The sequence below is a fragment of the Trachurus japonicus genome, chromosome 12, assembly GCF_045865225.1.
Source record: "Trachurus japonicus isolate A0001 chromosome 12, Traja_1.0".
In the NCBI taxonomy this organism is placed as follows: Eukaryota; Metazoa; Chordata; class Actinopteri; order Carangiformes; family Carangidae; genus Trachurus; species Trachurus japonicus.
The window spans coordinates 20,865,636-20,937,724 of NC_140918.1; the positions used below are offsets into that span (position 1 = coordinate 20,865,636).

The 72,089-nt window shown below is 40.8% G+C and overlaps 4 protein-coding genes across 7 annotated transcripts; 2 read left to right on the top strand and 2 right to left on the bottom strand.

Annotated features, from left to right (window-relative positions):
* The first annotated feature begins 14,221 nt into the window (after window positions 1-14,221).
* On the top strand, window positions 14,222-14,923 carry LOC146977515 (heat shock protein 30-like). The gene has a single exon (XM_085792434.1). The coding sequence runs from the start codon at window positions 14,237-14,239 to the stop codon at window positions 14,822-14,824; it is 588 nt and encodes a 195-aa protein (XP_085648560.1). The 5' UTR covers window positions 14,222-14,236; the 3' UTR covers window positions 14,825-14,923.
* A 1,456-nt stretch (window positions 14,924-16,379) lies between these two features.
* Window positions 16,380-17,324, bottom strand: LOC146977516 (heat shock protein 30-like). Its single transcript, XM_085792435.1, has one exon. The coding sequence runs from the start codon at window positions 17,069-17,071 to the stop codon at window positions 16,484-16,486; it is 588 nt and encodes a 195-aa protein (XP_085648561.1). The 5' UTR covers window positions 17,072-17,324; the 3' UTR covers window positions 16,380-16,483.
* Window positions 17,325-19,172: 1,848 nt separating this feature from the next.
* On the bottom strand, window positions 19,173-21,821 carry LOC146977517 (N-acetyllactosaminide beta-1,3-N-acetylglucosaminyltransferase 2). Its single transcript, XM_085793827.1, has 2 exons — window positions 21,505-21,821; window positions 19,173-20,907 (listed from the first exon to the last, which is right to left on the bottom strand). Exon 2 carries the CDS (start codon window positions 20,876-20,878, stop codon window positions 19,538-19,540), a length of 1,341 nt encoding a protein of 446 aa, XP_085649953.1. The 5' UTR covers window positions 20,879-20,907; window positions 21,505-21,821; the 3' UTR covers window positions 19,173-19,537.
* Window positions 21,822-22,656: 835 nt separating this feature from the next.
* Window positions 22,657-40,986, top strand: smad2 (SMAD family member 2). 4 transcript variants are annotated; one of them, XM_085793823.1, is made up of 11 exons: window positions 22,657-22,839; window positions 25,494-26,020; window positions 30,961-31,050; window positions 31,745-31,938; window positions 32,235-32,369; window positions 32,578-32,640; window positions 32,773-32,826; window positions 32,964-33,176; window positions 33,422-33,559; window positions 34,911-35,055; window positions 36,513-40,986. In XM_085793823.1, the coding sequence occupies exons 2-11, from the start codon at window positions 25,764-25,766 to the stop codon at window positions 36,634-36,636; spliced, it is 1,413 nt and encodes a 470-aa protein (XP_085649949.1). In that variant the 5' UTR covers window positions 22,657-22,839; window positions 25,494-25,763; the 3' UTR covers window positions 36,637-40,986. The 4 variants fall into 4 exon arrangements, with proteins under 4 accessions (XP_085649949.1, XP_085649948.1, XP_085649950.1 ...); XM_085793822.1 differs by having other exon boundaries at window positions 22,677-22,839; window positions 32,578-32,652; XM_085793824.1 differs by lacking the exon at window positions 30,961-31,050 and having other exon boundaries at window positions 22,677-22,839; window positions 32,578-32,652.
* Window positions 40,987-72,089: the final 31,103 nt, after the last annotated feature.

A 72,089-nucleotide genomic window follows, 5' to 3' on the forward strand; every position in this document is an offset into this window, starting at 1 on the left:
GGACTCATTGTGAAAATGGCAGCAGAGGAGGGGGACACCACTGGTGCGGGTAGCATGAAAGAGGTGGCACACACTAGCCTGACTCTCGCCAGACCCTTGTAGTTCCGCAAAGCTACGCTGAGCTCCACACAAGGGTCTGGGACTGCTCCATAGGCGATTCATTTCAGAAGGCGGGGCCTTGTAAAAAAATCTTGTATGTGATTGGATAAACCACTTGTCCGTTATCTTGAATGACGTGCTACTTCAGCCACTCACATCGTTCTCTGTTCATCTTTCAAATAATTAATATTCGATAGATTCGACAAAACAGTTGAAATAGCAGAATCAATGCCAACGCACGACTCCTCACTGCGAGCCGCCATTGTTGTTTGACTCAAACAGTCGCTTCAGCGCTACGTCACACCTCAGAAAGTCCCGCCCGGCGATCCTGATTGGTTCATTATTTTTTGCTCCGGGGAAGAAGTTTGCATTGGCCTCGAGTCCAGACCCTTGTGTGAAGCTGAGCGTAGCGCCTCTGGTGGAGCTTTGCGGAACTACAAGGGTCTGGCGAGAGCCAGGCTAGGCACACACAGGAAAACAAAACATTTATTTTTAAATTACATGCACAGAGAGGATGGCAGATATCTTGCCAAATGACAGTCACAGTAAAATCTTTTGATCATCAAAATAGCATGTAGTGGCCTATGTAATAGCTATACCACATGTGAGTGTAGTAAGTATGTAAATTAAGATTCAGAACATGTTTATGTAGCTGATTAACTGACTGTCTTTGAACATATGAATATATCTGAACAATCTATACTTGTGACCTGCTGGTTTCAGGATGTCATACTGTTATTTGTGTAATTTTCATATCTTTTTCATTTTTAAGATAAAAAACAAACAGACATTTTCCTCATGTTTGCCTAGAATTATGTTTCTTCCTGACCTCCTAGTTTGTAATTTATTTTAAATCACTTCATGCAGATGTGAGCTCCAGGTGTATATGGACAGATAAAGCCGTTTTCTGTCCACATAGAGGCCACCCTCAACACCCATTAGTGCTACGAGAGGTCTGACCCAGACCAAATAAGCTGCTGGTAAATAGCCTTATCCATTCTGCTACTGATCCGAGAAGCCTGCCATGAGAGGGCTGTGTGATGTCAAGTGGCTGGCAAGGACACATGTACACACACACACAGGAAGGGAGAGAGAGAGAGAGAAACCTCGCCAGCGGTAGCAGTCTGGCAGGTCTTTGTGTAACACTTGAGATAACACAACACACACATAGGTTTTTCTCTCTCTCTCTCTCTCTCTCTCTCTCTCTCTCTCTCTCTCTCTCTCTCTCTCCTTCGTAGAGAGGCAGCCAGAGGGACATATTTGTCACTTGCCCAGATGTTTTTCCAAGGTCCTTTATTCGAAGCAGTCAATCATGTGAGCAGAAATGTCCCTAATGTGAAATCCCTCTGGTGCAATGGTTCTATGTGTGTGTTTAAGTTTGTGTAGGTGCATCCATTCTTGTGTGTGTGGAAGGTCGGTCAAGGTGAGATGAAAATGCAGTTAACCTAAGACACAGGGAGGTAATATATTAATAACAACTACAACACACACACACACATACACACCATACAGTAAACCATTCCCCTGGTCAATTGAGGTCTGTCACTCTGACACATACACATATGACTTCACTGAGGTCACACGCCCTTTGTTCCCATTTTCTCCATACAAGAAAAATCAAGCATCTCTATTCGACACCAGTTCATTCATGATTCTCTTGAAACCCATGTTCTATGTTTGGTGATGAAATCAACTGCAACGACCTTATGAAAATACATATCCTATGATGTAAAAAAAAAAAAAGATAATCATCGCTAACATGTAAGGAAAGATTCAAAGTCCAGTCTCTCTCTAAAAAAAAGGATATGTAATGTGTATCATATTTGAATATACTGCTATTACATGATGCAGCCTGTCATTTGTTAACCAATAACATAAATATTAACCTACTATTCTTTAAAACAGAGAAAAAAACATGAGAAAACTAGTCCTTGACTTCAATGTATATAGTATAGCAGATACATCTCCAAAATATATAATATATCTATTTAAAATATAATACTAAACGCCCTGATTGCATATACATATACTGTAAAACATTTATTTACCTCGTCAGGCTTGTGTTTCAGCAGCACTGACTTTACCTTGTTAAAAAAACAGATATTCACTCTTGCAGCGAACGCTCCCTGAGATGTCGAAGACAGCGAGCTCTACTGCTGCGACATAATACTTTGCGTGAAGGGATCATGGATGAGGAGAGAAGAAGAAAAAGAGCAGCAAAAACTCAGGATAAAAGCAAAAAAAAGATTTGAAGAGTTTCACATCAGACCTTGCATGGTGTGCAGAGCCACATTTGGAGGTTGTTAGCCCCCTCAACCTTGCTCCATAATGAAGAGGTGCCGCCTGCCCACTGAGCTGTCTCTTCTGATAATTATTTTGACATTACCCACTGAGAGCTGGAAGGGAATTATCCTCCACAGCGTCTGCTTGCCATACATTCTCCATAATCAGCCCCGCTGCGCATGGATACATTTGCGCGTGCATGTGTGCAAATCGTGTAACAGTGCTAGGATAACATGTTACAAATGAACACTTTACTTTTTGCTGTGATAAAGATGCACTATTATTGAAATAATCATATACCAACCAGTTACTGTTCAAATTCAAAAGCTCAGCTCTTCATGCTTTATTATTCACATTGATAACACAAAGGACTGCTTTCCTTTGACAGCTGCAAAATTAATGGAGCTAATAACCAGAAATTACACTAGCACAATTGTTTTATTGTATAATGCAAACATAATGTGATGAGTAGTGTCACAAATTAATGTAATGTGCTATTTAGTAACTGTTAAATCAGTTCAGCAGCAGAGCAGCCAGAGCAGCAGTGCAGTGTAGTAACATGTCTCAGCATGTGAGGGAGGAAAATCACTAAGACAGTCCAAGTCCTGAGGGAAAGCAGGCCAGATGTTTTCTTACAGTTTGATCAGGTAACTGCCTTTTTTTTTTGTTTTTTTTTGTTCGCTTTTTGCTTTTTTGGGCAGGGGGCCTATTGAAAAATGAACCACCCTTTTAAGTATTTAACTTATTCATTCATTGTCTTGAGATTTAAATCTGCATATTCAATTAATTCAGTTAAATTTGGTGGTTGAGTGTAATAGGTTAATGTCTGTTCATTACAGTCCAGTCAGTTCAGTGTAATTCAGTTAATTTCATACTAAGGTTTGTGAACCCCAGAAAGTGTTAAGAGTGGAGATGATGAGATGAAATGTTGAGCTCGATCAAAATTCGTCATCTCGCAGTCGAGCAGAAAAACGTAACGTTGGCAATTCCCCCACTTTTTTGTAGCAAAGTGAAATGTGTGGTTTTTCTCTGATATGTATAAACTGGAGTTAATGGCTGTGAGAATGTCATGGTGTCTGTGAAAAGCAGCACATTTGTCTTAATATTCACTGCGCTCTGCATTGCAAACTAATGACTGCAATGCATCACCTGGATATTGTATTTCAGTATAAGTGGGTGTGTGTGCACGTGCGTGTGTGTGTGCTTCTGTGTCTGTGTCTGTCTGTTGCATATTTATTAATATCACATACATGTAGTAATGCATCATACATGTATATTTATAATGAAATATCTTTCATTTAAACCCTTCTCCTTGCATTTTTATGCCTATACGATGAATTTGAATTCTGGCATATGTTCACCAGCCGATGCACAAAGTGGTAATGTGAATGCATGAGGAGGGCTGAGCATACTAAGTGTTTCACTTTAACACCTCAGGACTGGTTTATGTTTCATCTTGTACTTGACGTCAATACTGACTTTTTCTATATGATTGCAACAAGTACTTTCCCACCACTTTCACTGTTATGATTTGAGACGTCCTCATCTGGAAGCCTGCCACCACATCAATATAATGGAAATAGTATTATTGCTGCTGCCAAGGAGCTTATGTTTTTGATAGTTTGCTTGCTTGCTTGACAAAAGCACTGTCCTGATTTGTTCCAAACTTGGTGGAGCGTTAGGTACGGGCCAGAGAATAACCATTTTAAGTTTTGGGGCCCATCTGGATTATTCCCTATGAATTCAATTTTGTCTGTGAAGTTTGGTGTAAGTTATTTCACAATGGCCTTGAGGTCTGTGCTCTGAGTACCTTTCTAATATTAATGCTGTTTCAATTGCGTAACAGGCCCGCACGTCTTTTTCAAATATAATTTTTCAAATATAAATGTTCGATGCTTTGAGCAGCGCAAATGCAATTCCATTCACCTCAATTATTTTTGATGCCATCAGAAATCTTGAGGACAGAAGACAATATCCTTTACTACCTTGTTACCTCAATCAGAGATTGTAAAGAAGGAAATGAAGGTTTGAGGAGGAAGACAACTGTCAGCCTTAACTCATCATTAAAGCGTGTCTCGTCACAGGGTTTGAACCGTGGACCTCAGGTGGATTTTGCACGCTCTCCCAGTCCAAAGACACGAAGGCTGGATAAACTGGCAATTCTTCAGTGGCCATAAATGTGAGTGTGTGTGTGTGTGTGTGGTTGTTTGTGTCTTTATGACAGCCCTAGATAGACACCTTGTCGATTGTGTACCTGACCTCATCCAGTGTCAGCAAGGATTGACTACAGCCCTCCCACATAAGGATAAATGGTATAGCTAATTATGTGTGACTTGTGTCTTACCTGATTGAGAATCTAATAGTTTGCAGAGGATATGTGAGAAAAAAAAACCCAAGGTGGCACAATGTATTTAGCTAATGCAAAATAGTTTCAAAAGAACATAAATCTCAAAGGAAAGGTTTCTTGGGCTGACCTTCTCTCCAGCAGTGGTGCTCATTATGTATGTAAGTCATTATTAAGTCATGTTTCTAAAACGACTATTGATTTTCTACCACAGTGAGATCGAGCTGCCACAGGCCACGACAAGATGCACGTGGGGAAATATGAGTGAAGTTTCTATAACGATAATCCCTGCCGATGATCAGTCACCATCTACAGCTACGATGATGAATCACTTGGTTGTAGTTTGATCACTTTGTGCATCTCCTTCAGTGACGTTCCCCCTTGAGGTATTTTCGTCTTATTTTGTAGTCTTCCCTGGTAAAAAAAAAAAAAAAAAAAAATCAATGAATGTTTGAATTACTTTGAATGGATGAATTTGTCTGAATGGATAAGGAATGAATAAATGATGTATAAGGTCGAGACAAGCACGTTTCAGAAGATATTCCAATGTCTGTCTGCTTTTTAACATCTGTCTGACACAGTGAAAGAAATTCTCGACAGCTTGACCTCATTCGGTACAGAGGCTGATTCTCACTCATGTTGTTGCAGTCAAAAAATTTTAATACGGTCATAAAGTACACACATGTGGATGTGTGTGCATGCATATGTGGACCCATTTAGCTCAGTGTCAGACCTTTTGAAAGTGTATGTCGTAATACCTTCAAGTCCATTAATGCCAGGGAATGAAACAGAATCTGGAAAAGTGCAAACACACATATTCACGCACACACAACACACGCGCGCCCACGCACATATACACACACACTCAGAGCGCTGTATGTCTCTGATAGCTTCTATTATCTAGGTCTCCCTCCTGGCTGCACATCAAACATGGATGAGCTCCAACCATAAAAGGCTCCATTTTCCTTTGATTTATACAAGGAATAAAAATCGGAAAGGTGAAAAGTCCAAACCATGCATATTTTATCAGCTCTCTGACACCAAAGGCAAGACGGAACAAATTTTAACACAGAGCAAAACTTAAAATAGAACATGATAGGACCAAAAACAGGAGCTGCAATATTGAACCTCCTGGCCTCCTTGGCCAAAAGTCTTCTATCTCTGTCCATAACACCAAAATAACAAAAAAATAAAAAAATAAAAAAATAAAAAGTCAATGTTTGCCATTTCAGACTACTTCAAATTCTCCCCCAAAGAGCAAGTAAACTTTTGGCTCTTTTGACCATTTAAACTAAGGGAAAACACATAAAACTGAAGGCCAGACAGCACTGTAAATATAATATTCTGCATTCACTTCAAACTTTTCTTGCCGCTGCTGAGATGGAGTGGACAGGTACTGCTTTACGATCAATAAACCGCTCCTCGGGGCCCTGTTTACCTTATTCCTTGTTAAAAGACAGCGGTGATTACAGATCAGTACAGATCAGTAGTCTGGCAATGAGAGCCCTTTATGTATGTGTCCCCATAGTGTTTCCACTAATAGTTTTAATGGGGGGGGGGGAGGGTGACTGGGAGTGGGTATTATGTGTGTGTGTGTGTGTGTGTGTGTGTGTGTGTGTGTGTGTGTGTGTGGTGGTCTTAATACATCTTCCCCTGATGTGTCGGCCCACCGCTGATGAATAGGTAGAATAATGAGTTGCCACAGTGGCCGTAGCTTATCACACTAACACACCGAGTCCCTTTTCTGCGAGAGAATTTGACAATGACACACAATTAGAACTGATGTGTTTTTATAAATATGAAATGCACAGATATTTCTATTGTCTCTGCGTAAAAACAGACCCCACATATAGCCACAAATATGACACCAACATGAAGTGTTGTTTGATTGGTGTAATTACATGGTGTACAGTTTTTTTGTAATATTAATTATATATTATTTGCATAATATTGTAATTATTTTATGGGCAAGGAAGTATACAATTTTTTTCAAACATGTTTACATATCAATCTTTTATGGATGCACTGATTTATCAGCTTCATATGATGAGTCCTCGCTGCTGAATTCAGATATAGGCTCCTTTATACATTATATGCATATGATGCCTTTTCCTCTAATAGCTCTCACATACCACACAGCCCTTGCAGATATACAGTATCCACCTCTTTTGTTTTTCGTAGTATACACCCCAAACCTTTACACCTGTGCTTCCTCCTTTTCACCCCCTACCCATATGCATTTATCTACCCTACCTCTTTCCCCCCTTCCCACCCTCCCCATCTCTACCTCTTTCCATAAATCGCTCCATACGTAGCTCCACTCCCATCCCAACTCATCCCATCCTTCCTTCCTGCCCCCTCTTGTTCCCACTCCCCCATTTTCTCCCCTTCCCCTTCTTCTCCATCCATCCATTCTGTCTGAATAATGCAGTGGCCACGCAGCTGCACTGCCATTGTCCCTGCTCCAATGTTAATGTTGTGTCCTTGTCACAATTATTGGGTCACTATCATCCATCACAGCTAATCATTGTCATACAGATACACGGACAAACAATACACATTACGGAGAACAAAGGCACACGCATGTAGGGAACAAAGGCGCACAAGGAGCAGGGAAACATGATGCTCGTGTAAAAATAAATGATATGCTTTGAAAAGGCGAACATAACAGGCGCTTTATATCGTCACGTGAACAGATGAAACATGCAAAATGTATAGATGTAAAATGTAAATAAACATGTTTGTGTCGTCAGGGTGTCTTGTCAGCTAGACTGTGGGAAGCAAAGTGTTACAGTACATGGACTAAAACATTAACATTCAGCTTGGAGGGAAAGGAAGTCTGCGACTGTGGAACAATTATCAAAAGTCAGTTCATCCAAATGAATGAAAAGTTTATTTTATCAATCAAAGGACAGTAGCATCAAACCATGCAGTGTTGGAAATTACCCAAACAAATAGGGTTTTCTTTTTTTACGCAAATTAAATGAAAGCACCTGTTACCCAGTGTTCATTCCACATTAAATTCAATAACACAACAGGTCATCTCAGCTCCTGGATCTGTGAATAAAGGGAGGGCTCAAAATAGCCACAGTCTCCAAATTAATCACTGGCTGGGATTTTTTTTTTTTTTTTCCTCCATCACCGCAGTGAAGACTGGGTTGTGATCCATTAATGTGTTTCTGTTTATTTATTTACTACAGTGAGAAACCTGAGTCATATTTTTTCTCACCAAGAAACTCTGACATTTGCTCAGACCCATCAACAACAGCTTGTATTTTTTTTTTTGCTAAATTCTGCTTATTATCCAGAGCTGTTGCCATAGTTTAATTTGTAGTGGAAGTCTTGCTCTGTGTTTCTCCCTCTCTGTCTCCATCACCTCTTTGTGGTTTGGCTAAGCCTCAGATTCATGGATTTAGACAATGAAGGAGGCTTGTGGTGGTGGAGGATGGGTCTTTTTGCGGGATTATTGGTTTGATTTTCATCAAACAAACACTTTCTAGTGAAGGACTCATTTTATGGATTTTTACTGCCACTGATGTCAAGAATTGCAGGGGGGTGGGGCTGAGGGATGGAAAGGCGAGTGTGGATTAGGTTAAACAGGCCCATTAAAACATGAAAGGTGGTTGATAGCTGATGTGGGAGTATCAGACATCTCCTCTTAGAGACCAGGGGCTTTAGTGTGTGTGCGTGTGCATGTGTGTGTGTTGCAAATGAATCAATAGTGATGAGAGCAGGCTGGTTTCTATTACCTTTTTGATTATCCTCCATCAAACAAACATGATAGCACCTTGAGATCACTTAGTCCACAGTGCACCACACCAAAAGGCACAGTGTCAGAGGCAAAACACAAAAGTACAGTCACTTTAACTGACACGAAAAATAATCAAGGTCACCAAAGCAGAGAAAAACACACATGTAGCCGGTGAACAAAAGAGCCAAGCCAGCAGGTTCTACCCTAATTAACCCTCTGACCTTTAAGTGAAGAACAGAAAGTTAAAAAAAAAAAAAAAGGAAACAAATGAGCCAATTAGGCAGGAGAGTGTGATTTGATTTCTCTCAGTTCATTCCTTGTTAATAGTCAGTTTTAATTGGCTAAGATTTTTGAAAGCTTGTGCTGCCGTTGACCTCATGCCGCTCGACTATCAGCTCTGTGTTTACATCTGCGACGAAGCAGCTGAGCACAAACAATCAACACTTTCTGTAGTTGGAATCCGTCTATCCATAGAGATGATGACTTGTCAGCACCAGATCGAAACAAGCCATTTGGATGCTGCCGCTGGGAAAGAGCAACATGGCCGATGTCAATGTGTGACAGACAGCTGTGTGTGCGCGTGTTTGTGTGTGTGTGTGTGTGTGTCTGCTGGTGTCTGATAAGCCTAGGGTTCCTGTCCTCCTTCTCTCTCTTTCCCTACCTCTCCCTCTCTCTTTCTGGCATGATTGCGTAACCAGCGATATGCAGTAGAAATCTGTGTGTAGGCTACATGTGTGTGTATATGTGTGTGTGTGTACAGTATTGGGAACATCAAGTTTTGTGTGTTGTGTGACTCAGTGCATATGTGCGACCTAGAAATGTTGAACAGTCTCTCATGGCTTCATTAGGGCATAAACCAAGAGTTCAGACTATGTAACCTTCAAATTATCACTCCTCTCCCTCCCTGTGAGGGAGTGAGGGTGAGTGTGAGTGTGTGTGTGAATGTGTGTGTTTGTGTCTATTTCTATGTTTTGCCCACTCTTTCTTCTCTTTTTCATATATTTTCATACCAAGATTCTTTTTCTATCCGATTTTCTTATTTTTTACTTTTCCCCCTGCACTTCATCTCTGTGCCTCTCTCTCTTATGAAGCTATAAAAGAGGAGGGGCTACTGGTTGTGAAAGTATTTTTCCCAACTCTGAATTTCTATTTCAAAAGTTTTTCTTTAATGATGTCCTCATTGTTCCTCAACACAGCAACACAAGGGCTTGCTAGATAATTAAGAATACAATGTTTATGTCATCATTTACACTTATCTCAACTTTTTTCTGGGGAATACATTTTGGTCTGGCAAATAGTTATTAACGCCATGAGGCCTGTGAGCCCAAAAATGCAATGTTCATCGGCAGCATTACAAAGCATTGCATCATTCAGCACCTGTTGCATATGCTGGATCCATTACTCAAATATCATCCATTCAGATAGAAGAAATAGAAAAGGAACAGAACCCAGAACGCACGGATCCAGAGGCTGAATATAAAAAAGGATTGCTTTTCTGAAGATTTCATGTCTGTTGTTGACTTTGAGGGTTGGTGACATACTGTATCCAAACTTGAGCGGATATGAGTCAGGTGGACATAACCAGATCAATCATACTCATTTGTGTTAATGAATAACTTTTTATTGCCATGTGCAAAACAGGAAAGGGCAAAGTGATAAATGCACCCCATCATGATGTCATCATGTGAGAAAAGGAGAGGAAGCTGTGAAAATATTGGGATGGATATCATACAGGAAACCCCACGGGGTCTGGACACTGGTGGTGGTCTCAAGATAAGAAGAGGAGAGCTGGAGATCTGATTGTGATGAGTAGTGATGATGAGTTCAGCCATATGAAGACTGGAGGTGAAGTGGGTGATGGAGGGTCGCAGCAAATACACTTAAATAACAACTGGCAGCAGGAGAGAGGAGAGCAGATTTTAAGGCGTCATAAAGATGACTTGATTGACTGGTTGTAATCATGGCGAGATCTGATTGGCACTCAGCTGATTACAAGGAGAGGGGGAAGAGGGAGAGAATTATGAATGGATGGAGTCTGATTGAACTTAGGCGAAGCTTCATTATGCAGGTTTACAGACAATGATGGCTGTGATGCAACAATTCATATACACGGTTGCCCTTACAGTTGGAATAAAATATTTTTTTAAACCCTTTTTTCATGAATTTATTGTGATTTATTCTTGATAGATAAAGTGTATATCTTCTCAAAACTTTATTGAACAATTTCTTCCAAAGATATCACTGTGAAAATTAAACCACAATTAACATTATAAGAATAAAAGGAGGAATGTGGCTGAAAACAAAATTATTCAAAGTTCATGGGCATCCGTGTATAAGAGGAATACACTGTTCCCTTTTCTAATCTGATGCCTCTATGAGCACGGTGGCAGCATTTGTCTGTTATTACCAAACCGCTAGAAATTATTTAGTCAGGTAACATGGATCAGGTAACAATGGCGACCAAGGTTAAAGTAGCTGATATCTGCTGCTGGTATAGGGAACAGAGAGCAAACTGTGATCTGTTGTTTTTAAGTCTGACCTTTTGATGAGCTGCCCAACCACCCTGACCTCCTCTCACTCCACTTTATGCAGTGGTTTATGTGATATCTTCCTCCAGAACATTTTTATGTAAAGACACTTTATTTTTAATTTCCAGTAAGCTGTACAAACAGTTTAATTCATCACTCATAGGTCATATTTTTATTCATTAGATTTATTTTTCTTTTCACCCTTTTGGCAGCACCTGCCCCTTGTTTGTTTTTATTGTATTCCCAAGTATTCCATGAATCTCAACAAGACAGAAAATATTTTTTTAAAAACTTGTATCTCTGAAAGTGTTACTCTAGAAGGTATACTATCCCATCACCGTCACTGTTTTCATGAAACACAATTTAATGTTGTGTGTGTGTAAGCAGTTGGGCCTGCAAATATTTTTAGAACAACATATGTTTGGGTGAGTAAACACTGTAGGTTTTCAGTCTCAACAGTCTGACATATTGAGGGTAGCATTCCCACTCTTTAAATAAGAAAACACTCAACAGAGCTCACTCTGAGACACAGGTTTACTGAGCTCACTACCTGCAGTATTTTTACACTCCACTCACCATCGCATCACGATGATGATCAAGAGATGAATCAGAAAGCCAGTCGCTGTCGTACCTCTTCTGCTTTAGCAGCCAATGAACTATAGGCAAACAGATACCATATGGAGGAATTTTGACACTACTGATGCTGTCATTGGTGCTCCTATGCCACCACTCTGTGTAGCCATTGCATTAGGACCATGGCAAATTGAGAACATAGAGAAATTGTCGCTGAATTCACCAAAAATGGAAGTAGAGCAGGGATTTGTGGTTTTCTTGCTTCCATTTTTTGATGTAAACAAACATAGTGTTGACTTATTAATGGTAGATGCTCCTCGTTTGTGAGGTTGATGACAAAATGCAGTCACACTGTCTTGTGCAGAAGATGGACACAACTTGAGCTCCTCCTGCGACTCTGTGGCAGTACAGGAGAGTTATCACAACCACTGCAGCATTTCACTACCTCTCTCTCACTCGCCCTTCACTTTTCCCCCTCTTTCTTGAGTCCCGCCTCATCACCTCTCTTTCTCTCCAGCGTTCTCTCATCCACCCCCCTTCCCCCTCCTCCCCCTCCCACCCTCCTGCTGTATCCTCTCTCTCCCCTCTCTCTACGCCTCTTCTTCCCCTCCTCCCCACATGTCTGTCTGTTCGAAACTAGAGCAACGTCTTAATCGAGGCTCAGAGACGTGACGGGAATGTCTAAGCAACCCTGGTTCTGCAGTACACACACACGCACACACACACACACAGAGAGAGAGGGAGAAAGAGAGAGAGAGAAACAGACACATTCTGCTTGGCAGCCAATTAACAACCTGCGATCCAGCGCCAAAGGAATAACTGCATGTTGATGAGCTGGAGGCTCTACGTGTGTGTGTCTATGTGTGCCTGTGTGTTTGTGATGAGCCGGTGGCCGTCAGAACCACTTACACAGATAGAAGGATATCTCTTTTATGTGTTCTGGGGAAAGAGGGGGATTATGCCACATTAAAAACCATCACCATGAGGGACAAACTAAGACAGGAACAAGGAAGTTTGTGGCTGAGATTCTCTTTGAGTCTTCATGTGTGTTTGTGTGTGTGAGAGAGAAAGAGACTGTTTCGACAGCTTCTGAAAATGTGTGTGTGTGTGTGTGTGTGTGTGTGTGTGTGTGTGTGTGTGTGTGTGTGTGTGTGTGTGTGTGTGTGTGTGCCTACAAGCAGCATTAGGAGAACAATGCAGATGATTTACATGGAGCTGAGCCTTGCTTCTCCTCCTTATCCTCCTCCTCATCCTTCCTCTGGTTTCGGTAGCTTCCGTTCTCCTCCTCCTCCTCCTCCTCACTTCTATCATGCCTTCACTTTGGGGAGTTCATCCAAAGGTGAACGCCTGAAATTATCTCTCTTTTTCTCCCCCCCAAAAAAACTCATACATTCTCTTTATGTGTCAAAAATACTGACACTAGCCTTAACACGACATCCCCGAGCAGCAAAGCGCTGTGTTTGCCCGTCCAGGTTTCATCATCCTGCCTTGATATTTTTTTCTACCTTTTTTTTTTTTTTTTTTTGAGTGCTGGTATATGTTGAAAAGAAGTCTGTGGGTTTAAATCCAGCTTTCTGTGTTGTTCGTCTTGCCCTACTTCTCTGCACAGTCCCCCGAATCAGTCTTCTCTGTGCACCGTCTAGATAAGTGAAAGAGATATCTGGCAGATGAGCGGGTTCAATTATTATTAACAAGTGAATGAGATCATATTTTCAGTGACAGCACGTTATTAGTACACGGTACTGCAATCCCAGCTAAGATTGAGCCGTCAAATTCAACTAAATTCAGCTTTTGTCACAAAAAATGTGATATCATGAAAGAGTAGTTTATTAATAGATTGATTAATTGAAAAATTAGCAGTTACCTCATTCATTAGAAGCTTTGTGTAACTCAGAATGACAATGAATAGTGAGGCTTCTTCATGCATTAGTGTCTAAGTTTTTTGAACTAGGATGACAACTAGTGGCAAAGTGCTGAGATAGCAGGAAAGTTACAAGTGACTGCAGGAGAAGTGAGGCTGCTAAGAGTGAAGCAAATGGAAGGTAATGGTGCCATCTGCTGGACAGATCTGCACATTACAGGACAGGGTCAGATAAAACGAAGGGCTTTGTGTTTGTATAATTCAAACATTTATGAACACTTTCGCCCTGAAATATTAAACAACATTTTGTTTCATGTGTGTTACTAAAATTTTCAACATAAATCCAAATTTGGAATTATTATATTATTATTATTGGGGTGTAACTACAGGAACTTTTAAGTTAAAACAACAAATAAATAAATACAGAAAAATGCATAGAAATGCATCGAAGAGTAGGCTACTGACAGCAGGTATCTTTGGAAGAGTCATAAGCAGATTAACTTTGAAAAATGATTGTTATTATCTGATGGACAATTTCCCAAAGACATTATGGAGAAGAACAGCTTGATACCTTGTGGTCAAGTTTCAGAAGTTTACATGAGAGTCTGTCAAAGAGGAAACTTCCTGAACACACGAGAGCGACTCAGTGACGTCATCAGTGCTGAGTATCAGCTCCACCCAGTGGAGAGCTGTGGTAACAACAGGAAAGTTCCTGAAGACTCTGGAGCTCCTCCAGTTAGAGGATAAAAGCTGGGACAGTCCCACTGCTGAGACTCAACAACAGACACACACTGAAGATGCTGTGCTCTCATGGATTCCAGTCTGCCCTTAGTCCAGTCAGCTTCTACTGGCCTGTACGCAGTCTGTGGCCAGAAGTCAGACCTCTGCTCCAGCAGCAGCATCTACTGCAGAGAAACCTACAGGAGCTGATGGACAAACTTCAACACAACATCCTGGAGGAGAGCAGTGTGTGTGTGCAGCCAGTCTCCTACCAGCTGGACAAAGAGGGAGAGCACTTTAAGCTGAGCCTGGACACTGGAGGCTTTTCCCCAGAGGAGCTGTCTGTCAGGCAGGTGGGCAGGAAGCTGAGAGTCAGCGGGAAGACAGAGAAGAAGCAGGAGGACGGGAAAGGCTCCTACTCTTACAGACTCCAGGAGTTCAGACAGGAGTTTGATCTGCCTGAAGGCCTGAAGCCTGAAGCCGTCACCTGCTGCCTGGCTCCAGACGGGAAGCTCCACATCCAGGCAGCCACAGCTCCATGTGCTGAGGAGGCTGAGAGAGAGCTGACTATCAACAGGAGCCAGGAGGAGGACACACAGCAGACACAAGACCGCAGCTCAGAGACACACAACAGCTCACAGGACAAAGATCAACACGTGGACTGATCACAGTGTTGTTGTGTCAAGGAGAAATATTTTATATGGATGACTGATGGTCATATGTTGTTTTGTATCTTTGTATCTGAACATGATTAAATAAATGTTTTAGAAACTAAAGGTGATTTCTTTGGGTCTTTTACACATTTTTTTTCTTCATTGTTTTTGCTTTAATTTTCTTTTGACACAGACATGTGCAGGTAAATCCTGCAAATAAGAAGAAAGAGCTGATGGGAAGGAAACTTCCCACCTTTAAATATCCAAGTGTTAGCCTGACAAGCCAAACAATATCATTATTTGCTGCCGCTAGGGTGCGTCTAGATTTCTAGGCTATCCAAGTGTAAAATATCTGAAAGAAAAATGGTACTTGGATTTTTGTTGTTGGAATAATCAGTATGAAAGAAATGGGGTTTTTTATGAGTTAAATGATGGGGTGTGCCTTTGTCCATTCCTAAGCAAATATAATAATCGTGTGTATGTCCACTCTGATTGTCATTTTTTAAAAATGTGTTTTGCACATATTCCTCATGAGCAAGTGTGAGATAAATAATATAAGATGACGGTTATTTATCTTTTTTTTCTTAGAAAAATGCAACATTATATCTACTGAACACAGTTGGTTCTTTGCTGAAGTGAAATCAACTGTGAAAGTAACAAGGTAACTGAGCCGTTTTACTATCAGTTCATGTATTGGTGAATTATCAAACTTGTTGTTTTTGACTTTTGAAACACAAACCTCATCTGAGAGGAAATGGTCTGAGCCATGTAAACTGATTTACGCATTACATTCAAGAGCAGTGACTTGACCACTACAAAGTCACACACTGTGGTGTAACTTCAAAACATGACCCGGGAGCTCATAAACTAAAACAGGAACTGAGTGTCATCTGTGACATCAAATGTGACATTATCCCAAGTGTCCAGTCACAAAAACCTTCATGATGATTCACTATCAAATCCACGTCAAACTTAGAATTAAATGTCACACTCACTGCGGTCTAATATTAAAACGTGTCCTCTACACTTTCAAGTTCTATACGTTGCTGTTTGTTTAGCCAGACAAGAGCTGTTTGTGATTAAATATACAACATGTATACAACATATGTAAAACATATTAAAGATATGCATTAATTATTCTTAAAAAAAATTAAAAAATTCATTTATCTTTTAAGATTCTCTCAAAAGGGAACTATTTATTTAAATTGAACAATATGTGCAATAGAGACTGGTATTTGTATAAAAGTTTTCAAATATAAAGAATGGAAATTAAACAATGAATGATGAAGTTTCAATATATTTACTGATTATCCTTCAAAAATCAATTAATTATTTAAATATGTTTTTGAAATGATCTTGTTTTAGATTATGTATGCTTGTCAAATGTTTTATTACAGTAAGTCTTTAAGTTAATATTTTATAAGATTTTTATCAGATCCCTTCCCATCAGCTTTTTCTTCTTATTTGCAGGATTTACCTGCACATGTCTGTGTCAAAAGAAAATTAAAGGAAAAACAATGAAGAAGAAAAAACATGTGTAAAAGACCTGAAGAAATCACTTTTAGTTTCTAAAACATTTATTTAATCATGTTCAGATACAAAGATACAAAACAACATATGACCATCAGTCATCCATATAAAATATTTCTCCTTGACACAACAACACTGTGATCAGTCCACGTGTTGATCTTTGTCCTGTGAGCTGTTGTGTGTCTCTGAGCTGCGGTCTTGTGTCTGCTGTGTGTCCTCCTCCTGGCTCCTGTTGATAGTCAGCTCTCTCTCAGCCTCCTCAGCACATGGAGCTGTGGCTGCCTGGATGTGGAGCTTCCCGTCTGGAGCCAGGCAGCAGGTGACGGCTTCAGGCTTCAGGCCTTCAGGCAGATCAAACTCCTGTCTGAACTCCTGGAGTCTGTAAGAGTAGGAGCCTTTCCCGTCCTCCTGCTTCTTCTCTGTCTTCCCGCTGACTCTCAGCTTCCTGCCCACCTGCCTGACAGACAGCTCCTCTGGGGAAAAGCCTCCAGTGTCCAGGCTCAGCTTAAAGTGCTCTCCCTCTTTGTCCAGCTGGTAGGAGACTGGCTGCACACACACACTGCTCTCCTCCAGGATGTTGTGTTGAAGTTTGTCCATCAGCTCCTGTAGGTTTCTCTGCAGTAGATGCTGCTGCTGGAGCAGAGGTCTGACCTCTGGCCACAGACTGCGTACAGGCCAGTAGAAGCTGACTGGACTAAGGGCAGACTGGAATCCATGAGAGCACAGCATCTTCAGTGTGTGTCTGTTGTTGAGTCCTCTTGTTGTCAGATCAAACACTGTTAAAGTGTCTCTTGTCCTCTGTGTTGCTTGTGTTGGTAGTGTCTCAGTAGTGGGACTGTCCCAGCTTTTATCCTCTAACTGGAGGAGCTCCAGAGTCTTCAGGAACTTTCCTGTTGTTACCACAGCTCTCCACTGGGTGGAGCTGATACTCAGCACTGATGATGTCACTGGATTGCTCTCCTGTCTTCAGGAACCCTCCCTGTTCATGTCACTCAAGCTCTTATTTTTACGTAAAGTGTCAACTCAACCACAATACAATAATCAGTGCCTCATGTATTAATACAGACAGTATAAAGCAATGCTTGATATATTCGTGAGAAAAATTGTAGTAGCCTACAAACAATCCAAGTCTAATTGTAGCATCTACTATTAGTAGTAGTAGTAGTGGCAGAAATGGTTGTATTAAAACTGTTTAGAGCAGCTTTGCCATGTAATTTGTACAGTAGGTAATTTGATTATTACTACATTAAAATTGAGTTTACCTTTCCTCCATCTGTCCACTCCACCTCATTAGGGTTCAGCAGCTCAGTAATCTTCTTCCTGTTGTCCTCGGATAGACTTCACTTCTTTTACAACTGCATTACTTCAAAGCCACTGTCTGCCTATTAGTACCAAAATCAATGGTGGAGACCAGACAAGACAAGACTTTAATACAATAAAGAGAAGAGAAGAGAAGAGAAGAGAAGAGAAGAGAAGAGAAGAGAAGAGAAGAGAAGAGAAGAGAATTATTCCATAATTTACCAATTTTTGAATTGTCCTGTGTTGATTCAGGTGATACTGTTTCTTATCTTGGTGTTTTACTGCGACAACTTTGAGGAGAATCATCTAATTTTCTCTCTCATCTTTTAATGTAAGCTTGTCAGACTAATACAATTACTTAGGCCTATACTGTTTTTGCTTTCTTTATGATTACAGTAGTATGTTAAATAAAAATAAAGTTTATGCTCCTATAACCACAGTTTATATATAATAGTTTATTCTGTTCCTCAGAACAAGTCATTACCCAAAATATATACTGTATTGCCTAGCTCAAAAACCTCATCATCACATTTGTTTAAAAACCCACATGCAAATTGGCTATTCAGTGTCTATTGGGCCTCTAGTACTACAGTATCAAACACTCACACAGACAAGTGTGGACTTCCTCTTTGTATCATACAATGCTCCATCTACTTACACTACTGGCCACATGAACCATCCTAACATCAGACTTAATACATGCACTTAAATATTCACTTACATTTGATCACTCGGCTGTGCCTACATTGCTGGTAATTTACGCATATTTGCATAAGGCTTTACCTCCACGTCTGCCTCTCTAAATTAGAGGTTGACAACGCATTCTGTTTTGTTGTCAAAACCAAAGTCTAATTTGACTATAACTCCATAAGTAAATACTTACATTCAATAAAAGTATGTATTTAGCGACAAACATTTATTCATCTATGTTTATTTACATTTTATTAGCAATCCTTGAGGGCAGGAACAAATAACATTCATGTTCATCCACAACAATACCTCACCCCAATTTGAAGACAAAATCATTCACTGCATAATATGTTTACACAACAGTGAAAACCAATTAGTCACATCTGAAGGGCCTCACTTTTATAATCAGAATGTGCACTGGGAAAAAACTGAATTCACTTCATTTTGGTGTCGACTACAGACCTGTAAATCTTCATATATAACTGCGTTGACGACGTTGAGCTGACAGAATCTGTCAACAGAGAGACAGACATAAACACCTCCAAACCAAGTCAGTGGTACTTCCCTGTACAGTAGGTGTGTCCCTTTTTTGCCATGACAACACATGCACACAGCAGGACTCGTGAGGTGCAAACAACAGCAACCACGCTTTCTAAAAATTACACCTTCCCTGGCTGAGAGATGACCACAGTCAAAGCCAGGCACTGCTATGTATTATTACCATACCATACCACCTTACTCATTGTGAAAATGATCAATCTCACCAGGATCTGTTATATTTTAAATGTTAGACAAGCAGACGTCGGACATTTTGTATTTGACTGTTATCTGGAACTTTTGATTTCAAACATATCTCCAAAATCTTTTAAAGCATTCTCTTCAAACTTTCTGATGAATATGTATATGTTACTATATTTTCTTTATAAGGTTTTTTTTTTTAATTGGTTCAATTAATATCAGTTTTGACTAAAAACAAACTGTGCAAAGCCCTTCAAATAAAATTACCCATTGAGGTAGATCAGTCTTCCCCTCAGAGTTACATAACTCTTTGGAGGAAAGCTACATTACACAAAACTCATTACACTACCTGATTGACAAAAAGATGCATTCACTTTGTGTATGTCTTTCTTCTTCTTTTTTCAATGGTGTTTGGTGGCAGCATTCATTCTGTCGTCAATGAATCCCTATTTGGCAGTCAAATGAGCCTCAGCAACGATGGGGGAAATTCTGGAGCTGATTCCATAGTGCCAGCATCTCCTTAGGACTCCGCCTGTGAACCAGCAGAACAGATTTGTAAGCACAGGGATTGTTCCTGGTTGCCTCCGGGAGATCAAAGGTTAAAAAACCCGGGTGATGTCTTGGAGCAAGCCCTAGTCTGTGCAGGCACATTCCTAGATACACATCGTCTATTGGGAAAAGGCGTACCCTCTGAGACACCTCTCTCAGTCTTAACGCAAGTGAGCCGGAATACACCACCCCTCCTCCACCTGCGTACGGTGGGTAACCACCTTTGTAGAAACGTTCAGGTATGTAGTATTTAGTGGACGGTTCACGGTTTGGCATTGCGTTATTGATTACATCCCCGATAAATAAATTCATGTCAGTTTCATTTGTCCGCTCTCTCAACTCATTGTGCTCCTCCAACTCCCTTTGCAGGTAATCCAATAGGACATTTGTTCGAACAAAGACATCATCATCGCCTTTGAACACGAAGATGGCAGTGGGGCAGTACTCCTCGAGCCAGTGCCAGAACAGCAAGTCCTTTAGAGTCAGGTTAAAGAAACTATCTCTAAAATCCCACTGTAAGATATCCCTGTATTTCTGGTTCTCAAGATCAAGGAGGTTATTGAGGTCTGGATGAGGACCTGTACTCGAGTCCTGCCTTCCAAGTAAAAACACTGTGCGCACTGGTGCTTCCTTAGAATAAAACCCCTTCACCAGACCACTGCGTCCCCACGTCTCACGGATGGCCTGTCTGTTTTCAAAGTTCCCCACTTGAGATTTAACAGCTATGAGAAGCATGGGAGTGCCCAAAACAAAGTTTCTGTTGTTGTCCCTACACATACCAGGCTGATTGATCAGGAGTGGATACTCTCTGCAGTGCATTGACCTGATAAATGATATCAGTTGTTCAGGCAGGCCGTTTGAATCTTGCGTACGAGGGAGTGAACACTTGTTTGACATGCAGTTGGAGAGGCATTCATCCTCGATCTCTAAATCAAGCTCAGTTCCCGACTTCCTCGTCACCCCCGTCGTGTTCCCTCGCAGTATTGGATTGTGCTGACGATCCCAAGCATGCTGCAACCGGTTCCACAGCGCACTGTCCACCAGACGGAGGTTCCAGAAAGGGCCAAGTGGGTGAGAGGCTGAAGCAGAAGAGTTAGGAGAAATCCCAGGGGCAACGTAGTGGACGGTTATTTTAGGAGGAGTGTAGGAGATGGTGACGAATATGGACACCATGATATAAATCAGAAGGTGGCCGGTCATCATGCAAGGCAGCAGGCACATGCACAGCAGTCTCCTGTTGCATTTGCAACACCTGCCCATTGCCTGCAGTGTACAAGTCAGACACACACCTGTACAAAGAGAAAAAATAACAGATGTGAAGATGAGATTTTTTTTTTTTAAATGCATACTGGAGAAAACATATTCCTCCTTGAATTCAGACCACTGCAGTGGCATGAGTCTACCTAATTCTTTATGGCAAACACTGCACTCCACTCCCTGTGGAGTTTCTGTCTCCTTGGTGATGGTCCTGTGGGGGTTATCTGTTCTTGTCTACATGCTCACAGCATCATCCTGCATCTACCTGCCGCTAGGCACACAGCCCCTGTAGACACACTGTGGAACATGTAATATGCATATTAACTCCCTCTTTCCCTCACCCTTAAAAGTTGGGTAAATACTGCTACATTTGTGGTTAGGACTTCACCTATTTTTTTTTCTTTCTTTTTTTGGGGAGAAGTGTTTTCAATAACTTAAAACCACTGTGTAAAAATGGACAGCTGGATAATGCTAATATATCTGTAGTGTCTGTTTTCCCTCATAGGCCATCCAGCATAAAGTTGTAACATTATAGGCTATTGTGGACTCTACTGACAGTGATTCTTACACAAGTCAGCTGTTTAGACCTTTTCAGACAATGAATAAAGGCCAAAGTAAGATTTACTTACAAGTGAGGGAACTCCTCTCGTTGTTTAAGCCGGCTGAGATAAAACACACACTGGCTTGTGGTGTCCACTCTTTGTTTTTGTTCTTTCATCCGGCTTGGTTAGGCTACAGGCTGGTCATACTGTAGCATAGCAGGTCTAAAAGCTACTCAGTTATATCCATTAGACGATGAGTGAGGAAGTGAAGCATCGTTTAGATCCGCAGCGGACGTTCTCGAAGTATCATCCGCAGCTGAGCAACAGGTCTCAGGTGAGGCACACTGTGCGCACAGCACAGGGCATGCGCTCCTGGCTCCTTGACAATATGATGGACGACGAGGAAAACAGTCACAGGATCGACCCACGCAGCTACTTATGCTGCTGCCACAGATTGGCAGTCTGCACTTTGTTTGCATGCAGGTGCTGCAGGTGGACATCTGTGTATTTGCATGATGCGGTCAAATGACTTATGAAAGAATGATGCAAACGCAAACTTATGGCCATCCATTTTAGCAGTTCAGTGCCATTAGAAACCTGAGAACAGCACGCCTATAGTTAGGCTACTTATGCAGCCTACTTCATTTGATTTTTTGATGGGCAATGACAACTCTCCCATTTATTTGGCATTTGGCGTCAGTAGCCTGTCCTTTAAATGTAGCCAATTAATTATTAATTAAAGAATGAAAACATCTTTAAAACACAGATTTAAAAATGTGTTTTAATAGTCAGCCTTTAGTTAGACCGTTTAGTTATCATTGACAACCCTATACCGCTAATATCTTCAATTTTAATATTCAAAATGTGCATAGCTTGTGAAACCGCACAGAGATGGGGGTATTAAACTATAGCCTACAGCACAATACACTATACAAGTAGGAAACGATGTAACAAAATGAGTGATGCTCCCTTTTCATTTTCCGTCTATTATAAGGCTGCATGTGTCTTTATTCTATTCTACTCTGTTCTATCAGTTCTATTGACTACTGTATTATGCAATTTTGAAAGGACAATCAAGGTACCCACTGATAAACATCACCGACATACCTTCGTACGTAACAACGTATGACGGACGTGACCTCGAGCCAATAGGACGCCCGTCTGGCAACAGGTTATCGGCTCAATCCCGGGGCTCGGCCAATAGGAGGGCAGAGAGGAGGCGGGGCGTGGTGGCGTCGCGTTGCCGTTTATGTTTTGCTATACATGTTTGGTTGAGCTTTGAATGAGGGGCCATCATCATCCCGGCGGCTCGGATGTGGAAAATACAGTTTAAAGTCTCTCTGGATGCATTTATAATGAACAGACAGGCTTTTCTGACAGGTACCCGAGTGACCGTTCGGTGTCCCTTCACCTCCTCGTGCGGTAAGTTGTGTTTTTAACAATGAAACAGATTTGATTTGCAAGCGAGAAAACATGCAACAGACCTATTTATTTGTCTGTGACACAAAGTAGCAAGCTTGCTAGCGGATTTTTTGGAGGCGAGGGGAGGAGGAGGAGAGGAGAAGGAGGGGGGACTATCAGTCATTTCGAGACAAAAGAAACCTGAATATCTTTTACTGTACCCGTATATCACAGCAAATGACATTAGGCGGCGAAACCAAGTGGCTTTTTGTGCCTTGTCAAGTCTACAGCCACTGGCTGTTAAGTGTGAATCGCAGTTAGTAGCGTTAGCTTATTCTTCCAACCGTGCGTTTGTTATGTGTATGGTTTCGTAGAAGAAGTAACCCAAACAGCCCAGTTTCTCACAAAAAAAGACAAGACGGTTCAGACTAAATAAGGTTGATATTTTGCCCACAAGGCCCTGATAGCCGTGGTCAGCACATCGACTGGATACATGCGTTGTGGCCATATCAGCACGTTTTGTGCTTTTTGTTCCTTACATTAAGACTTTCTGTTCGCTTTGAAAGGCTCCCACATAGCTAGGACCCTCGTCCCCCCTCCCTACTCTCTGCACCAATCCACCAGCTTTTGCTGTTTTAAGAGTTTGTTACAACATATCAAGCTTTAGTGAAAGTAGCGACCAGAATTGTGAATTTTAGGAATCCTTTATTTTGCCAAAGAGACACCTATCATGGAGTCCATTCAAGATATTAAATAACTTAGCCTACAATATTTGACTCAGACATACTTTTTATTTATTTAACCCAGACTCTGACTCTAGTGCTGACATCAAAAGCCTCTCTCCCCAAAGCTATTATTTGTGTAGTGTATGATGTTCTCTAATGGGAAGCATGTTTGGGTGTTTAGACAATATCAATGAACTGCAGGGTCTATAGTTAATTATTTTCAGGAATGGTCTGACTCACTTTAAAAGCCATTCATACACTTGCACTAATAGTAAGCAGTCCAAGGGTTAAGCCTGTGAAATTAATTCTTAGAAGGAGCTTGGACTTTCAGGGTAACATGCTGAGGATAGTTATCCCTTCCTCCCTGGCAGCTCAGTTGAAAAACCTGCATCACTGAGTGGTTCTCGCTGTATTTATTGATGTCTAAGTGATCGATAAATCCGCAGCACTAATCTGCACTTTACAGAAAAATGTTTGTGTTTTGAGGGGATTGGGTGCAGAAGAAGTTTTCAGATTTAACTTAATGATTTAGTCAGGGCACTTTGTCTGGGCCTCTTTCTCAATTTGCTCTGTCTGAGCATGTGTGTTTCCTCATTAGGCTGGGAAATGGATCCTGGCAATAACATGAGAATCATAATATAGTATAATATTACATGCACTAAAAAACTGACTGTTAAGTGTTTTGTGGCCTTTGAATTCCATATATCATCACCACACACGATGGAATTATTAAAAAAACAGTGAATTGCTCGCTTGCTGAAGTGATTGATAGTTTACAGGACTGATCTGTGAAACTTACATGATCTGCCGTGGGTGTGAATAGGGCAGCACGTTTCATCTGGTAAGGCCTTAAGCTCCTGACCAGGGTTTAACACAGTTCGACACTGCTCAGGGTGAACAGTGGTTTCAATAATAGGCTAAATTTAATACAGGATTAGTTTAGTATTAGTGTAGATATTGACATAGATTTCCTACCATAGATGTAAATTTATCTCCTGTCAGAAGTAAAGGATTTTTGAACATGTGAAGCCTATACATCCTATGTTGTCCTCTGTTAGTTTGTTAAAGATCTACAAAAAAAAAGAAAGAAATCATCTACACCCTCCACTCTTTGAAGTGAATTATTCAAATACACAATGTCTGGGATATCTTGAACATTCAAACATATGTGATTTAAGGAGCCATAGCTGTAAGAACAGAGTTTGTGAGGTAAAGCACCTTAAATGACCTATGACCCGAGACTGGTGTACATGGTAAAATGCTGTTTAATCTCTATCACATTTTGTAAGAATACATGTGCTTCCTTTAACCATTTTCAAAGTGCGCAGGAAACTAGAATCATGTTCATTTAATATTGACTTGTAATTGTGAGATTTAAACACATTGCCATGGCATGATGTTAAATATGTAAACAGTTGTTGCACACTATCAGTAAGATGACTTGTGCAATCTGCATCTGCACCCCCCTTAACATAAGTCTTTGTGTCACCGGATCTGAAGACTTACTGTTTGGAAGTGGTTTTGCAAGATAACACAAACCTACTTGTGCAAACAGAAGAGCTTATTTTTCAATATTAAGGTTTAGAGGCACAGGTGCACAGCTAAGTGCACCAGTAGTAGAGTAGGCTATATTAATCAGAAATGGCCCAGCAAACCTTCAATATAAAACACAATCGGTTAATTCTTAAAACTTTCCACTTTATAATGCTATGGCTGCCAGCCTGGCTGACATACAGCTCGGTACATACAGTAGTAGGAGGCTTAGCCGCGGGGGGCAATGATAGATATCATAGTCACGGCTCTGGAAAGAAAAACAGTTCATGAAACGAGATGTGTGGGCACGAGTGGTCTCACCATTACAGAAATGAATGTTTCTTTGTATCTTGTCATCTGTCTTCTCTCACTCACAAGTGTTAATGCGTGCTGTCTCTTTTTCCCCTCATTTCTTAGGTTTCTTTGGATGTGCTTCTCTCCTATGATTTGTGGTTTCCATCTGATATTTCTGAAGAGTCCTCAAGATCTATACTGTAGCGCTAATTAGACTTTACTCAGAAATACAGGTTTATATTCAACGTATAGCTTATTTTTTTGAATCTCCAGTTGGAATTCAGTCAACATCCCATCACCTGTGTTACCCTTCTTCTCCCGTCCCCCCTTTTTCTCATCACATTAGATTAAGAAAGGGATCACAACATACTTAGGGTTCATACACAGGCCACCATGTCCTCCATCCTTCCCTTCACTCCCCCGGTAGTGAAACGTCTCCTAGGATGGAAAAAGACTCCAGCAGGTAGTGGGGGAGCGGGAGGGGGGATAGGAGGAGTAGGGGAGCAGAACGGGGGCGGACAGGAGGAGAAATGGTGCGAAAAAGCTGTGAAGAGCCTGGTGAAGAAGCTGAAGAAGACGGGGCAGCTGGACGAGCTCGAGAAAGCCATCAGCACGCAGAACAGCAACACAAAGTGTGTCACCATACCCAGGTGAGATGAGGACACATGCACGCAAAAAACCCTCTCTTCTGTGTTTCTCTAGCTTTGCTCTGTACCACACACAGACATAACATGACCACTGTTGCAGGGGTAGTAACAACCATGTGTCTGCATAAGTAACAGAGTTGTGTAAACTCACTAAAAGTAATAAACATCATAATGAGGTCAGATGAATAGATACGCATCATACTTATACTACACATCCACACAGTTTAGATTACTCTGCCGATTACACCAATGGTTTAACAGAACCGATATGGATATTTATCAGTGAAGTTTTTGGAAATATCAGAAACCCCCAAGATAATATCTTTGTGTTTCTAACAACAGCCCAAAACAGAATTTCATATTATGAATTGTAATTATTTAAAACAAAAGAAGCAAAGCTTCACATTTGAGAAACTTGGACCCACAAATGGGAAATGTTTTCGTTAATGAATCGTAAATGATGAAGTGACGATCAGAATGATTCTATTCACCGACTTTCAGCTTAAGCACACCTCAGGCTGTGCTCATATTCACACATCCGCTGTTCTTATGCACTGGTTCACCACAATACAACCAATACAGATTAGCACAGTGAGGTGTGTCAACACACATGAAAGTAAGCTGAGGGGTAACAGGCACCCGCAGGCTTGCAGTGTCTGTTGTGCAACAATGGGTCTGCTTCCCTATTCCGTTGTGCCATAGGTTAAAATGGCGAGAGAAGTGAAACCTCATTGGCGGAAACAGATGTTGAACACATGATGCCAGCCAAACTTGTCTTGTGTTGAATGTATACATTTACACTGCGAAGCGCTGGTTGATCATTCGCACCGCTCCAAGCAGTCACTGCAGGTGTCACTCTGATCGTGTCGACGCCGTCGTCTTTTGCAGCTACAAAAAGTCTCAGCGTCGCCTTTTATCCTGTAACATTGATTAGATAGGTTGACACAACTTGTTAGAAAGTGCCAATTAGATTAAGATCAGAGGAATTTGATCAAAAGGAATTCAATTAGTCGACTCGAGAGCTTATAACACTCCAACAGTGGGCGTATTGAATTAGTTTTAAGTGCAGAGATGCGCCAGTAGTCTGCACCATCAGTATCTGTGCCTGTCTTCAAATAAAGTTTATCAGGATATTATGATATTTCAAAAATAAGTTCCTTGGCAAAATAAAGACCTTGCGCCAAAAGAAAATGTAGAATGGAATACAACAATTATAAGATGTGTCTTTTTGATGGCACAGGTGTGTGTACCTCCTGGCAACAGCATGAGTGACTAATTAAGTGGTTGGGTTGATACTTGGCATTAGCCACTCTGTTTAATGAAGTTCTTTGTGCCTGAATCGGTTATGAAATGCTCATGGTGCGTCTCTATTTGGATGTAAAAATCTAAACATCCTACAAAATCTTAAAGGAGACACAGAAACGAGGCAGTCTGAAGGGGTTTCGGTGGCTGTTGGCCAAGAACGGTTGAACATCGCATTAAATAGCATGTTTGCCCCGAGCTTTGGGGCATACACCAACCCCCACCATCAAACAGACGTTTAAGGTACACAGTGTTTCCAAAAAATTGAAGTAGAGACCTAAGACAAAGCAATAGAAAAAGAAGAGATAATACTTTTAAAATACAAACACTGGAGAATGTCTTACAAGATACCATTAATATAACGAGTGGCTTCTGATTATCTGTAAGTGTTGGCAAATGTTCTGAAAAAGGAGGAAAGAAATCCATCACATCTGTAAAGACTCTCTTAAAACAAAGAGAAGCTTGGCCTCAGGTCGCAGTACATCTTCATTTTTGTACAAGAACAAACTCACTAGATTTGTTTTTGTGGAGTATTTTTCTGAAGAAAGTTTGCTCTGCACCAAAATCCACCAGTGCTGTGCTGTAGAGTGGTTCACGTGTCTGTCAGTATAGATTTCTCCTGTGTCGCATGATAAGTTACATGAGCCAAGTCACCAGACCAGGTGAAACCTTATCGTGACCAAAGTGGCAAAGACAAGGGAAGCCCCATGAAAAGCCTGTGATTAACGTCAGTCAGTGTACCGAGGATCGGCAGAATGGGGGAGATCACTGAGGCCTGCTCTGTGAACATTTGATGAGCTTCCCCTCTCAAATTTTCTGTGTAATCCACCCTTTCTCTGTGTCTGTCTGGGCTTCCTTTAATTATAAAGTATCAATAATAGAATTCATCCCCCCACAGAGAGAAAAGTTGCTCACACTCATGTCAGCCACAAGTCATCTGCATTTGGTGTCCTTTTCAAAGACACTTGAACTGGATAGCTTGGTGTCTTGAACCCTGATCTTTCATTTAAGGATCCTATTCCTGATCATGACACCTGGGTTTGTTGATGAAAGATGGGAACATTCATCTGAGTGGATGTGTTTTGCATCAGCCTTGTGACATGGTGAGAAGTTGTTGGGTTTTGCAGAGGAGGTACTAAATCTCAGGACATGTTTACTTTTCTTTAAACATGGAAGGACTCATCCTCCGTGACTATTGATGTTGGACGTCAAGGTTTCCTGGTGGGTGGTTACTTTCTTAGCAAAATGCACTTTGTGCTGAGGGCAGACATATCTAATCACATTGTCTGAATGCACGCTGTCTACATTTACACTCTGCTGCAACATGCTCCATAATTCGCCTCTATGTTTAAGTTCTAGCCTTGAACCGGTAAGAGCATCAGTGCTGGCTCAAGATACATGTAGGCGCTCTAAACCTTTGTAAATAAAGTATGAAGCAGGCAGGAGTAGAATACACATACACAAAAATGTGTGAACCCATTGTAGATATTCTTTCTGAGATGACACTGCAGCGTAGTGGTGGTAAAATAAAGTTTCACCGTAAGATGAAGGGATTGGTGAGAAAATATTGGGGAAGTTAAGAGTGTAGCTGAGAGAGGGATGGAGAGCTGGAGTAAAAGTGACAAAAAGGCGAAAAAAGAGCAGGAGAAGAATCATCCGAGAGGAGAGAATCTGATGCCGTGTCTGGTTCTTCACTCTGAGGAATGTAGACCAGATAGCTTCTGAAATGGCGCTGATAAGGCGATGGTGGTTTAGTTCTTGTTAGACATTCGCTCACACCGCTGCTGTCCCGAGATGAAGAGGAAGAGTTGTTTTTTTATCAGGGTTTGTAGCTGTAGAGCTTAATGTTTTCTTTCTCTTGAATGTTATCTTTATGCCATCAATCACAATAAAACACTGGTGTTTATTACAAGAGAAATGTAGCTCGTCTTATGTTAATCGCTTGACAAACGGTGGTATTGGAGTTAAATGAAAATATGGCTGTCTGCGATTTTTGTTTTTCAAGAAGTGATGGTTTGGCTAAAACGGCTGGATATTAGAGGAAGTCTTACATCTAGATGTATTATTTGACAGTTTTTTGGTCGAAGGCACTCTAGGCAATTTGATGTATAGCTCACTTCCCTTTGAACACAGAGGCGCAAAGGTTGATAAAAATCCGAGATAAATTGCTCTTGCTCTTGTAGTTCTTGTTTTTGTTGAGGAGGGGTGGAGGATGTCAGAGCAGCGTCTGGAGGGTTGTCAGGAGATAGCAGGTGTAGGGCTTTGTAGATCTCTGCCCGGGTGGAGGTTAGGAGGTGTGATAGAGGAAGAGTGCAACAGCTCATCTAGAGATAGCACACCTAGGTATCTGGATGACAAGAAGTGTACGATACAGTTTGCAGCTCTGAAGTGAAAATATCCTCATGATGTTTTGCGTGTAACCCAGTTTAACAGATAACTAAACAAATCTAATTTACAAATTCAAGCTTTTCATCCAGGGTGATTTACAGGTGAGGAGATAAGTAGACAAGTCTCGCTCTGAGAGAACGCTTTTGACAGACACACTGGAGTAATTGTTCTGGTGACCTTTTTAAGTGAGGAGGGAGGAAGACGAGGCATTAGCTGTGTCTGGAGATAGGATACTTGGAACTTGTATTTGTAGAAACTGTTTCGGTAGAATGATAAGTATCCAGATAAAGGGTCTTGTACAGACAAGTCTGGCAACCACTTTGCACGAATCAGACAACAGAATCTCCCTCTCTCCTCTCCTCTCCTCTCCTCTCCTCTCCTCTCCTCTCCTCTCCTCTCCTCTCCTCTCCTCCAGTTAGCAACAGTCAGGATGTATGTTTCCTTCAGTTGCACACACACACGGCATTTACATACACACATTTGTTTTGTACCTGTTTCTTTCTGTTGTCATGTCCTGACACATCTTGTGTAGTCTATTGAATTTCTTTATTTCTCCATTCACATGTTGTTGTTGTTATTGTTGTGTAGATGCACATATCGCGTGACCCCCGTGTGACACGTTTGCTTCACATCACACTCCTCCTCATGGTTGAGCAATAATACACAGAAATGTGAATCATATGTATGTGTAGATTAAATATCAGGTGCAGTCAGGTTTTGCAGTCAAAAGGTTTGCTCGACTTCAAAGTCCAAAAAAAAAAAAAGTAGTAAAATGATTAGAGGTGTCGTTTTTCATCTCTCCACGATGTGAGTAAGATCAGATGTGGGTGGGAGAGCAGAAATCAAAGATTATGTCACCCTGCTATCACCTTTCATCTAAAAGTTTTAACAGGCTGCTGCAATTGAATCCCGTCTAGCTCCCTGCATCACCTGATTGCACCACATCACTGTCAGATTTGGAGTTGTCATATGATCACCTATCATCCAATTATAGTCTCTTATTGAAGACAGAGAAGGCCAATCTAATAGCCTTTCTTCATATCAATAAGAGACCAGCTGTAAATATCTGTGATTTCATCCTACTAATTTGGAATAAGACATCTCATGTTTACCATCTGTTTGCTTTTTATTTTTGTTCCTTTTTTTTGTTTGCACTTGTCCTGTGCCTGCTTTTGTGTGTACGCATGTCTTTTGTGTGTGTGTGTGTGCGTGCGTGCGTGCGTGCGTGCGTGCGTGTGTTTGTGTGTCTGTAGCAATTGCTCAGATCTATGGGGTCTAGGCTCAGGCCACACGATAGAGCAGTGGGACTCTGCAGGCATGTACGGATACCATGACCACAGCAGGTGAATACACTCACATGTACACAAATACACAATTAGAGGATAATTGTTCTACAGTACATCTCTTCACTGCTGCAAAAGTTACACAGTGAAAACGGTAATGCTTTTGTCCGGCTGTTTGTTTTATTGCCTTTCTCAGTACAACAGTGTGATAATGATATGTAATGACCAGATTCAGCTGTTAGAAGTAGATGTAATCAGCAAAATATCACATTAAACACAAATGATGTTCCTTGCCTGTGTGCTATTGGGCAGTGACCACCATTAAACTGATCTTTACTTAAGTGCTTTGATTTTTTAATAGCGATACTTCCTCTTTTACTACCTTAAACATTTCTGTTCCGCAATTGGCAGCCACTCAGTTATAATTCAGCGAGGACAAGGACGATAAGTGTCTTTTGTTTTTACGAGTTTTAGAGACTGTGCAGTGGCTGTTTCCAAACTGTGCTGAGAAACCTCATAAAACAAGGTTTTAGCTATAAAACATAATCAGCGTCCTTGCAGTCCAATGGGTTTCTTGTTTACTCCCTAGTCCCTTTTGTATTTATTTAGCCTTTGTGTACTTATTACACTGCCAAAACTGCATCCACGAGAAAGCACAGTGGTTCACCAAGTATCCCTCTCAGCTTCTAGTCTGTTGTCAAGACTCGCGCACATCACTGAGCTGTGAGCCGTCCTTCTCTACCAACCCTCTCAGGTCACTGGACGGTCGTCTTCAGGTGTCCCACCGTAAGGGCCTGCCCCACGTCATCTACTGCCGCCTGTGGAGATGGCCCGACCTTCACAGCCACCACGAGCTGAGGGCCATCGACACCTGCCAGTATGCCTTCAACCTTAAGAAGGATGAAGTGTGTGTCAATCCCTACCATTACCAGAGAGTGGAGACGCCCGGTAATGATCCTTGAGAATTGTGTGTATGAGAGAGAGTGTATGTGTGTATTCGTGATTGGGTTTTTACTGAGCGTCAATGTGAGTAATGAGTTTGGTTACTGCTTTCATTCAGTTTGGGCTATAGGAATCAGTCTTGATGTATTCAAGTTTAAGCTTGCATTTCAGTTTTCTTTGTTGTTTTGTGTGTGAGGAAGATGCAGAACCTTTGTGCACATTTGCTTGTTTTTAATTATACAAATTTGAATCGTGCAAGAAATTGAATTTGCCTTTGTCAATGACACTCCTTTTTTCTCTAGTGCTACCTCCAGTGTTGGTGCCACGCCATACAGAGATTCTGACAGAGCTTCCGCCTCTAGATGACTTTACAAACTCCATCCCTGAAAATACCAACTTCCCTGCTGGCATAGACCCTCCTAATAACTATATACCAGGTCTGTATGCTGGGCAGGCACTTGAATTGACTTGTTGCATTATGTTTCATGTAAACCAGTTGGATGTATTGATTATATTAGATTGATTAGATGAATTATAGGTAAGATTGCCAGTCTGGTGGTTGTTTTCCTATGTACATGAGATCCTACATGCATAAGTCTCAGTTCCGTCTCATAATGTACAACATTTTTTCATGTTTGTATGCAGAGACTCCTCCACCTGGCTACATCAGTGAGGATGGAGAGACCAGCGACCAGCAGATGAATCAAAGTATGGAATCAGGTAGTTTTGAGTTGTGATAATGCACAGGTTGCCACTGACCTGACACAGATGTACTTAAGGGCTCAGAAAATGATGCAACACTTCTGTGATATTTCTTGTCTCTTTTTTTTCCCCTCCAAGGCTCACCAGCAGAAATGTCACCAAGCACCCTGTCGCCTGTCAGTCACAGCCTGGGTAAGACTGATTTATGCGTAATCGGTTTTCATCGCAAGTCCCTGGAAAGTTAGGAGAAGTGATAAGTTGGTTGATTCATTGTAGGAGTTCTAATCATAGGAAATGTAAAATACTTCCTCTATTTTTTTTCTCTCCAGACCTCCAGCCAGTCACCTACAGTGAACCAGCCTTCTGGTGCTCTATAGCCTACTATGAGCTGAACCAGCGGGTCGGAGAGACATTCCACGCCTCACAGCCGTCTCTGACAGTGGACGGCTTCACCGACCCCTCCAACTCTGAACGTTTCTGTCTAGGGCTTCTCAGTAATGTCAACAGGAACGCAACCGTTGAAATGACAAGGAGACATATAGGTAAAATGGTGCAAATGGTGAATGTGCAGTTTAGCAGTTTATCAGCACAAAAGGTTCAAAGGATTTGCACAGTGCAACAGTTTCAGTGGTTTCCAGTGTTTTTTTTCTCTGATTCTTTACACTGATTTGTTAGAGCAAACATACTTGTTTAGTCCCTTTTGTAACCCCCCCTTCACAATTTATGTCTTCCTCCCTTTCTGTTCGTCCCCTTATCGTCACATTATTTCCTGTCTCACACTCTGCAGGTCGCGGTGTGAGGTTGTATTACATCGGAGGGGAGGTGTTCGCCGAGTGCCTCAGCGACAGTGCCATTTTTGTCCAGAGTCCCAATTGCAACCAGCGATACGGCTGGCATCCTGCCACAGTCTGCAAGATACCACCAGGTTTATACACACACCTTATGTTTCTTGCAAAGCATCTTCCACAAAGCCTCTTGTTGGGTTTGCTGATAAGTTTTATTCTTAGGGTTGATGGATTGACTTCCTCTGAAACTTTTATCAGCCAGGATTCCTACGAGGAACAATAGACAGAATCGCCAAACAAACGTTCATACCTCTTGCTACATAATGGTTTTCCTTTCTGATGAAAATAGTCCTGAGTGAGGTCTGCTCTGTAGAAAGCACTAATGCCCTCCACAATGTGACAGTTTTTCTAAGACTCTCACCCACACATGCTGACTCATCTGTACCCATGTAACTTTAAGCATTTCAATTCTGGCCAAATGAGCACTGTGAACAGTACAGTATCATTACTGAGGCACAGAACCATACTGAAAGGAAACACAAGAATCTTGGACTTCTCGGGGGCATGTGAAAAATTATCACCAACATACAATACATCCACACCTTAAGATTCACAATGGCTTTTTTTTTTAGTATTTAGTTACTTGTGTTTTTATTGTCCACCCTCCTCCTGTTGATAAAACAGCCAAAAAGTGACCAGACTTGCTTGGTCCCCTCTAGGAGAATTTCTAAAAAAAAAAATGTTTTATTAAAGTTTTATTAGCCACAACTGAAGATGAAATTATGATATTCGTTTATCCAAATGGTCATCAGTCAGCTTCACTGTGACCCCATTATGTTCTGCAAAAACACCTCTGGTCATAATTCAATGCTGTAACTTAGAACGGAAGGGAGATTTTGACAATATTTCCAGCAACAATAGCAACAACAACCTGGCTTGTTGGCAGGGGCATACACACCTGTGAGGTGGTAATTCTAGTTTCACATTTTGATACGTTTCAACCCTATGCTACAATCCAAAAAAAAGAAAGAAAAGAAAAATCTAAATTTCCCTCATCAATCTGCACCAAGCGGCAACCTCTGGTGCTGGAAGATGAAGCCAACACGATGGTGCCAAAATACTGCAGTTCCTCTCTTGATTACTTGAGGCTGGCTCTAAAATGAGGAAATCTCAGTTGAGTCCCATGTTAAAAACCCACATTTAGAGCTGAACTAAACATGTAGCCCAGTACAAGATGATTTTAGTCTGTTGGGACTGTGAAATTTTATGTACACTGTGTGTCATGTAAAAGTGAAATTTAATCTCTCCTTTTATTAATATTTTATTGAACACTTGTTAAATTCAGTTTCTTTCCCCTTTTTCGTTATGGGATATTGAGTGGATTTTTTTTTCCTTTTGCTGTGAGGCTGCAACACAACAAAATTTTAAAAAAATTGAAGGGATCTAAGCACTCTCTAAATGCACTCTATGTTCGATTTTCTTTTTCTCCAGGCTGCAATCTGAAGATTTTTAACAACCAAGAGTTCGCCGCACTGCTGGCCCAGTCAGTCAATCAGGGGTTCGAGGCAGTCTACCAGCTAACCAGGATGTGCACCATCAGGATGAGCTTCGTTAAGGGCTGGGGAGCAGAGTACAGGTGTGTTGCGCTCGAAGCACATCATTTTCTCCTTCACAATTATCCCACCATGAATGGATGGTTGCAGGAGTCTGGTCAGACCAGGACGTGGTGCAGCGAAATTCATTTTTGTGTCCTTGTGAACCAGGGTCATGCCAGAAGCTTGATGACATAATGACTACTTGCTCTCTGTGCAGTGGCTGTTATTGACGGTGTCTGGTCAGGGTTGTACCAAAATAGATTTGAAGAGAACGACTATTGATTCTCCTGTAGTAAATTAGAATTATTTTAAATTAAATGGTGTAAACCGGGTAATACGAGCCTCCTCCTCTATACAATATCCTCAAATTGCTCTGTCTCAAATGAATGAATTATGAATGAATTAGGTGTGTCCTTTCTTTGGTCAGCTGTAAAGTATTTCAACATCCTCGTAACACACCTACAATACGCTGAAAGGTGCGTCGGGTTAGGTTTGCTGGTTTCTCTGAATGTCAGCAACATTCTCATCATAATATTTAAACCTGGACTGGCTAAGCTTAAGCCACTGTGTCCAGATCTGAGCAAAGCCTGGAGACTCTCCAAATGCTGCCTGGTGTAGAGAGCATCTGTGTCATCTGCTCTGAACACTGACTCATGGGCTCCTGTCACATGCCTTCAGCTAAATGGACTGAACTTAAGTAGAACCTGGTGAGAAAATGGTAAAATTGCTTAAACCTCATTCTTACAAGTTCACTCGTGAAACTGCATTTGACAGCAGTTTCAGTTTTGAGAAAGCAATGAAAAGATATCCTTGACAAGAGTAGATGATCCATGATGCTCAAGAGATTAGTTTGTATTTTTTGCTTGCAGGTTTTGGATTCTCACTTCCCCTCCACAGACAAAATTAAACCCTAATCTCTATTATACTCCTGCTTTTGTTGCAAAATGTGCGAGATTACAGGGCATTTGTCTGTATCTCTGTCTCTGTGGCCGTCCAGCCATCCATCCAACCAAACATCTGTTCTGCTTCTGGCTTGGATTTTGTGTTGTACCCTCCCAGGAGCCAGACAGCAGTGTTTGTGGGGGTGTTTTGGCTTGTCCTCAGTGGCCAGGGTTAAGCTGCTGTGTAGCCCGTCTGGTTAACAGTCACTGTCTCTGCTGTTTGTGGAGCTCAGGCCAAGCCTGGCAGGGCCACAGAGGAGTCAGCTGTATTTGATTGTGTGGTCAGACCTGGACAATGCAAACTCCCCTTTACTTTATGAATTATTCGCTGTAAATCTCTTTTAAAAAGTGTTCTACTGCTCGCATTCAACATTCTGCCTCCTCTTCCACAAGGTTGTGATTATTTCCTGTCATCCTGTGATCACATCTGTACACATTACCAGGATTTTGACTAATATTATGATATATAAAGGTCCAGCTCATACCACATGCCGTGCCACTTTTAACCACAGTGGGAAGTTTGCCTTTATCCTTATGATGTCCTCTACTCTTTTCAGGCGTCAGACAGTAACCAGCACCCCCTGTTGGATCGAACTGCATCTCAACGGCCCCCTCCAGTGGTTGGATAAGGTGCTGACCCAGATGGGATCACCCTCAGTGCGCTGCTCCAGTATGTCATAAACAAGGTCCTGCTGATGCGGACGCAAAAGTCAAACAGACATTACACAACGTTCGAACAGTGTGTCCTAAAGGAGACAACCATGCGGTCTTAAACTGATGTACTAACAACTTTTTGAAAACAAAACAAAAAAACACAAAAAGACACACACACACACACAAACACAAACACACACACACACACACACACACACACACACAATGGACCTGGAGGATGAGAGTATGACATGACTAATGGACAGTAGTGGAATGTTAACCGTGATGTCACACTGGACCTGATTACCTTTGGCTCCGTTGGATCAATGTCAGGCTGACATTCCAGTAATCATGGACCTAATAATAATGATGATAATAATAATAATGATAATAATAATAATAATAGAAATCACCCTGCAATATCAACATGACCAGAGAGTGATAGAATGGACCAGACTGCATTCATGACTTTGGTATTTGACTGAAGCAAGACGGTGCTGTAGTGTCCTTCTTAACGACAAAGCAATGGCTGTTTCTGGGATTGAACATGAGACCTTTTTAGTTACAGGACAGTCTCTTCAACCACTAGTCCACCTTGGCTCTTCACTACCTACCTGCCACAGCACAAGCTTTGACTCGGCATCAGTATTTGCTTTTACAGAAGGTTGACTAACGGTAGTACTGCCACTCCAGGCAACGTGCCCAACCAAAGTCAGCTTCACGCCTGGATATGAATTTCTTAGCATTTCTTGGTTTCGGTGACCAAAACCTCCAGTCCAGATTTATCTCCACCTTTCCTGCTTCTCTCCCCATCAGTCCTATGTTGTTGTTGTTGTTGTGACCACAGGCCCGACTACGACGGACAGCACGGTCTTCGGCTCTTTGGGAGAACAAAGCCGATGTTTGTTTTTAATATTACGAACCCCATCTTCACATTGTTCACATGCACACGTATATTATACTGAAAAGGGGACACTCTTTTGCAGTTAATGCATCTTAACTAGCTATTTTAACACAATTGTTTTGACATGGCAAAAAATGATTTCCTTTTTTGTGCTTAATGTCGATTGGTCCTATTCAACGATGAGTGTGCAGTGGGGCAGGTGTTTGAAGTGTGGATCAGAACTAAGATGTTTTTTTTTTTTTTTATCCTTCTGTGAGGAGTTTTTATTTTAAAGTGTGGTGAGTTGCTAGACAGCACAGATAACTGGAATGAGTAAGCTAGGGAAACCTTGGAGTAAGAGTGTGTGACACGTCACCTCTTTGGAACTTCACACAGTGTAAATCTTTTGACGGTAACAGGTGCAAAAGGAGTTTTTCCCACAGTACATTTCATTCTTGAGGCCCAACACGATGCACTGTCTCCTACATTTTCTGCATTTCTGAAAAAATGATATCTTGAATATGAAGGGGAGTCCTATGTCAGCATTATACATGATTAGGACTCAGCGTAAACCTAAGAATCTATGCTTCAGTGTCACCCCCTGCTGTTTAACAGACAAAAGACAAAGTTATCACTTAATGTTCCGCCAGTGTGGAAACTGTGCAAGTCTCTATTGATTACTTGCTTGAACTGATGCACAGTTTCTCCATTAATGATTACTATTAATTTCTTTTTTAATAGGAAAAGTCCTGCAGTCTGGGACTTTAAAAACTGCCCCTATACTGTACTTGCACTGCCCGAAACCATGCACCCATAAGAGAGATGCCTTTGATGTAAAATACAGCAAGATATGTTTTGAGATGTACAGATAGGAATGTTTCAAATCCCACTTGAAATTAAGAGAATTAAAAGAAAATCTTTCATATTTTTAGGATATTCGCTTTTAAGATTTCGTCTTCATATTGTCTGAATTGGCTTATTGTGAGTTCATTCATTTGATTTTAATGAGATTCCTTGCCCTGATCTAAATGCCAGCTGGTACCTACAATAGGTATTTTAGAGTCCAAATCTTTTCAACTCAAAGTATTTAAGCTTTAAGTATTTGACAAGCTAGTTATACTACACAGTTATTATTTTCCTTACACATTCTTTTAGCTACATTTTTGTATTTTCATGTATTTTTTTATATATAAATATATTTAAAATCTTCAAAAGCTTTCTTCCTTTTATTAGAATTCAATATTTTTTTAGAATATGCCCTTTGTTTGAAATGATCACAGCTTGATGATGATTTGTGAAGTATGTAGCATAGGATATAACATTTACCACTGAAAACAGTTCTTCAGTGCCAGGTGTGTGTGCTGAATGACCGGTCAAGTCATCATGGTTAACCATCCTCTTTTCTTCAAAAGGAATCTTATCAGCTGTTAAACTGTTGAAAAAGACATTTCTCTGCCTTACTGTTACTAATTCTTCAGCTCTAGTGGTGTGACCCGAATTATGATAGTGCTGTCCCAAAGACTGAATGCATGTATTTTGCAGTATGGCCTGTACACTGCAGATCCACTCTATCAAAAGAAAAAAAACTGCTGATGAAAACCTAATAGCTACACTTCGTATTGCATTTTATTGGCTTAATGGTAATGTTAAAACTTGCCAATGTCCTTTGGAGATTTGATTCATTGTAAATCTTAATGAAGAACATGCTTATTATAGAAGCTGTTTTAATAACCAGAATTCTGATATTTTGGAGATGTTAGGATTTAATCCATCACCTGGGCAATATAGTATTGACTTTTCAGTATCGCAGCAGTTGGTATTAAGCTCAAAATCTCTGACTCTAGAAAGTGATTTTGTTGATTTCTGTCTTATTTGAGCAACTTATGACATTCCAGTACATAGTGTAAAAGCTGCTGCCAATTCCAGCACCACAACTGGTTAATTTCTCAGTATGGTTGTACACTGTTAATTTACAGTGAGTGTGTTTACATGCACACAGGTATTATGATATTATATCCCAGATGAGGCTTCTGTACTGTAAGTGTGTTTCTCATGTGTACCCTAGCACTGAATACATAAGCAGAATGTTACCAAGGAAAAAAATGGGATTGTAAGTCGTACATGTAAATATGTGTAAATGGGACGAGGTGTATACTTGCACCACCATCTTGACTCATACTGCCACATTCCAGATATCTTGTTTAATTTTCTCCAAACTGTGACAAAACAAAAAACAAAAACCCAACGAGGGTCTTAACTTGGTGCACAGTGATGCTGGTGCATGTAAACACGTTCACATATTCTATTTTCATCGCTCACTACTGCAACATGTGGGGGAAATGTACATTGGGAAATCTGTTGTCGAAGACCAAATGAAGGCATAATGAAGGATTCATTTATCAAACAAGGGCTGAGACGAGGAGTCCAGAATTCCTGATGTTAAATTATACATATTGTAGATCCTTCAGAAAACAAAATGTGCAATGAACGCGCACATGTTGGATAACGTGAAATTATAGATTGACACTTTTGAAAAATCTCAAAAGCTAATGATGGCCCTGCAGAACAAGCTGTCTTTTGGTTGGTTAGACCCAGGCAATCATCAACTATACCTTTTTTCTTTTTAGGAACACAATACCATACTCGTAACCAAACAAAACCAGCCAAATGCAGTGATGTTGTCTCTCTGTATGTGTATCTATCTATCTGTCCACCTGTCTGTCCTGTCTTTTAGCTGGTCTATTGTTTTGTTTTCCCCATTTATTAGGGAAAAAGTTGACTTTGTGTTGCCAAGGTCACACAAAAGCAAAAACAAAAATGTAGTGACTCCTTTACGGTTGTTGTATCAATGCTAACCTACATGTTTGTTCTATGCAGCGGCATCAGATTGTTTGGACTAACTACTCAGACATATTTCCCCATTAAGAAATATACATGGTGTACTTTCTGATGGCTAGACATACTGTTCTCAATACTTTGCCAGGGTCCAGCAAAAGCCTTTGTATCTACTTGTTTTCTTTAAATGAGTGCCACCTAACATTGTACCCCAAAACCAACCACCTTTCTCTCACTTTCTAAAGACTCTGTGTTTTGGAGATGGAACATGAGACCAAATTAGGTTTCATTTAAGCTACATCCACACATTCTGATGGTCCACATTCCTATTTACAGATCACATAATGTATTTTTTTTCTTTTTGTGATGACAATTGTGTAACCCCATAAAAAGCCTATCTCTGAATTTCCAAGAGGGTGGCTTTTTGGAGAAAGTGTAGTTTCTACATGTCACTAGTGGTGTTCTTGTATAGTTTTTCTTTTATTTTACCATACACGCTTTTTCTTGCTATCAGCAGAGCATATTCCATTAGATGACAAGCTGTTAGGATTTCTGTCTTCTTCAAACACTGATGATGATCTTCATAGACTTTCCAACTATTCTACATATACATACAACTTCTTACAGTGTACACTAATAAAGCTGTTTTAATTCAACTGAATATTGTGTCCTGTTTATGATCCCAAACTGATTTTGAGTCAATTGATCACAAGGCCGTGGGAGCTAAAATGCTAATATTTACATATAAAAACTAATAAAAATTATGGACAGATTTTGGACAGTGTTGGATCATGTTACTCCACTGGCTGCATGAGATACAACTCTTGTTTTTACATTTTACATGTGTTCATATTTCTTTATTACGTAAATAGCCTATTAGCTTTTTAGCTCAATAGCTTCTCAATAACTTGCTTTAAACAGCATCTCTGCTTTAAATATCCCACATTTTTATTTTGAAAACAGGAAGTCGGTACAAGCTGTAGCCTAGCCATCTCTGTGTGTGTACTGTAGCCTGCACTTGAAATGTTAGGGTGTGCAGAGCATAGTCTTATTATAGATCCATGGTGCCTAGTGGCACTGTAGGCTACTGGGAGCAAATGTCTGTTGAATATCCAACTTAAAACTAACTTCACTGAGGTATATAAATCTTTGTAGCCTAAATAAATAATATAAATTAGTCTATTGGAACCGATTGGAACTGCATTACAGAAAACTCACCATAGTCATTACTGTCCTTTTTTTTAATGAATTTAAAATGTAATTATTAATATTGCTAAAATCTAAATTTAAAGATAATTTTTTTTTAAATCATTAAAAAGACTTAAAGTAAACGCTGCCAACATTTTTTTCTTTTGGCCCGCAGGTAGAGGGGCGGGGCTTAGTTCTTAGTTCGGCAGGAAGCAGTGAAGCACGCGTGGAGGTCAATTCGCGCTCATTTCATATTAAGCTAGCTGTAACCTTACCTGACCACAAACACGACTAGTTTCTTCTGGTTGTGACAATTTGTTTCTTCAAGCAATAACGTTAAGTTTTTCTCTTCTTGTGAGTGAGTTAACAGCAAAACACGCCCGTGGGTTGGCTGCCTGTTTGTTGTGCTCCTGCTTGCTAGCTGCCTAACTTTAGCTACCACACTTTCTTAATGAGGTAAGGCCAAAACAACTTCTCTCTCTCTCTCTCTCTCTCTCTCTCTCTCTCACTTTCTCACACACACACACACACACACACACACACACAAAGTGAAAAAGCAGAAATTTCAACAAACACTTCTTGACTTCAATGTCCACCACTGAACTTGAAATAACCCCAGTTTGTCCCACTCTTAATTGGCATTTGAGCTTAATGAGAGGCTGGGTCAGATGTTTTCATTGACTCAGTTGTGATTTCACACAGCTCTAATGTTTCTTTTCGAAATACACAAGGGAAAAAACACTTTTATTTACAATATATTAGTGTTTGGTCCTTTGTTTTCAAAGTATCCCTGCCTGATTTGCATAGGCCTACATTTGATAGAAACATTATGGATGCCCAATTTTGAAATGATCACAGGGCTACTCCTGTCATCTCAAACTAGAAAGGGAAGATGTTCATGTTATTCAGGTGAATTCATCTCTCATCCTGTACGTCCCAGTGGTTCTCAAACTTTTTTCGTCATTCCCCACTTTTAACAAGTGGGGATTTTCAAGCCCCACTTCCCCCTGTCGCCCCAACAAAAATTACTTCAAATTTATTGAACTTACTAGCACCAAGTATATCAGTCATATTTCATGAGTCAAAATCAAAAACATGAAATAACACAAAGTTCAAAAGGAGAAAATAAAAGTGCAGATCAAAAACGAAAAGTAAAAGTAGGCTACAGTAGTCAAATAATGAAACAAGGTTTCATTTGCAATCTATGCAAAAAACAAAAACATGAACAAGTGAACTTTCCCTGCATTAGTGGCTGCAATGTGCCTGTTTTGCACTGCACATCCTCGGGGTTGCAGGCTTGAAACTGCCTCAAGTCATGCTCAATGTTGAGCTGAGGTGTGTGTGTGTGTGTGTGTGTGTGTGTTCATCTCCCTCGAGTCTGACATTAAACGCACACAAATATGATCGCATTTGTCAATCGCTGTGTTTTATTTTGAAAAGTGCTTTATTTTGACAATTGACCGGATTCTCTCGTTGTTTCATGTGTGACTTCCTGCCAAGATTGACGCGATTGCTCGCGGCTCGCGCACAAAACTGACCAGATGCCGAACCGATCGCTGCAGGGCGCGACTTCCACCACTGGTCTGAACTACACAACCGGTACTTGAGCACCGAAGGGAAGCGGTCTCTGTTCCGCGCTATTCACGGTGCTTCGGCGTCCGGTGTGAACCCAGCAGCCTGCTACCAGAGCCAGTCTCTATTAGAAATTCTCTGCTGCTGCTGCTACCTTGTTGTCCCGCTGCAAATGTTGGCCCGCTGCAGTTAACATCCCGACGTCAATCATTGTTTTTGCACTTAAAATTCCAGGTTACATTTTTTCTCCCGGTCTCCTAATTCTTTTTAATAATTTTAGCTATTCATTATTACTTTGTTTGTGTGTGGCTGTTTTGTTTAGAGTGAATTATCTTTGTTGTCAATAGCATTTACAGTAAGATAGGCATGAAATTGAAAATTTCCTCCCGTTTGTCGCGCCCCACCTGTCATGTCTCCGTTCCCCACCAGTGGGGCGCGCCCCACACTTTGAGAAGCACTGGTGTAGTGCAATGCATTTGAACAGTCACTAGAGGGCGATAGAAGCACACTAATGCAAGGCCTCAGCGTAGTGAGAAAACAACCCTGTATTCATGAAGCAGAAAGATTCAACAATATTTGTGTGAGTGTCAGTGATATTAATTCAAATAGCCAGCAGGATTATTATAATCTGTTAATGTGTTGATATACACATATATGTTTTTTATCAAGCATAATGAACAAACGGTTTCATTTTAAACTCTCCTGCATATCAGGGTTTGTTGTTGTTGTTTTTTTCAACTTAACATATTAGGCTATATATAATATATTCTATATCAAATGTTTCAGATGTGATGTAAACACAAGGAACAAACTTTATATCCTAAAAAATGAATGTAGCCTGCTTCTTTTATTGCCCCTCCTGTAACCTGACTTCAGCTTGTTACAGATCCAATACTTTTACTCTTTTGTATCCATTTTTTGTCCAATGTAGTATTCTTTTGAAGACAGTTTCTTATCTTTTTTTTGGGGTCAATTCCTCTTTGCCAGGTTGACACTTATTGTAACCTGTATTTAAAAGGTTATTTATTTTTCACGTTGTCAAAGCATTTTTGATTGTTGCTGTTTTTTGTAAAAAGCAAAACTCAACGATAGGGGTCTGATAAAAAACAATATTGCTGTAATTCCACTTTTAATAGAAGCATAATTGTCAGTCTATTATGCCTCAGTTTTTCCTGTGCCGTACACCCCCAACTCGGATCGGATCACAACCCTGAGACAGTAATTGATAAATAACAAATAAATAACAAATCTTAATTTCTCCTTTTGAATTATTTAGATTTGTTTACTTTCAGCAAATGAAACCCTTAACTCTCCTTTCTGTGCACAGTGCAGCAGGCTACTTAGCAAAATGATGGACTCACAGTTAAACATCTCAGAGACATTAAAACACATTAAAAACCTTTGCAGTTAAAAGGTTTGGTGTACTTAGAGTGAAGAGTCTTTGAGAGTGAAGAGATTGTATGTGCATATGGCTGTTGTTCATTCACTTCATTTGTCGGGAAAAAGCACATTAATTGATATCATCATGATGCAAATGCACCAAATTTAGCAAAATTTCTCATTTTCGCGAGCAGTCCCTGGATTGTTTGTGTGGACGTGTTCCTGCGGCATATGCTTGTTCATTGGTACACACCTACAGGGTCTGTGTGTTTTTGCCTGCCAGTGAGTACTCCTTCTAAGTGACTCACTTGTGCTCCATTACCAGTGCGTCATTAAGTTGTTGTTGTTGTTGATGCCTGCCCTGCTTCCTTATGGTTTGGCCTTGGATCTCATCCGTTCCCCAGAGCCCTATTACAGTGCAGAGCAGTAAGCATTTCCCAAACAAATTAATACCATATCCTGAGTGTACCTAAACTTTCTGGAAGTGTAATATAGACTGGTAATGGTGGCAGTCATTTTTATCTCTTGTGGTTGCAGAGCAGATTTCGGTTTATATTTCTGAATGGTTTATAGACACGAGCATGTTAATTCCTGTGACTGTGGCGTCTGCTTTATGGGCTGGATATCGATTGGACGTGCTGTAACCGTTCCATCTCGAGCAATGGCTGCAAATGCAAAATGCTTTCCAATAACTATGAGAGTAATTCAGGTTGGTAAATTACAGTCAACAACAGCATAGCATACATGAGCATTTAAGGCCACAGAGTATTATGGATTTCTATATGAAGATGAGGTTGTCTGATCCAAGAGAGTGATTGCAGGTTCAAATCTCTTTACTGGTAAGCATCTGCTCCCGAAGAACACAATTTTTCTGTCAATACCATATCGCATTAAGAGTAGATTATTAGAGTGTAATTATGGGATTTCATTGGTTTCTGAGTTGAAGATGAACAGGGCAACATTCTCAGAAGATATATTATTGGGAACTGCTGTTATCTATTATTTGTTAATGTTGGTATGATTATTACCACATTATTGTATATATAGTATTAGATATCAATTTTATTTTCAGTTTTAAAAAAATATATCTGTTATCTATGTCTGTCCATCTCTCTATCTGCCATTATAATTAAGAATAGGTTAAATTCCTACCTGTCACACAGGGGAGTAGTTTTGGAGACACACTTAACTCTCACTGTCTGCCATTTCGATTCCTGGTGAAACAGCGACGCAGGTCCTGACATACGACCTGCCTGCTGACCCTGACTGTCATCTATCATTAATATGACTTTTGTTTCTGACGTTGTTTTTGTGCTGTCTGACGTCCTGGGGTAAGGTTCCTCCCAGGCTTCCTTACATTTCACCTACGTGACCTCTCAATTCTAAACCTTAGACATGCTGCTGTGTGTGCGCGTGCATGCATGCATGCATGTGTGTATTCTGTACTGTTGGTGTGTTTCTTTCCAGGACAGGTTTAAGAGGGTCATGCTAAGGGGGCAGGAGATATGTGTGTGGACAAACCCTCTTTACTACTTGGCTTCAGGTCTTAGAAAGGCACATTTTGTGTGTGTGTGTGTGTTTGCTTGCTATAGGGCCTTAAGCGGGGTAATCATGTATAAGTTATGTCAGCTAATTAAGACTGGTCTCTAACCTATGGCTGACCTCGAGGAAATAACAATACAGCATCTAAAAGCCTTTGTATGTGTGTACCTGTGGCCTCTTGTCCAGAGTAGAGTGTTGGATGTCCTGTGTGTGTGTGTGTGTGTGTGTGTGTGTGTGTGTGTGTGTGTGTGTGTGTGTGTGTGTGTGTGTTCTGGCTGGCTGGTAGTGCAGGGCTACCTTGATCTGGTAACTGGAGCACAAGGAGAGAAGAAATGAGAGAGCAAAGAGAAAAGGACAGTGAGAGAGCAAAGGAGAAAAGAGAAGGGGTGAAAAAAAGAAAGTGCCTCTTGAGTGAATGAAAGTAAGAGAGAGGCAGAAGCCGGGCCCATGTAATTAGGCCTAAATGAGTTTTCCACTGAGTCAGTGGGTCGTGGCGATGCAGCATGGGGGCAAAGATAGACTGGAGGTCAGGGAGTCATTGAGTCAGGGAGAGAGGGCATGCTGTGGTCATATGAAGAGAGGGCACCGTAGAGGATGCTGGGAGTCTTAGGTTTATCAAGGAAATGCACAATACCAGTTTTACTACTGTGAGAGCTGGACAAAAAAGGTGTTATGTGAATGAACCATCCATCTTGCCAGCTTTATTTATGTGGAGCAGTGGGGAAAAGCTTTCCGTAGCTCTCCTAATTAAAGGCTTTGTACACACACACAAGCACAGGTGAGTTTACCTATTACAGCTGATTAAAGTTCTTATCAGGACTGTTTTCCTGATGGACATGTCACGGTAGGAAAGACACACAGGTGAACACAATAAGATTAACGATGGCTGAACTCGATGCTTCACTCTCAGGCTGCTGGTGTTGTGCTGCTGTAACAACACTTCAGATTTCTGACCCTGGGTCACTGTGATGAGTGAAAAGTGATTTGGACGCCTGCCTGGTGTTGATATTTGCTCCTAGTCATGGTATAGTAAATGATCTAAAAAGTGTTGGATGGGCTGGGGTCAGTGTAAGTACTGTAACTTAACCAAGCATGGATTGTATTTCTGCTGTTTAATGATTGGATGATCAATGAGATGCCATTGACTGAGAATTTAGGGACAACTTTAGATTCTTCTATGAGCAGTGTGTGGATGCCTTCAGAGCATGTTTATCTTTGTCTGTGAAGAGTAGAAATTAGATTTTCCCAAGAAAGGAAGTGTGTATGCTCAAAAACTGCCTTTATCAGACAAAGTTGGCAGATTGCTTGATTCATCTTTACCTCTGGCATTAAGTTGAAAGACAAAATATTGAGACTCCTGTGCTTCTTTCTTTGACATCAAACCCTGTATTTCCTTTTTGGGCTACATTCCTCTTGTCCACTGCTCTGTGGTGCGACTCCGCAGCACAGAGCAGCACTTCAGTTTATATTTGTAGCATTTGACCAAATTTAGATTTTTTTTCTCATTTTGATGAATAGAATGTAACCCTAACATGCAAACGTGAACCAAAGGTTTTTGTGTGTATTACAGAAATGTAAAGAATTTGATGGGGATGTGGGCAAGTTGTGTAATAAGTGTGTGCCTAATCCTGATTGCTGTGTATGTGTTCCAACTGTGTAATTACACCTATCAGGCAGATTATGGCTGTTGCTAATGAGGTTCGCTTCACAGGAGCAAAAAACAGAGTGCTACGATCAATGTTATCGGGTTACATGTTTGGTGCAGTTTCATTGTGACACAGGTTAGCTTAAACCAACTCTCCTGACTGACAGATATTAAAGGTGTACAGAAATGGCCGTTTGTCCCGTTTGTCGCGCCGAGTTGTCACGAGCTGCAACACGAGTTTACCCGAGTAAGGAAAATGAATTTGATTGGTCGTTTTCGAGCGGGCGGGATATTCAAAGCTTGGGGCGAGCCCGAGCTCCGTGTGTGTGTGTGTCTCAGACGTTTGAATGACGGATTACGGATCCAATATCAGTGGCTGGTGAATCGTGTACAGGCTGACGTATAATCCATGCGCCTGCGTTATCCAATGCGAAAAAAAAAACTACACTAAAATACACACTTTCATCCCGGATTTACTCAAAAATAGAATTTTGCACAAAGTTTGGCCTACATCGTCTGATAGATGAGTTATTACACTAATTTTATGACCCAGAGTGGGCTCAAATTCAATTTTCTTTTCTGTACACCTTTAAGAGGTCATAAAATGTGAATTTCTCTTTCTCTTTGATAGACAGAATATTGTGCTATATATTATATATTTTTGAGCTTTTAATGCCTTAATGGTGATGAGAGAGAGAGAGAAGGCAGCAGAAGGCCTTAAGTTGGATTCAGACACGGGCCGCTGTGGTAAGGTCTATGCCCACATGTGCTGCACTCTACTGGGTGAGCGCCCCATATTGTGCTTTTTTAATAAAACCATCTTAATCCTGTTTACAGTGCCAATGATCTGGTGCTCTTTGCATTGGAAATGGCTGACCCTTGTCCAAAATGCATTGAACAAACTAAACAAATGCACACAGCTTTAAAAAATCATACCTATTGCTTCCTACGGAAAATTATGCTTCTGAGTTTAATGGTGAAATATTAAAGGAGCGTAATCAATGGCTTAGACCTGGAGGTGTCCCTGTTAAAGCCACTAAGTATCCCACAACTAATTCACTTCAGTACCATTCAGCTGCTTACTGTTCGAAATGGAGGAATCAAAAAGAGTGAAGCTTCTGACTAACCAGATCTCTGAGACTAATGGCCATATGTTGGGCTTTTTTTAGACTCATGTGGTTTGAGATGAGTTTGCCACAAATCATTTGGAAGTGGAGTGCAAACACATTTTTTTTTTATTGCTCACTTGTGACTTCTACATTTTACCAAAAATGATTCCTCCAACCACGGCCATTAAGATGAACCAGCAGGAAGTGTGCTTGTGGTTAAAGTGACATCACCCTCACCTTCTAATGACCTGCACTGGGGTTGGGTTCAAAAGGTCACTGAAGAACAGCTGGGGTCATTTCAGAAACAGGCCACTCTCTGAGGTTTTACAGTACTGAGCCTGCGTTTTGTATACTCACTATATTGATGGGCTATAGGCTTAGCTGGAAATATGAAAACACTTTACTTTGCAAAATTAAAATTCATGTTTATTGATGGTTTTAGTTTTCACGGTGGACATTTCGCCAGGTCATACAGTAGCAGGAAAAGCACAGGTGTAGCTAACACATTAGTGTAAGTAAGTTTAATTTATATAGCACTTTTCATAGATAAAATCACAAAGTGCTTTACAACAAGGATAAAATGCAATAAAATACAGTACAGAGATCACAACAAAAATATACATAACAGCACAATTACAGGTAACTTTACAGAGGCCCCACAACGTCAACATCAGTTGAAAGCCTGTCTAAAAAGATAGGTTTTAAGTTCTTTCTTAAAACCTTCAGTGGACTCTATGCTGCGCAAGGTCGATGGTAGAGCATTCCATGGGCGAGGGGCACAGGCCTGGAAAGAGCTGTCACCTCGTGTTTTAAAACGGGTGCGGGGGACCATCAAGAGTTTCTGATCTGATGACCTTAGTGAACGTGAGGGGGAATAGGGTCTCAGTAGCTCAGTGATGTATGAGGGAGGGCTCTAAAAACAAGTACTAAAATCTTAAAATGAATCCTAAAATTAACTGGTAACCAATGTAAGGAATATAAAATTGAGTTGATATAATCGCTTTTCTTAGATCCAGTTATGAGCCTTGCAGCTGCGTTCTGCACGGTTTGAAGGCGATTTACAGCCTTTTTGTTAGTGCTGGCTCCTCTCCTCAGTGTGTCCCTATGCAATGGCAAAGAGCATCTTTCCTTGTCAACCTGTTGTTTGACAAACTTTTGTTTTCTATTTTTTTCCCATCACTTCGCCAGTCTTTTCTCTGCTCTGTCGTATCCTTTCCTCCCTCATTCTTTTCATTTTTCCTTCTTACTCCCTCTCTCTAGGAAAGTAATTGTGTTTGATTACATGAGCTGCTTCGGTGTGTATTGCCAAAAGAGTTAAACTTGTTTACATGTGTATCTGTAAAATCTACAGTGTATACACTGTGGGGGTTATATTCTCATGTTTCCAGTTAGTCCTCTTAGCCAGATACTACTGTTGCACGTAAACGCACCAACACACATGCACAGACACAAATGTATATTCACACCTGTCCTTTCTTATCATCACACACACCTCCACCTCCCTGTTATTCCTCCCCTCCCCCTGCATGTGCTACATGGCGGGGTGTGTGCGGGGTTATGAAAACAGTTAGGCTTAATAATTGATGTTCTGCATTTCAATCAATTTCACCACAGTGTTAGGCTAATTAAGGTTAGCTCCATCCTCCCAGGGGCTGTGCATGTGTGTGTGAGTGAGTGAAAGACAGAGAGTGTGTGAGACAGACTGGTATGTATGTGTGTTTTCCTGCTCCTGAGGGCTCCACGCTCCATTTTATCTCAGAATACATGGGAATTCTCTATTTCAGGAACAAGAGATGAGAGATAGACTCTCTCTCTCTCTGTCTTCCTCTCCCTCGTACTTTCTTTTCCTCTCTCACCCTCACCCTCTCTCTTTCTTTCTTGCTCTTCCTCCCCTCTCTCTCTCCCCAGGCAGGATCCTGAATGCAATTAACATAGCCGCTTTACTGCCTGCTAATTATTAACACATACATGCATGCACACACCAACCACACACACACACACGGTGGAAATGATTATTTTATGCTGGACTAATTTAAAGTTCATTGACGATTGTTTTAATTAATTAAATAAGAAAAGTACACACTTTAAAAAACGTCAGGCTGCCAGGCGGGCACTGCAGGCGTTTGCATATGAAGGTAATAATTATCCTGTGTGTGTGTAGTAATAGTAGCAGCTCACCTACAACATTGTTTTGGTGTGTATCTGTGTGCATAGTTCACCCAACCATACAACCTTTGTGTGTGTGTGTGTGTGTGTGTGTGTGTGTGTGTGTGTGTGTGTTAATGAGTCTTTAAACCCTCTCTGCCAGTATTTAACATTAACAGGAATAACTAAAGAGTCCAATTAAGAAGCAGAGACTGCTTTATGTGCAGCAAATTTGTTTCTATTATTAAATAGTCATGAGTGGGCCATGCTTCCCGGAGGAGACTGTGCCTCCTTTACTATAGATCAGTTTAATTTGTTTCTGTATCAGTGATAAATTTGGTAAATGCCAAGTACACACAGCTATACTGTTTAGAGACACAAGGTTTACCTTTGCACAGACCAATCACTTCTACACTTGGCTGCCTTGAACTAATTTGGATATAGTTGTCAAATCACATAATTTTATGATGTGCAGTGTCTCCTTTTGAATAATTTATCAGCCTCATGCATTTTATTGATCACGGATGTTTCCTTTTTGATTTAGTAACTACTGTACAACTGTTTTTGTACAATAATTTCCATATTCAATTTTTTGTGGTGTGCTCTATCTTTCTATATTAGGCATTTTGATGGACACACTAGGTTTCCAGGTCTCAAATATCATACAGTAAATTCCATAGCTGCACTTTGACTTAACATAATTTAAATTAAATTCATTAAATGTCCCTGAGCTTCTTCAGTTTTCTGAATCCTGGCTTACTGAGGCACATGGATAGAAAAGAGCCATCATTAACATCACTAAAAACACCATTAGTTTTCCCACTAACTTATGACAAAGTGTGAAATGGTCTATAAACTGTGTATGGACTTTATTCACAGTAGAATTTTTTAAAAGTATATTTTTGGGCTTTTAATTGATAGGACAACTGAAGAGAGACAGGAAATGGGAAGACAGAGAGGGGGAATGACATGCAGCAAAGGGCCACTGGTGGAATCGAACCGCAGCCGCTGCGGCCAGGACCCACTGAGCTTAACCACACCCCCACAGTATACATTTTGACATATTACAGGTGATGTTGTGAATAACAGCTGCATTTGATTTGGGCGAGCAAGTTGCATGGTCCTGGTGTCCTGGTGTGTGCTGTCTCACCGAATCACTGGACGCTTGATCGAGCCGTCATTAACAAGTTTCTCAGGGTCTTACTAAGTCGTCAGGTCAAAATGTCTGTCTGGAAGCAGATTGATTTTCAGTTGTGCGGATCATAACCACCTGTGCGATGAACTGTGTATACTTCTTGAAGTTTATTGTGTTCCGTGGTGTTTACACTGCCTGAGCTTGAAATGTTGCGATATTGAATTTACAGAGTCTTATTCTACAGTGTGCAGATCTTTTCAACTCCAAGCCACATTGCCACTCATAAGTCAGATAGTGTTGTAATATTAATGAAAATTGAAAATAAGAAATTATGACAACCACCCCAGATGTTTGGAGTAGCCAGTGTTACCGACAAAGCACATTAAAAATGACTCGATTGAAAGTGTTGATTAAAATTTAGCAAATAGGTCAGTTTTTATGTGGTTTTACTAAATATAGGGTCTGCCTATAGAGATTACTTTGAAGCTCATTTGCCACTAGTGGATGTCCAAGAGGAATGCTTTGGGCTTTTGATGCAACTTTCCAAAATGGGTGATGTTTGTCACACAGCATAAATACACATTTAAGCATGTGGTAACTTTATAAACACCATAAATTACAGTACATGCACCCCTTTAATAAAATGTTATTTCCCATTGACAGTTGTTCACTTTGCTTACACATGTTACCGTAGAGTTGACCCTCTATCCTTTGATTATTTTCTCTTTTCCAGAGCTGCTTTGGTTGTCCATCGTTCTGGTACAACAGCGTTAGTTCTGGGTGAAGTGGACACGGAGAAAATGCTGGACAAAGAGACATACACAGAGGTAGGACGAGCGAGATGGAAGATGATTGGATTTGTGCTGTGAAGAACTGATGTAGAACTCTCCTTGTGTTTGAAGAGTGCACAGACCCCATGTGTGGCCTCAAGTAACTGGACACCAGGTGTGTTTGTTTAATAACGTCAAAGGAATAGGAAGAAAGGATAGACAGAAAGTCTGTAATATAACTAAAAGATGAAAGAGAGCAAATGAACAGTGGAAAACCTCATACAGACGTGTGTGCTCGCCTGTGGTGGACTCAGGTGTTAAAGTACACTCCCATTACACTTAGGAGTTGTCAGAAATTTCATTTCATGCTCTTTCATTAACTTTGCTTTTAAATCCCCCTCCAACTTGAACCTCCCCATGCTCCTTTTTGTATCCAAACCATTGAATACTCCATTCAGTATATTCATTACAAATGATCAAAGTAAATGCTGTGAGAGTTCAGGGATACAGAAATGCTTCCAAATTTACAAACAAGTTTGCACCTTTTTATCACTGTGAGAAATGTTCTGGAAATTAGATTGTTGCTTTTATATTATCCTTCGGTCTGTGTTGAGCAGTCTTATTTAGATATTTTGTAAATAATATATATAAATATATATATAAATAAAGATGGAGAAAAAAGTAAAGCTCTAGCACTAAAAATGACAAAGCTGATACTGCTGCTAGAATCACAGATGTATCACATGAAACAAGCCGTGAAAAGATATAACACACCATTACTGTGTTTCTATTTCATATGAAGATATGACACCCATCCACACTGCTGACAGAGCCTACAGGCAATTAATGTTAAGTGGCAATACCTTTATTGTCAGCTAACAAGTTAAAAGTAGACAGTTTTAATTTACTCGACTTCTAATCTTATCTAATTTAGTAGTTATATTGTATTTGGATGATATCATAGTGAAATTGTAGTGGTGGCATTATGCACACTGATATTATGTAATACCATAAATACAACATACGTGTTTTCCAAGCCCTCTGATGAAAATAATAAATATGACACTTAAGTTAATAATGGTAATTGCATATAGACATACACTTTATTCATACGTACAGTATTGTGCAGAGTATTCTTATTGATTCTTTTTCCTCAGGATTTTTTTTGCTAATTCAGGATGGGTACCGGTATTTGACAACTTCTTTTACGAATATTTCCAGATTTTTAAATTTCTACATGAATATACTCAACACACTTCTGTCTTCCTCTTCTTCTTTCTTTTCTTCCTATGTGTTTTTATTGTTTCCATCCTTCATCATCATACAGATGTCTGTATTTCCTATTAATTCACTTTTGGCTGCCACTAAACACAGAGGCACTACAGCAGGGCAGCAAGAAGACACAGGGTCCAGGGGTGGGGGTAAGACCCCAGGCCTGAGGGCACACAGCCATATTGTGGGGTTGCAGTGTGTGTGTGTGTGTGTGTGTGTTTGCTGCTCCTCTCTCCTGATCACATCTATTGTGTGTGTGTGTGTGTGTGTTTTCAAATGAATGCATGAATATGTGAAAGAGTGTCACATGTGGGAGTGTATTTGTGCACATGTTTGTGTGCATTTGTGTGAATGGATTAATGTGTGTGGCTGTGTGTGTGTGTGTGTGTGTGTGTGTGTGTGTGTGTGTGTGTGTGTGTGTGTGTGTGTGTGTGTGTGTGTGTGTGTGTGTGTGTGTGTGTGTGTGTGTGTGTGTGTGTGTGTGTGAATGGAGGCCCCTGGCCAGGCCATACGTTATTGATGCTCCTGCCTCAGGGTATGTCGGGGGAAATGGATGTGTGCATGTGTGTGGGAGCGTGCTTGTGCATGTTTGTGTGTGTGTACAGGGGGTCACGTTGTGTCGTCAAACGGCGGCTGGTGAAAGATGGCCAGTGCTGATATGATCAGTCATCTGTTGATCAAGATGTACTGCTGCCGCCTCGTCACAGTTTCTCGCTTAGAATTTCACTGTTAACTCGCTCTTTTTCACTTCTCTTTCTCTCTCTCTCTTTCACTCTCTTTGTCTCCCTCAACACGTCTCTTTTTCATTTGCCTTTGAATTTTACTCTTGCCTTCTTTTTTCTCCTTGTCTTTTAATTTTTCGATGGCTGTAATTACATTCAACATTTTTTGTAGCTTTAATACAGAAATCCAGTTTAAATAAAGAAATAGGAGAATGAAGAATAATGGAAAAGCAAAAAGAAATAAGCTTCAGTAGGGAAACTCCTAATAATTGTAAAAAGAAGAGGGACCAACACAGTTAAACATGCTAAAATTAAAATATGCATTTATTATGGTTAGGGTATTTCTATTTCTTTTTGTCACACTCTCTGCTTCCTCTGATTTCCATTCTCTCAATGTTGCAGTCCTGCCTCTTTTCTATCTGTAGTTTTTCTCTAGTTTTTTTCTTTTCTTATCCTCTTTTTATTATTCCATCTTCATCTCAAGGTTATTCAGTATGTTTCTTTCTTTTGAACATCAGTATTTCTTCCTTGTTGCTTGTCTTTTTCTGACAGACTGTTGCTTCCTCTGTTTTCTCATGCCCCCTTCACTCACTGTAACACCGTCTGGCTATTGTTTCATGCGCCTGATGTGACTTTGTGGTTCTACAGTATTGATGTCCACATGTGTTGTGTGTCTTTATAATCTGCAGTTTTTTCCCTCTTAGGTCGCTCAATATTGTTCTCCTCTGTCATCTCTCTGCTCTCGTGCCTCTGTCTCTTTCACTCAAGTCTTTTTCTCCCTTCATTAAAGTGTCAGATTACACAAACACACACACACACACACACACACACACACACACACACACACACACACACACACACACACACACACACACACACACACACACACACACACAGAAGACAGTAACACACAATTACACTTAGATACTGAGTAACTCAAGCAGATGTTCATATGCACATACACACTGCCAACATGAGACACATATACGTGCACACTCACACACATACACACATGCACACACACTGCGGTAAGTAGATAATGTGCTGCAGAAACAGTGGTTAACTGTAAAACACCAGTCTAAAGTGCTCTGCTCTGCGGTGAATAGCTAATTGGCTTCAGAGAGTTTGTTTTTTTAACCTGAAGGTGCTGTTGTTTTCTGTGGTTAAAAGATAATGGGATTGTACTGTGTGGTTCAGAGGAGTGTGTGTACTGTATGTTTAGTTTATGCTCATATAGAGTTGCTAATAAACAAATAGCTTTTTACTAAAAGCAAGTAAGCACAGACACAAAATTATTTCAGCTTCTTCCTGGTGTTATAGGCTGTTCTCTGAGAAAGTGAGCTGGAGCTTGTTACATATGCCTGCAAGAAGTAATAAGATTGTATATTCTCTCGTTCATCATAATATTCATACAATTTTGATGGAAGTTACATTTTATTTATTTATTTTCAGCCTCTCCTCATCATCTTCCATGTTATGAAATGTTATTCTTTTTCAAAGGGAATTTGACTTTTAAAAACTGCCTCCATATCTCCGTCTCCCTCTGTGTGGGGACACACCACGTGGTTGTGCAGTGGCTACTGATAAAACAAAATAACAGATCAGATGATGTGAAAGTTGAGACAGTTTCATTCATTTTAAAAAACCCAAATTCCCAGGTTGAAAATGTTGTGATGTTGTCTTTCAGGTCATATAACTACATTGGTTTGAGCACTGCATTGTACATAGTCTGATCACCCATGTTGTCCATTAAGGCGGGCTTACACTGCACGATTTTGCCACGATTTTGTCGTCCCAGACGAGTCGCAGCCTAATTTGCATAATCTTAGAGGGATCGCGGGGTCGTGAGCATAATCGGGACGTATAGTTAGTGAGGCTCTGCGTCACGTCCCGACGTCCTAAAGACGAGTCGCCGACCTCCCGATTAATATCTGACATGCCAGAAAATTTCTCGTCGTGACGGACAATGTATGGGGTCCTACATCACGATTCTGCACATACGACAAGTTTTTACTATGACAGATTGTTTTAGCACAGAGCACAGAGCCTTTATGAACCTGAATGTGATGCTGAACTTCGTCAGATGGAGTTAAAATGGGCAGACAGAGAGAGGAGGGACAGGGAAGTGAGAAGCTGAAGTTAGACCACAGCTGTAGAGAGACAGGGTGACCGGGTGATGATGCAGCGCAGTCCGTGATGGAAGATCAGCCCGACAAATACACACACGTACTATCAGACAATCAGCGATTGAGGACGATTATTTTTTCTCTTGCCGTTACAGTATAAAATAGCGAGCCTACACCAGCAGCCACGTCCACTGTGTTCTGGCTCAGCTCAGCTGCACTTTTAAAGTGCAGGCCAGAGAGAGAACTAGTGAGCCTCCTCTGACAGCTGCAGGTGAGCTGCAGGTGAGCCGCAGGTGAACTACACGTCAGCTGGCTGGAGAGAGTAGCGCCGTCCTCTTTCTCTCTCTATCTGTCTCTCTCTGTCTCTGTCTATCTCTCTCTCTCTCTCTCTCTCTCAGGAGCACCGTCCTCGGAGGTGATGCACGCTGTCTGTCTGTGTGTTTGTCGGTCTGATCTTCCACCATGGACTCTGCTATAGGAACCAACATCAGGAACCAATGTCAATTTGAGGTTTACAATCGAGCAATTATAGAGCAGCACAAATCTCAGCGGCATCGCAGGGTAATCGTGGTGGGGAGCAATCGTAGAACGACGTGCAATTAGTGGGGGTCTGAGACTGATCTGAGACGTAGGACTGAAGAGGGACGCTCGTGCAGTTTGAGATGTGAACAGACGAATAGTCTTGCAGTGTAAGCCCGCCTTTACGGGGTTGAGGTTTATTACACAAGAAAACCACATGAACCAAACACGGGAAAATATTGGCTTAGACTTGAGTGGGTTAATACTTACTATGTTATCAAAGATAATTAAATAAATACAGCTGCATGATAAATGAAAAGCATCAAATAGACCACGTGATCTGTGATTGGTTTTATCCAATATTGGTTTCAATGTTCAGTGATTGAACCTCAAATCCTGATCGGAGCACCCTTAACACTGGTACGTCTGTTTATATGTCTTCTTAAATCACTCGCTGCTGTGTTGGTCTTGTTTTTCTGTGGGAAATAGATAATGTCTTTACAATGTGTGGTTAGAGTCAAGACGAGCACAGTTCAGTGTGCACTGACCTCAACAGATGCATAATGTAAGAGCACTGACCACAGTGATGTGTTAGTGGACTAAATGACTGTATTAATGGTTCTCAATGCACAGAGGGGCAGGGAGGCACTAAGAGGCATGAAAAGTGCTTTAAGTGAATATGTCAAACAGTGATTGGATGTTTGTGTATGTACAGTGAGTACTGTGAGTTTTTGAATCTCCATAACTGTGCGTGGAGTATGTCTGGAAAATCACAGGTATTCTGTTAGAGGCAAAGTGGTGGGTTTATAATCACTATGCTGTGTTACATTGCTTAATGGTTGTGAGCCAGTTGGCAGCATATTAAGCAATTAAGCAAATTAATTGGGATCTTTTTGTACACTGTGGTGAAAAGTTAAGGGAGAGCTCTGGGTTTCATTTTATCAGTGATGACTCTGCTGTTCTGGAATTTATGTAAGCAATGAGAGAGGTCCGATGACTAACTCGCAAACCCACAAAAAATGTTTAAGTGTAGTGCTCAGTGTATAGTGTCTCTGTGTTTGAGTCTATAAGGTTTTAATGCCTGTTAAAGTGAACGGCAAAACTTTCCCCCTTTACTGTTGTTCCTGATATCCAGTCAGTTTACATATACTTGTCCAGCTGCATCAGTTATCGGTGCATATTGCGTGGTGCACAGGTTGGAGGATGTGTGTGTGTGTGCTTTCATTGTCTGACATGTCTGTCTGCTTCATGTCATTGTGGTCTAAGATTTGTCCCCTAGACGAGTAACATTATCTACAACTCTCTTTGCCCCCCCTTCTCCCTCACTTCCTTTTTTCTTTTTTCCTTCTCTCTCCTGCCCTCCCTGCCTTCCGCCATCCCTGATTTTCTTTTTAACATAAATCTATTCTTCACCCTCTTCTTTCTTTCTTTCTTTCTTTCTTTCTTTCTTTCTTTCTTTCTTTCTTTCTTTCTTTCTTTCTTTCTTTCTTTCTTTCTTTCATCCTACCTTCCTCCCTTAGTGCTTTAATGTCTTGCTGAAGTTGTAAACAACTGTCATATCTGGCCTTCTTAAATAGCCTTCACAGTTACACCAGTGGGCACGCACAAATGCTGTGCCCACACACACACACACACACACACACACACACACACACACACACACACACACACACGTTTGCACACACACACACACACACACACACACACACACACACACACACACAAGCATATCTCATCAATGTTTCAGAGGGAAGGCTGAATATCAGCTCATACCTAGTCCTCACTTATTTACATCCGGCTGCCCCTGTGCCACTGAAACCTCAACAGCAACATCAATGATTCATTGGCCAATGTTTTAGCAAAATGCATGCCTCCTCTGTCAATACAGAGGAAGAGAGGAGGGAAAGAGGAGGAGGGAAAGGATGGGAGGAAGGAGAGAGGGTAAGGAGACATCACTAAGGAAGGAGAAGGGAGGCCAGAGAGTGGAAAAACTATATGCTACTATATACTATATGGCAGTAGTAAGGTCGGATCAGAAGTTTAAGGAGAGCAATGCATTTTTTGGAAAGGAGATAAAAGTGGAATCCTTTGTCCACATTATTTTTTGCTGAGCATGTATGTGAAGCACCCTTAACCCTTAAGCTTTTGACCCTTGACCTATAGTGCATAAAAAGGTGCAGTAATAGTACATGGATACAATGTGGATATTTGAACAGTACATCTTTCAACATTTCACGGATTCAGTATCAATGTATTTAGGTAAATTAAAATGTTGTCATTATGTTAATAGAAAACTGTTGTGGTTTACTTTACTACTACTGTATATGAAAGCGATCTCTAGAAGATTTTTCAGACAGAACAACCATAAAGATTGTTCAGGTTGCAGGACTTATTGCTTCTCATGTCCCCTCCCTCGGTTGAGCTTACAGTATCAGAAGCAACACTTTATTGCCATAGATAAAATAACAAACATGTGGATAAGGCTGTCAAACAATTATGGATAAGAGAAACAATCAATCATTCAATTGGTTTCACACAGGCAATGACAGGTGGTCTTCCATGGTCTTCCAGACACATGGTGTTTTGTCCTGCTAGTTTCATGATTGCTTGGCTCTCTAGATTTCCCCTCATGGTAAAATGTAACTATGTGAGTCTTAACAAGCTGCTCATGTCATGGGGTTGTTTTTACATTCTCGAGGAAGTGAGGTTGAGAGAGATTGAGAGGTATGCACTGGGAGGAGGAGCAAAAGGAAAGTGAGGAATGGAAAAAAAGGTAGCGATGGGATGGGAGAATAAATGGGAAGAAAAGGGGATTGACTAAATCTTTGTGAGATCTCTTTCCCTCAACCTTCAGTAGAAGTGAGGAGTTAAGTAGGGAATGAATTGGGGTTCTGCTGAACAGTGAAGAGAGGGGGGAGAGAAGTAACAAGGAAGTCAAGGAGGAGAATAAGCAGACGAAAAAAGGAAGATTGGCGCAAATAAGGGATACCGATGCATCCCCCACCTCCTCCTCTCTTCCCCTGCTTTTCTTTCTTTTCACTGTCCAACACTTGATCCCTCTTTTACGGATGAAACATGGTCTTTTTTATCTTATTTTTGTCAGAAATCAATGACATTCTGCAGACACACACAGACACAGGAGTCCGATATGTCTTTTACTCTTTAGATTTCAGTAGAATATGACCCCACTTTCCTCCTGGGGCTTTAAAGGAGTTCACAGACATTTACACATTGATTTTAAAAATGTACCTGTGTTTTCAGATTGCGGTATGTGTGGTTTTGCGGTGTACAGTTACACATGTCAAGAGAGGACTTGAAGCCAAATGGGCAGGAAGGATGTTACCACCACTTTACTGTAAAATATGTAACCAGCAACCCTTTACTTTTGATTATATCTCCAGTCCACTTCTTTTAAATTTGGATTCTTTTTTGAGATGCAAATGATATTGAGTTAAACTGATTTAAATCCTTTAATATATATATATATATATATATATATATTTTTTTTTTTTTTTTTCTGGGTAGCTTTCCTAATTAATAACATTTTTTTAATGTTGTTGTGTTTTCACCAAAGACAAACAGTTTTTAAATCATGTAGTAATAGTAATAATTGCATGTCTGATATAAGCCATGCTGGAACATGGCTCGTTGCTTTGAACATTTCTTGGTATTTTGGCGTTTTAACTTTACTCTACTGTAAATACTTCTATTAATGAGATGTATTTTCTTTTTCAATCAGTTGTAAAGAAAAAAGAAAAAAGGTACAGAAAGACAACGGGGGGCAGAGAGAGACAGACCGAAATGGAGGAAGACGGGGTAGTTGGCCTTGACTTTGAGGAAGAGTTGTTACAGAGAGCAAGGACGAGACACGGCTGCTGTGTTTCTCACTCTCTCTCTCTTTCTCTGTCTCTCTTTTTCTGTCATTTTGCGCCCAGGGTGAAATTATGATAATAAGAGAAAGGAAAAGCTATTACTGTGGCTGCTCTCTCATTATGTAAATGATATTAAACAGGCCCTCTGTGTGTGCGTATGTGTGTGTTCCTGGTGTGTATGCAAGCCTGCGCAGCTGAGCAGCCAGGTGCATGTGCCTGCGTACATGTTTGTGTGTGTTGCCGTGTTTCTGCCTCTGTGTGTGTGTGTGTCTGTCTTGCCTGTGTGTGTGTGAGATTGTTTGGCTGTTTTGCGCATGTGTTGGCATGTTGAAATACTGTGCAAATGTGTGTGTGTCTGTGTGTGTGTGTGTGTGTGTGTGTGTGTGTGTGTGTGTGTCCTGGGGCTATGGGTGCTAATCTCCACACAGTGATTACAAGGTGTCAAACTCCCCCACATTGATTATGACATGTTAATTACACACCATGTTTCCACCTGCTCAGATGGCACAACACACACATTTAAAGGCGGACTGTATGTATGTGTGACTGTGTGTGTGTGTGTGTGTGTGTGTGTGTGTGTGTGTGTGTGTGTGTGTGTGTGTGTGTGTGTGTGTGTGTGTGTGTGTGTGTGTGTGTGTGTGTGTGTGTGTGTGTGTGTGTGTGTGTGAGAGAGAGATGTTATATGTTTTCATTCATATTTAAAATTCTCCTTTTTCACTGAGTTGAGGCCAAAACCTTGGCTTGTCCTGGTTTTGACAAGTCTGAGGATTCAGTGAAATCAAAATGCTTTATTCCTCTGAGTACCATCGTCCTTATTTATATTAGGTTTTGTTAATTTGTTTATACAAGACTTGACACCTGCATCAAGTAATCCAGCTACTCTTTATTCATAATGAGGAACATCATGAGTAATAGAGCCCAAATGGTTTTGTTTCTATTTTAAAACTTTCACAGGTAAAAGAAAAGACAAGTGTAACTGAACACTTTTGCCAATGCGTTATTCAGCTGTTAAATTGTTATTAAGCAAACAGGAATTATAATAGATAATATGCTGATAACAGGTCTTGAAATAGTTTATTTTGAAGTTGACAACCTCTCTCACATCAGTGAACCAGTAATAAAACGCAGAATTGCAGTGATAATCAATAGTCATTGTTTCACCTGATTTCACATACAGTAAATTGGCTTGAAGCAAATCACAGTGGGAGGGATTCTGAAAAACTACTTACAATATTCTTTATGGGATTATGAACTTTTCTACCAATCTGAATCTTTCTCTCTGCTCTCTCCTTCTCTCTCTGTTGTCTCTGTTTATCTGTTTTTTTTATTTTTTATTTGCACTTGATTGCATGTACCCTTTAATATGTTGCTACTTTTATATATGTGTGTGTGTGTGTGTGTGTGTGTGTGTGTGTGTGTGTGTGTGTGTGTGTGTGTGCGTGCGTGCGTGCGTGCGTGCGTGCGTGCGTGCGTGCGTGCGTGCGTGCGTGCGTGCGTGCGCGTGTGCGTGTGCATTTGCTCGGCGGTCCACCCTGCTCTACTCCATTGCTTGTTTATATGCTTCATACCACAGGTCCTCTGGGGGTTTATAAATATTGATTGATCCAAAGGATGGATAGATGTTTGATAGCCTGTCCAGGCCCTGGGAATACACATACACACGCACACACCTAAATCCCTCTCGCCGAGTAGCCACAGCCCATTACAGGCTCTCTTTAATGTGTTACTTTGATTCAGAAAAACAAACGCTGTACTTTTAAAAGGAAATTTTACACAATACCACAATGAAAAGGCTGCATGTTTTGCTTTATGCTACTGCTCCTGCACTCTCTCAGCGTTAGAAACACACCAAAATAAAGCAGTTTTACACTTTATATGTGCATTTAATGTTCCTATTCAGGGTTTGGGACCTTTCTCAAAGATTTCTGCCAGATTCCGCCCTGAATCTAAGGTTGAAAAAGTTTCCTTAAATGTCAGAGGTTGAATTCTTTGCATGCAAAAATGAGATAACAAGCAATCAACCTGAATGCCTATTAACGTTACCATTAATAAATGGCCAGTAATTAATTTTGTGTCACCTCATCTATTACAGTAATATTTTGAAGAAGACATATGATGCCTTTTCCACTGATAATGTTAGAGCTGTGGTAGTATTTGGAATAGTGCCTTGATTCCTCACAGCAAAACCAGCAGAGTTGATTTTTCGGTGTCAGTGTTGTTGGGAGTATAAAGTGTTACTCATTGGAGTCAATTCAACACCATGTAGTGTCTTATCTGTTTATTGTAACACTCTGTCCAGTGTCTTGATGGTGATAGAGTTGGGTGTCAAATGTGTGAGTGTCATTTTCTGCAAATCAACTCTGGATGGGTGTTAAAAAATAGCACATGGGTCCCTGCCCTTGCGTTTCAGCCCAGGTAAACCCGTGCAAGGGGGCGGCCCTTGTTCATTGTTCTCCTTTCGCGCCACACTCGAAAAAGGACAGAAGGTGGAGGCCGCATCGCCCGGTGTACACCAAGACCCTTTGGTAAGTATTAATATATTATTTTAAAGCAGATATCAGTGGAATGTTTTTGTTAATATAAGTCCTAAATAGTCCTATTTTCCGTCAGCAATCACTTACATGAAGTATTTCAGCCTAAACACGAGTCTCTCCGTCACTCTGCTCTGCTGTAACCCGAGGAGAAAATTTTCCTTGTGGGATACAAGTGTTATCCAATGAGGGGAGAGAACGGCATGAAGGGCTGTGTGTGCAGCCAAGGGATGTGCGTGAATGTGGTGACGTAGCACGAGGACCAATTGATGCCTGACAAGGGCGGGGGCTGCTAACTCATGGTGCGTTCAAGGAAACTCGTACTTTGTGTTTTTCCTTCCTGTGAAGTCATACCAGTTCGATCTGGTACGAGTTCATGGGTCGGAAGTTACGAGTGGCCGTTATAGGGAACTTTCACAGACAACAGGACGGTAAAAACACGAGCTACGGGTTACCTGGAACGCTACTAAGTCGTAGTTGTGACTTGAAGCTGTAACTTACGGTTTCAAAAGCCTGCCTTGAACACAGCATTAGCCGAAACGGCCGTGCCACTGATATCTGCTTTAATGTACCTCATAAAACTGTAAAGTGTCAGGGTAAATTTGGGATCTAAATAATCCACCAACTCAATCATATTTGTAATGGAATTCATGATAAATTTTAGCTTTGTTCAGCAGGGCTGCTTGTGAGCTAGCTAGCTGGTAAAGGGCAAACTTCTTTTGTGGTTTTGAAGTTTAACATTATTTCTTTAAACCATATTATCGAACACAACCAACGTCAAATTTAATTTGTAACTTTTAACAGTCGCTCGTCTAAACACGGCAGGAGACTGGTGAATTTTAACACTTATGTCCGGTAACTAGCACATTTCAATTTGTAGCTGTTAGCATTAACCGGCATTTTGATGCAGGTGCACCTCAGAGTTTAGTTTGTGAAGGAGACTGAGCATGTTGAGGATAGGTGTCAGAGGCTAAGCCAACATAGGTCTGTTATGGACAGCAGCTTTTTCTGTTGTATTGTACTGTTATTGTCTTCCATTATGTGATAGTTAAATTGACTATTGTCTGTGGCCAACAGAGTATTGTATTGTAAAAATTATTGCTGTCATACATTTCATTATGTGCATGTCCAAATATGACCTTGTCTCTAGGATGGGATGCTGATGTCTATACCTCCTCCCCCCAACCTCTCGATCACCATTGTGTTCTGAGATATCTTTAGGTATGTGTTTATCCTGTGGTTCCTTATGATAAAACAAAAATAACTTTTGTCTTGCTCAGTAAAAAGTTGCAGTCTGTAAAAGTAAAAATAAAAGAATACCTTTAACAAATAATCACTAACATAACATTCAATTGCCAACAGGAAGGAGCCAGTCTTTCAACCTTCCAACCTGGGAGGACTGATGGGATGGGAGCGCAAACCAGACAATCCTTCCTCCTTGCTCTTGGACAGCAAAAAAAAAACAAGATCCAAAGGTGTGTAGTGTGTAGATAAAATGTTTTACGAGTGCAAAGTGCCCGTGGTGGAACATGAAACTATGGCTTGATATCTTCAATTTTAGTAATGGTTATTTCTGTCACAGGTTCTTCATCGTCCTGGATCAAAAGGAGATCCCCTGCAAAGGCCAGACCGCCGTGGCAGCCTTTGATGAATTATTCAAGGCTCATTATGTCTTTGGACTCATCTACGACGACATGCTCCACAGCTTTTATTGTGTTGAAAAAAGTTGACTATTTGAGTCACTGGTCCTGTTTTGTTTGTCAAATTGTTAATGTATTTTTTTAAATAAAAATAACTAAAGTCAAATGCCTTCATTTTTATTGTACTAGACATATCAACACCTGCAAGAGTCATCGACTAACCCCTGCTTGAGAGTTAAAAGTTAAGTTAATTTAAGTTAAGTTAAAGCAGATATCAGTGGAATGTTTTTGTTAATATAAGTCCTAAATAGTCCTATTTTCCGTCAGCAATCACTTACATGAAGTATTTCAGCCTAAACACGAGTCTCTCCGTCACTCTGCTCTGCTGTAACCCGAGGAGAAAATTTTCCTTGTGGGATACAAGTGTTATCCAATGAGGGGAGAGAACGGCATGAAGGGCTGTGTGTGCAGCCAAGGGATGCGCGTGAATGTGGTGACGTAGCACGAGGACCAATTGATGCCTGACAAGGGCGGGGGCTGCTAACTCATGGTGCGTTCAAGGAAACTCGTACTTTGTGTTTTTCCTTCCTGTGAAGTCATACCAGTTCGATCTGGTACGAGTTCACGGGTCGGAAGTTACGAGTGGCCGTTATAGGGAACTTTCACAGACAACAGGACGGTAAAAACACGAGCTACGGGTTACCTGGAACGCTACCAAGTCGTAGTTGTGACTTGAAGCTGTAACTTATGGTTTCAAAAGCCTGCCTTGAACACAGCATTAGCCGAAACGGCCGTGCCGCTGTTATCTGCTTTAAGTTAAATTAAGTGACACTGCATTGGTGTTGAGAAACACCTGGTGGGTGTAAAGCAAGTATCCATAAGTGTTAAATCCCAACTCCCCACATAGTCAATACTTAACTCCAAACCTGGTGTAAAAATGCCAACTCTCTTACTAAGTGTTAAATTAACACTTTCTGGTGTGGATCGTATAGGACACCAGGAATAGTGTTAAAATTAACTCCCATAGAGTTAATTTGACTCTGCTGACTTTGCTGTGCTGTTTGTTTGCTTTTTGTCATTTTGTGAGTAGAGCTGTGTGAGTACATGATATCTGTTACTTCTACTGTGCTGAGTGCTGATGTGGTGATGCCTGATTCAAGTTTTTATTTACTTCCGGTAGAATTAATGTAGTGTATTGTTGATGGAATTTGTTTATGCCTGATCGGCAGAGTATTGTGTTGTGCATCATGTGCTCTAATTGGGCACTTAAGATACAGCATTGTGTGAATCAGAGAGTGGTTTGATGAATCATGAGGGGTTTGGTTCTAACAGTTTATGTACGTGATTAAAAACTACTTTTACAACAAGAGTGAGAGCCAAAAATAAAACTGATTGTTCAGAGAAGTTAATAACAGTGATTTTGCATCATCTAAATCATGAATTCCTAATAATATACAGCTGCTCAAAGCACTCAAGCACTAACAGAGTGTAGTGTGAAATGTTTTAGATGCATCTTAAGTCCATTAATGCACTGCTGGGCATTTTGTTTTGAAACCTGCATTTCAAAAACAGGACAGAGAAAGTGCAGTGGAGCAGTAAAGCAGCAAAGTGTTAGGCAAATTTGATGCACTTGTGAGAGAATACTGACATCCAGGATTTCAATGGGTCAATAAACCATATTTAATTATAGACACTAGTTACCATTCAGATTTTTAAAAAATTAAACAACAAAACAAAATTTCATACAAACAGCTGCAGCTTTGCATATTGAAGAAGGCCCTTCGGTTCAGAGAAAATTGAAAAACAGTTGGTGTCCAAATAAAACAAATTATAACAAGGTAATCATATAATAATAATAATAATGATAACATACTATAATGGAAATGTACCTTCTGGTGGTGGTTGGCGTGGCATATGACTGATTCAGGCTTGTGCAGTGTAGCAGGGGTGAGTGACTATTTTTTGTAGCTACAATTTTCAGATATCCCCTAAACGCCTTAGCTGCACACTAAAAGTAAATACTACAATTTGGTCGTGTTCTCTAAACGCCTCACATCAACCTGTTCTCACACAACGCCTATTAGCCCCAATTAACACAGTAGCATCACTTCACCTTGTTCACTGTGGCTTTCGCTGTGTGTGAGTTAGCAGCAGCTGTCTGAGCCCCACCTGTGTGAAACCCTAGCACAGAGAACAGATGGGATGACACAGATAACAGAGGCAGTATAACCAGAAATGACAGGCAAACATGTTTCAGCATTATATTATAAAAAAAACCCTATAAAGTAAAAATTATGCAGTATTTTGGCGTTGTGTTAACTGACAAATTTTTAACATTTTTGTGTGAACACATGCATAAAAAGGTCACAGATCAAAGTCAAGATCACATATACTGAACAATAATGACTTAAACATAATTATTGTGAATACCTGGAAGATAACTGATCAATACTTTACTTTCAAAAGGCCAGGAAGCAACACAAGTATGGTGTTCAAAATGCTGCCATTTTTTGTTTGTGTCTGTAATCTCAATCACTCACAAGCACAAATATCCAATATTCTTTTATATCATTTTGGAAACTCTTCAGTTTCCCATTCTTACAGGACAGAGGGGTCCAAAGCATACAACAGAGACTTCTGTAGATGTAATTTATATTCTCTATCAGTATCAGGTCTACGTGGATGGTGTTGCTCATGTTCAAAGCCTCAGAGAGAGTGACAGTATGGCCCCTCAGAGCACACAATAGATTGAGATGATTGGATTGAGGCTTGGCTAAAAGTGCAGCAAGACCTCTTGAAGAGGCCGAGTGTCTGAACCGGAATAATGAGACAGCGAGATCAGACGCTGTATTACCACAATCCCATCTGCACAGCCAGAAGTATCTGGCAGCGCAGATGGGATCCATAAACCATCTTTCTTACACACTTTTTAAAAAGCTCCCCTGTGTGAGTGAGGGAGTGAAAGAAAGACGGAATAATGCGAGGGAAAGATAAGACGACAAGCTGTATTGCTGTTACTAGACACTTGTAAACACTTCACAGTTCACACACTTCCCCCCTCATAGACAGTAATTTAAGGCTGCAAGTGTAGAGTGTGTCAGGTGAATTTTCATGCAGAATTTTTAGACCTTCAAAAAGCTTTTCCTGTGTGGATTTGTGTGTAGTGTTTTTGTGCTTGTGGACACTGCTGCTCTCTTGACCAGGTCACTCACTTTTCCTTGGTCAAATAAAGCTTTTAATTAAACAAAATACATGGGGCTCTAGTTTCCCAGCGTGGCGCAAGTGGCGCAGGATGGCGAACCCCGCACAGGTTTAATGGTGAGGAGAGGAGCTCATTTGATTGGTGAAGATCTGACTTAGCTGCGTTAAACCCACTCACGCCTTCTCCCCTCCTTCTTTCCCACTTGCGCCGGTGGGAGGAATGGAGGTGGGAAAGAGGAGTACTTGTGCCGGGGTGCGTGGCTGCAAAACTTGTTGAAAACCCAGCAAGACCATTCCATTCACAGTCGTTTTGGTATCACATCCTTACACTGACTGAACTTTCACGGCTGGGTCAGGGATGTGCTGGAAGGTTTTATATTCTAAGGATTACAAGGTTTATAAATTATATGGGGGAAAAGTATTATGTTCAGGTTTAGCATCCTTATGATTACTGAACCTAGAATTTGATTGTTTTCTCTAAAAACAGTATCAATCTCCACAACAGTGGGGATTTGTCAGAGTAAAGGCAGCTCTAGTTGGCCAGCAACAGTTCTTCATTAGTCCAGGATGTTGCAGTTTTGAGGAGCTGCAGGTGTCCACAAACTGTTGGTCACAGCCACTGAAGGAAAGCTTAGTCCCTATAGCATACAATTATCACACAGCCCTGACCTCCTCTCCAAACACCATGTTTGGGATGAATTGGAACACCAACTTGACACCAGACCTCTGACCTTTTTACACAACATCAATGGCCGACTCGTTGATACTCCTGCAGCAGATTTGAGAGCAAATCCCTACAGCAAAGACCTAAAATGTTCCATTAGCAGTTTGTGATTTTGAATGAAGTGGTCACACCTACATGCATGTGATTTTTAAGTTTGTGTTGCTCACATACATTTGACCATTTGATGTAGCCTACACCTTGGCAGGTGCACATATGTAAGGCACAGGGAGAGAAAAACAGTAGTAAATGTGTAAATGTGCGTGTGTGTGCTTGCACCTGTGTGGGCCCATGCTCATCTCTCAGGGTGTGTGTTAGTGTCTAATTCCCAGTGACAGATAACTGGTTGGAGCAGCACTGTGTCAGCTCTGTTTAGCCAGGACAGGCCTTCTGGAAATTAGACTTAACTCATAACCACAGACGCCAATTGTCCTGCTGCACACACACAGAAACAAAGACACACGCGTTTGCATTTATGCGGAGAGATTTCATCACATGGGTCGACAGTAGTGCGCAAATGAATGCGAACATGCTCATACAAATTTGATAAATAAGATGTTATTATAAAGACACATATATACAAGTGCACAGACTTTCATAAACATTCCTAGACAAACACATACACATACACACACTGGGCCAGAAAACAACTTATTCAGTACCTGTCACCTCTGCTTAATAAATAAGAATCTGGTTTTGTCCATGTGTGTGGACTTACTGTGTGTGTGTGTGTGTGTTTGTGTGCCCGAGTTTGTGTGAGAGAGAAATAGAGATGGGGGTGAGCGGAGGAGCGGAGCTGTCTAGATTAACCATCTAGTCGGTGTGGTCAGGCCCCTTAATGAAAACCAATAGAGATTCACTCTTCTTTAATGAACAACACACACACCTCACAGCCTCAATTTACACCTGCAATAAGGCCCTGTCACTCACCTGGCATGGTGTGTGTGAGTGTAAGAGTGCCTGTATGTGTGTAGGAGAGAAAGTCAGAGCAACACTGGAGCCTTTTCTCCTTTTTAGTCTAGTCTTTTCTTTCCTCTTTTTTCTTTATCTTCTTTTGTTTCTCTTTCCTTCTATTTGTCTATTTCCTCTACTCTCTCTAAGTTGTGTCTCCATTTCTCTGTGTGAGAAGCGTGTGTTCATGGCTCTCTGTGTGTAGTGTGTGTGTTTGTATGTGAGCCTTGCAGAGTCAATCTGGTAGGTGACACCTCTGATCTCACTTCTACAACCAGTAAGCAACCCTGGCAATCACCAAATTAATTACTACGTGTGTATGTGTGGGTATTTGTCATTGAACATGAGGGGTTACACACACTGCCTGCCTTCCTATTCTTCAAATCTTTTCTGTGTGCCTGTCCTGCAAGCTTGAAGTAAAATAGACATTACAGTAATCATCAATACTACTGATGATAATAATGATAGTATATCAATAATATGATATTATTATATCAAAAATACTTTTTCATGTTCCATCTCGTGCCAACACAAACTGTCTGGAGTGACTGAGCTGCATTGTGAGTGATTGAAGTAAAGTAATTGAAGCTTGTTGCATCTTTTTTTTTTCATTTTGTTATGGTATGATGTGAAACTCAAAGCCTCTTTACCGAGAAAGCAATTACTCAAACATTTATCCAAACCCAATGATCTTGTAGTTTTTTATGAGAGTTAAACTCATGTCTGATCTGAGCTCTGCTTGTAATGCAAAATATCAACTTCTGAGATCATGAAATAACAGATTTTCTTTGCAATATGTGTCTTTTTCTTTGGTGGTACATCTGTGTGTACATAGTATTTGTGTGTGTGTGTGTGTGTGTGTGTGTGTGTGTGTGTGCATGTGTGTGTGTGGCTGAGTGATGCAGTCCCATTCTGTGATTGAATGACTTGACTTTGTTTGGCTTCACTAAGTCAAAACAAGGCTTGAGAGGCAAAAGCCTCTTAAAATTGGAATTGGCGGTCAGAACCTCGCCATATGTTACTTATTTGATGATCAGATTGATGCTGAACAACAGTGTGTTTGATGCAGGTACGGTGTACATTTTAGGACATCCTCAGGTGTCAGGCTTCAGCCTCAGACTTTAGATGAAAAGGCATAAGGTCTCAGGAAAACCTCTGTCAGGTGTCCACTAAACAGCCTCCGAAAAAAGACGTCAGACCAAAAGGCATCAGAAAAAAGGCGTCAGACCAAAAGGCAACAGAAAAAAAGCGTCAGAAAAAAGACGTCAGACCAAAAGGCATCAGAAAAACGGCGTCAGAAAAAAGACGTCAGACCAAAAGGCATCAGAAAAAAGGCGTCAGACCAAAAGGCATCAGAAAAAAGGCGTCAGAAAAAAAGACGTCAGACCAAAAGGCATCAGAAAAAAGGCGTCAGACCAAAAGGCATCAGAAAAAAGGCGTCAGAAAAAAGGCGTCAGACCAAAAGGCGTCAGAGAAAAGGCGTCAGAAAAAAGGCGTCAGACCAAAAGGCGTCAGAAAAAAGTCGTCATACCAAAAGGCGTCAGAAAAAAGGCGTCAGACCAAAAGGCATCAGAGAAAAGGCGTCAGAAAAAAGGCGTCAGACCAAAAGGCGTCAGACCAAAAGGCATCATCTCTCTCGCGCTCTTTTTAGGTATATAAACACAAATAGACCACAAACGCAAACACAGGGCTATTGTATTTGTCAATCGCAGTATTTTATT

What these genes read in the sequence shown, in the direction of transcription:
- LOC146977515 (XM_085792434.1), top strand. Translation starts at nt 14,237, where the DNA reads ATGCTGTGCTCTCATGGATTCCAGTCTGCCCTTAGTCCAGTCAGCTTC.
- LOC146977516 (XM_085792435.1), bottom strand. Translation starts at nt 17,071, where the DNA reads ATGCTGTGCTCTCATGGATTCCAGTCTGCCCTTAGTCCAGTCAGCTTC.
- LOC146977517 (XM_085793827.1), bottom strand. Translation starts at nt 20,878, where the DNA reads ATGGGCAGGTGTTGCAAATGCAACAGGAGACTGCTGTGCATGTGCCTG.
- smad2 (XM_085793822.1), top strand. Translation starts at nt 25,764, where the DNA reads ATGTCCTCCATCCTTCCCTTCACTCCCCCGGTAGTGAAACGTCTCCTA. An exon ending in GCCTGTCAGTCACAGCCTGG is followed by an intron (nt 32,827 to 32,963) that starts GTAAGACTGATT and finishes TTTTCTCTCCAG; the next exon opens with ACCTCCAGCCAGTCACCTAC. An exon ending in GGCTGGGGAGCAGAGTACAG is followed by an intron (nt 35,056 to 36,512) that starts GTGTGTTGCGCT and finishes TACTCTTTTCAG; the next exon opens with GCGTCAGACAGTAACCAGCA.